The 72,089-nt window shown below is 40.1% G+C and overlaps 3 protein-coding genes across 3 annotated transcripts; 2 read left to right on the top strand and 1 right to left on the bottom strand.

Annotated features, from left to right (window-relative positions):
• The first annotated feature begins 16,196 nt into the window (after nt 1-16,196).
• Nucleotides 16,197-20,087, top strand: LOC136780746 (uncharacterized). Its single transcript, XM_066739299.1, has 3 exons — nt 16,197-18,561; nt 18,635-18,675; nt 18,801-20,087. Exons 1-3 carry the CDS (start codon nt 16,197-16,199, stop codon nt 20,085-20,087), a joined length of 3,693 nt encoding a protein of 1,230 aa, XP_066595396.1.
• Nucleotides 20,088-30,741: 10,654 nt separating this feature from the next.
• Nucleotides 30,742-31,277, bottom strand: LOC136780789 (uncharacterized). The gene is made up of 2 exons (XM_066739333.1): nt 31,042-31,277; nt 30,742-30,975 (listed from the first exon to the last, which is right to left on the bottom strand). Exons 1-2 carry the CDS (start codon nt 31,241-31,243, stop codon nt 30,818-30,820), a joined length of 360 nt encoding a protein of 119 aa, XP_066595430.1. The 5' UTR covers nt 31,244-31,277; the 3' UTR covers nt 30,742-30,817.
• Nucleotides 31,278-50,524: 19,247 nt separating this feature from the next.
• On the top strand, nt 50,525-54,881 carry LOC136780747 (uncharacterized). Its single transcript, XM_066739300.1, has 2 exons — nt 50,525-54,359; nt 54,412-54,881. The coding sequence occupies exons 1-2, from the start codon at nt 50,525-50,527 to the stop codon at nt 54,879-54,881; spliced, it is 4,305 nt and encodes a 1,434-aa protein (XP_066595397.1).
• The last annotated feature ends 17,208 nt before the right edge of the window (nt 54,882-72,089 follow it).

Genomic DNA, 72,089 nt, shown 5'->3' on the forward strand with positions numbered 1-72,089 from the left:
GACAAATATTTAAATTATCCACTGAATCTAAAACTGTAGCTGATGGTTCAAACGGTTGTATATCCACTGCTGCTACAATTTCTGCGTCCTGTTGCGCTGTTGTTTTACTTAATCCAAAATTGTCTTTACATTTGTCTCGCAAGCCGTCGAGTCCACTTTCTTCATATCTTTTTATCCATTTTGTCACTATTTTCTCACTAATTTCTGTCTTTTCGGATATTTCCCACTTGCTTGCACCACACAATAACATGCCAACTATCATTCCATTTTTTACTAATAACATTTCTTGGTCGTTCATTTTATTTTCAACCGTTTCTATATATGGTGACACTTAATAAGTTAACGCACGACTGACAGCTGTTAATATTATTGTCCTGCTTCATCGTGAAACGTAAACAGTCAAATTTTATCAAACCGAATCACTTCATATTATTTCAAATATACTGTATAATCCGTGTTATGATTATATTACGTAAGAGTTAAATGGTATTTTAAATAAGGTGAGCTGTGCTATTTCTGTTTATGTCTTAAGAATATCAACAACAATAATATTAGCAGCTGATCACATTTTTTTACGTTCAAAGCGTTGGAAAGTTGCCGAAAGCAGTTGTCAACAAAGAAAGTAATACCTTTCGCTTATCGCTTTAAAAGATATTAAGCTGGGAAATTTGATAAAGAGTGAAAGATTCCTACTTTGTTAGAAATCGTATTAATCCTGATATTCATTAATGAATTCTTCTTGCTGTGTGTGTGTTTTGGATTTATTTTAATTTACTATATAATAGAGATAAAATATAAAATAGAGTTTCATAAGAATTTATGAAAATGAGAAATATAAGATACAACTAATATAGAAATAATCGCGTGATTAGCCTCGTGTTTGGGTTCATTTTCATCTTAAAAATATAAGCAATGTATTGATAATAATCTTAAAAATGTTTAATTAATAATATTAAAATTAGAATTTTTTATTAATCATTGCAGGACAGGTATAGAAGGATTAGTCATTTTCGGTCGGTTTATTGCCCTCTGTTTATTGCTTGGGACTCGGTACAATAGCAGGTAAGCCGCGCGACGTGGAAAAGTCTTGTCCACTAGCTAACTAAGGCACCTTTAACTTGTGTTTACATTTTGGAACGATTCGATTTCCCAGAGTGTACAATGACCGGCAGAAATGGCGTCCCTTGATGCGTTTAGGAACCGCATTTTAGGATCCTTCACTGTATACTCTATTCTGCTAGGCGGAGATAGGGGAATGGAACGCGATAACTATAGTAGTTAGTTTATCTCGCTCTAAATGCGTGAGTGCGAGAGAGAGAGCTTTATACGGCATAGCAGGGCAAGCCAGGCGTCCCGAGGCTTATTTCTATCTGTGCCATTGCCTATGGCTATCTCTCTCTCTCGGTAAGAATCATTCGTCCGTCCTTGTTTAGGTCAGTTCTACGCCAATGGATACTCTCTAAAGAAGATTTTCTCAGGCGACACCATTGAAGACTGCGATTACAGCGGGGATTTTAAAATACTGTGCACCTGTCACTGTCAAACGTCAGTATGAAAGATTATTGTCGCTTACAGCGTTTGGTGCAATTAACATTATAAGTCTGGATTATTATGTGATATTCTGTAATGCACAAAAACAAATGCCGAAGAAGCGAGCTCCTGCTCATATAGATTAGATTACAAAAAAAGCATAAATATAACATTGTATATTTTAAGGTTTGCAAAAATATGTTTGGAGGCAGTAGCAATGCTTCCAAATAATTAACAAAAAGAAAAGATAATAATGCTTTTAAAACGAAAAAAAAAAAATCTCCCGCGGGACTCGAACCACCGACAAAAGCGCTTTAACTAATCTTCGAGGCAAGCGACCTAGCCATTGAGCCACGAACTCTTCATGACCATTGATCAAGATTTCTTCAATGTAAATGATATTTTAAACTGAAGGATATTGAGATATATTATTATCAATGTGTAACGATTATAAAAATATTTCTCTAATAATAATTAGTTAAGTGTGCGCGTTTAGGATATTATTCTATACATGTTAAAATTTGAAAGAAATAACTCTTCTTAGTCTGATTAATAAACGAGTGAATTTTATTAATTAAAATTATGTTATATTTACAAGAAAAGTTATATAAGTGGAAACCAGTATATTCTTATATTTAAATGAGTTTCTTCTATAATGCCAATAACTTATTGGGTTAAAAAATTAAAAGTAAATTAACATATGTATATATATATGTGCATTACAGAATATCACATAATAATCCAGACTTATAATGTTAATTGCACCAAACGCTGTAAGCGACAATAATCTTTCATACTGACGTTTGACAGTGACAGGTGCACAGTATTTTAAAATCCCCGCTGTAATCGCAGTCTTCAATGGTGTCGCCTGAGAAAATCTTCTTTAGAGAGTATCCATTGGCGTAGAACTGACCTAAACAAGGACGGACGAATGATTCTTACCGAACGAGAGAGATAGCCATAGGCAATGGCACAGCAGCGTTGCCAAGTGTAGTATAATTATACTACCGTAGTATAATTTTCCTATAGCGTAGTATCCTTAGGATACTACGCTACAGTTTCTGTTCCCTGCGGGATCCTACGCTATAGTTTCTGTTCACTGCGGGATCCTACGCTACAGTTTCTGTCCTTGCGGGATATTACGTTTTGGCCATTAATCTTGAGTCTTGGCGAAGGGGAGTTAGAATCAGAGGGGCGAGGGGAATTTTAGGGAGTTTGTCCGTAGCTGTCAAATGGCGCGATTAACCCTCAATTTTATATCATCAACAAAAATAATATTTTCGGAAAACGATTGTGGAAAAGAAGGAAGGATTTTAATAAATAACAGAGAAGACAAAATATATCAGATGAGTATAAATTAATAGAAAAAATTAAAATTATTGTGAATTTTTAAGAAAATATACTTTGTGGTTATTTTATTTTTGTTACAGTTGAAATCCGGTTATGATGACTTTCAATTAAGGAAAAAAGTAATTATAGACTAATAATTGAAAAAGTATTAAAACATGAAGCACTTCTCTGTATGGCCCAGTCATTTCAATAATTGTGACTTAATGTTATAATAGTGAATGTGTAAGCGATTAGTGCATATACAACAAACTCCTATTGTAAATTTAATAATCTTGTATGACAATGTTTTAATTACTATTATTTTAAATTAGAGCTAGTTTAATTAACATATTTTTATTTCATCCCTTTCTCAAAATTCTAAACACACATGGTAATTACCTATTCTTGTAGTAGTCATATATTCGTTAAATTACATACAAAATTACAACTGTTTTATATTTGTAAAGCATAGCTGTTTGTTGCAATGATTTTTATTATTCAATGTGAGACAAATCGCATTTTGTTTAGGCAAATGTCTTATTTATCCGCCATATCCTTCCATATCTTATGCGACATTTATTTGGCTCCGTTGCACTATTTTCTTCCAGTCTATATCATATAACATTAATTTTCTAATCATTTATACATACACACAGATCTAATAATACTGCTGATCTGCAATTATTTTTGTAATTGTTGAAATGATTGTTAAACCATTATCTTGTTTAATTTGTAAAATGGACATTTGAATGATGCTATTAAAATTTGGCAACTTTTCTGCGAGATATGTTCTGATAATATTTGTGAAGATAAAGTTCTTTAAAAGGTATATGTATACTGCTGAGTTCATCTTGTTTTCAGCTTTAAATAGTTTTCCAACTATACGCATGGATATCTATTTTGAATATAGAATACATATTTCATTACATCTATTATGATATTGTTAAGATTGATAGAAAGATATCAATTCTTTGAAAATGATATATTATATATCTAGTAACTGGATTAATTAAGGTTATAGAACAGATAAATTTCACAAACAAATAGGACTAACAAAATATGTATTATATATTGAGGAAGGATATCCAAATGTGAATTATTTGAAGCTAAAAGCAAGATAAATTCAGCAGTATTGTTTCGTAAGTCGAACGAAATAACTTTGCTACAATCTGATCATAAATAAGTATAATACACAGATGACTTAGTCGAGAAATTTGATCCTTCTGTTGAAAGCAGCGAATTCTATAACATTGTTATTGTACACATAAGCTAAGGATTGCGGCACGCCTATGAAACATTGAGGCGGCAAAGGACAAGAGTATTAAAACCACGATTCCAGGGACTAGGCAGATCTCTCCATGGTCCGTCCGTGAGGATATAAGGCTCAGGGGAAGAAAAGGCGAGCAGTGCTGCTTAGCAATCCTTACCTACAACATATTGTAAACTTATCAATAAACGTTGAATTCAGGAGGGTTTATGCCGTATGAGCTTCCCGCCTTGAGCTTAGCTCAAAATATCAGTAGCAATTCATTTATCTACCTTCCTTAGAAATTAACATTAGTGATACAACAAGTATCCTTAAATGTATTGGAGAACAACATCCTCTAAAATTTAAAGAGAAGATATCCTATGGAAGAGATGCCAAACATTATAAGTAAAATAATTGAAGTGTCCATTCTTCAACTTTAATAGAACAATGGTTTACCAATCATCTTGACATTTATAAGATTAATTAGTCAATAGAATAGCTATATCTGAGTGTATATAAAAATAGCAAAAAATTAATCGTATATTTTGAAAACTAAAAGAAAGAACTAACAAGGCAAATAAATGTTACATAGAATATGGAAGGATGTGGCGGATAAATAAGACATTTACCTAAACAAAATGCGATTTGTCTCACATTGAATAATAAAAATCATTGCAACAAACAGCTATGCTTTACAAATATAAAACAGTTGTAATTTTGTATGTAATTTAACGAATATATGACTACTACAAGAATAGGTAATTACCATGTGTGTTTAGAATTTTGAGAAAGGGATGAAATAAAAATATGTTAATTAAACTAACTTTAATTTAAAATAATAGCAATTAAAACATTGTCATACAAGATTATTAAATTTACAATAAGAGTTTGTTGTATATCCACTAATCGCTTACACATTCACTATTATAACATTAAGTCACAATTATTGAAATGACTGGGCCGTACAGAAATGCTTAATGTATTAATACTTTTTCATTTATTGGTCTATAATTACTTTTTTCCTTAATTGAAAGTCATCATAACCGGATTTCAACTGTAACAAAAAAAAAATAACCACAAAGTATATTTTCTTAAAAATTCACAATAATTTTCATTTTTTTTATTAATTTATACTCATCTGATATATTTTGTCTTCTCTGTTATTTATTAAAATCCTTCCTTCTTTTCCACAATCGTTTTCCGAAAATATTATTTTTGTTGATGATACAAAATTGAGGGTTAATCGCGCCATTTGACAGCTACGTACAAACTCCCTAGAAATCCCCTCGCCCCTCTGATTCTAACTACACATACACAACGCGCCGCGACGCAAGATTAATGGCCAAAACACGTCCGAAAGCACTGAGAGCTTATTATACCTAAAACACTATACTTTGTTTCACACTTACTATACATTTTGCGTGGTATATTCAATTCTCGCCAACAAACTATACAGCGTAGTATCTTCCAACATGGCGGACTTGGCAACGCTGTGGTACAGATAGAAATAAGCCTCGGGACGCCTGGCTTGCCCTGCTATGCCGTATAAAGCTCTCTCTCTCTCGCACTCACGCATTTAGAGCGAGATAAACTAACTACTATAGTTATCGCGTTCCATTCCCCTATCTCCGCCTAGTAGAATAGAGTATACAGTGAAGGATCCTAAAATGCGGTTCCTAAACGCATCAAGGGACGCCATTTCTGCCGGTCATTGTACCATCCGCGTATGTTTACGCGTCGCTCTATCCTTCCCCTTACCGCGCTTCGCGACGCGAAAGCCTAGCAACGAGCCCCGCCCCTCTCCTTACCGCGCTGACGCCTAGCGCGCCTAGCAGCGTTTTCCCCTGCCCGCACCACTACCGGCCACCGTTGCCGACCCCGCACCGCATCGCCTCGCCGCAGGACCACGAAGCGCTAACGTCGTCTGCTGCTGAGGACGATCACGTAGGATATTCGTGCAGGAGCTAGCCAGCCAGCTATCATGTACAGCATAGGAATAATTAGCCGGAACGGCGAGAACTATGGATCTCGGATCCATACCTAATCTTTGATTGGTCCCTGGATCCCGATCGTAACTATGCCTAATTGGAACCCCCGGAATGAGGGGAATGACAATGAGAACAAAGGAATAAGTGCCAAATTGGACTACACCTTGTTCCGCTCTTGAAGCATCCGTACGTGTAATTCAAATAGAGGATTGGCTCGTCGCGGGATTATTGAGGAGTACCGACTTCTCATTTCGGGCCCCAACTTTTACATTGGTTTCGTGCGAAGTTTTAGAAGAGTGTCGACGCGGGAGGAAGCCGAGAGACGTCGCCGGAGCGGTTGAGTCATTTTTCCCTGCTTTTCTCCCTGCCGTCCATTTTCCCATTTTGTGTCCTCCCTGTCGCTGCCCCTGCCGATCCCTGAATTTAACCCTGCCAACCTCCATCAAGTCCTCCCTTCCCTCTTTAGTAATAAGACAATTGGTGTAACGTATAATAAGTGTGCCATAGCATCGCGGGAGGCCCCTGCTTTGAGTTAAGTTTATTATTGTTTGAATAAAGTTAGTGTTCCCGGAATGATTGTTTAGATTATTTTCAACCTGGATCGATTCCACCGGTTACAAATTGGCGCCCAACGTGGGGCCCCGCCGTGTAGAGTGCTCAAAGTGTCCGCGGATACACCAATTGTTTTAAAATTCAGTCTTTTTAGTCCCTTTGCTTACCGAGTTCCCCTCCCCCCCCCCCTTCCCAGTCCGACCGTTAACTTCGGTGGCGTTTTCCCGAGTTTTTGGTCATGCCGCGGGTGACCGGTCGAGTGCGAACGTTAATTGGTTGTGTTGTGAACTTCGAATTTTGGGAAATGATCGTTGGGAAGAGAAAAGTCTGCCGACTCCCACCTAACCGACCGTGCTTGCCGCCCGCAGTCAGCCTGCCATTTTCGACCATCCCCAGGAGATTGACGGCTGGGACCGTGTTTTTTGGTTTCGAGACACCTGGAAGCCCAGCCACTAGAGATCTTGATATACAGAAGATAAAGCCACCTCCGGACACCTGCTGGAATTGCCATCGTCCAGGAAATCATTTCTCAATGTGCTCCCACCCCCGAGAAAAATTCTGCTACCGCTGTGGACATATGGGCACCATCACCAAGACTTGCCCCAACTGTGAGGATAAGCAGATCTCGGGAAACGATTAATCGGGACATCGTTAGGACTCGACGATTCGACTCCCGCCCCAAGTGTCCCAATACCGCCCTGGATTCCCTCCCCGATCTCTCCCCTGCCTCCCCCATTGAACACGATCCCCGATATTTCCTGAATTTGCGCATAGGCCATCACACTTTTCCCGCGATGCTGGATAGTGGTGCTGCCCGCTCATATTTCGGAAAAAGGATAGGAGCCGTCAAACCAGCCCAAAAGGAGAAGCCCATGTCCGATTTCACTTGGATGGACAAGAAGAAGTCCTGGCGATTCGCGTGTGTAAAGCCCTAGGATATGACTGCATCCTAGGGGTGGATTTTTTGGAAGCACTGCAGATCACCTTAGACTACGCAAACCTCACTTGGCGCACCCCTACCTCTCCCCCTCGAACCTTACACCTCCCCTCTTTTACAGAAACTCCCGTCGAACTTACCCTTGCTGGCCTAGCCCTAGTTGCTCCCTCTCCTACCGAAAAAGAGACCCTCCAATCCCTCTGCCGAACCTTGATGCCCACTTCCGACCAATCCCTCCCCCCTACTCCCCTCACCACCCATTATATCGATATCCAAGGTCACCCTCCCATTAAACAACGTCCCCGTCGCCTATCCCCTGCCATGCTGAAGGTTGCGCACGTTGAAATTAGAGACTGGCCGCTGGAATCATAGAGCCTTCCAGTAGTGCATGGAGCATTTGTCCCGTAATTATCAAGAAAAGCACCGGAAAATTCCGTTTATGTATCGACTATCGTGTGTGACGGAATATTTCCCCGTCACAGAATTTTGTTGTTTGCGGTAAAGCTAGGTGGGCGCGGTCGGTAATTAAGGTTACCGTCGCGTGGCCCACTGGCCTAATTGCGTTAGTGAGTCGCCCGCGGCAGCACGTGCCGGAATCTATGATCGATTACGCAATAATCCGCGAGGAGCGCTGATCGATCCCGGCACGTGCCAATAGTCGCCGCGAGGACCCAGTCTCTTCCTTGGATAGCTTTGAGGAGGACCGACCTCCTTCGCTTCACGACTTTTCGTGTAGGTACCAGCTACCTGTCGCCGGTTTATGGTTTTTATTCCCTTCTCCCTAGTTAGTGTTTTCCTCCGAGCTTTTTCGCGAGTGCATGTGCCTGCGGCGGAAGAAGGCGAGGGACCTAGGAATGCTGGTGGAGGACGGAGAGGCTGCCTGAATTCGTAGATAGTAAAGCAGGTAACGTGGAAACCCCACATCGGGGAAGTACACGCTTTTCTCTTCGTTGCCGTGGGGTTCTCGGGGCAGCGGCGGGTATAGATGGCAGAAGGAAACCGTCTTTCTGTCAGGAGACAGCCAGCGATCGGTTTCGTCGTTAATTAGTCTTTTTGATTGTTATTTGGATGCCGGTTCTTAGGCGGGCGGCCATGTTGAAGGCGGCAGCTACCTAAGGAATCGACTCAATATTTCGGGATTATTGTCGTTTTTTTCGGTCGATATATTTCGGGTTTTCAGGTTATCCACGACCAGTGCCCTTTTTCGAGTTTTTCCTGTGTTTTGTCCTATTATTTCCAGGTCATAGGTTCACCTAACAAAGAGCCAAAAGCAGAGTGGATTTCGCTGGTTTTTGTTAGATGTTTCTAAAAGCATTTTTATTTAGGTAATCGTAATTTATTTTCCTAAAAGCATCGGATTAGGACCTGGTAAATAAGTTATTAAAGTTATGTCCGGATTCGGTAAAACCAATTCTAGCACGACCTGAGACGGTCTCAGCCGGTCAAACCGCGGAATGAAATGGGGATGCCTGGCGCCCAAATAAGAGGTTTTCACCTATGTAGTTATTAATTTGAATAAATTATTGTTAAAGATTAAATCGGCATTCATTTCTTGTTTACATTCCGTGTGCCTTGTGCACCTCACGTTCGAACTCGTGTTCCCCTCGCGAGTAAAAGGCGAAGAAGTCTGCCCTCGAAAAGTTGTCGTCACACGTGATGTCATCCGTGTAACCAAGAAGGACGCCTACCCCCTGCCAAACATCGACGCCATCCTCAACGGATTACGAACAGCCCGCTACATTACCAAGTTCGACCTGAGCCAAGCCTACTTCCAAGTCCCCGTTGATCCCGAATCCCGAGGAATCACGGCCTTTACCGTCCCCAGAGCCGGCCTTTTCCAGTTTACCCGAATGCCCTTTGGCCTTACCAACGCTCCCGCTTCCTTCCAGCGCCTGATGGATTGGCTTATTAAACCGGAATGATCCACCCACGTCTTCGCATATCTGGACGACATCATCATCGTCAACGAAACCTTCGACGATCATGCGGAGTACGTGGAGAAAGTTTTAAAAGCCCTGAAAGCTGCTAACTTAACCGTCAACCCAGAGAAGAGCGAGCTGTGCTGCCAACAAGTCAGTTATTTGTGCTACATCATCGATAAGAAAGGATTAAAGGCCGAACCAGAGAAGACCGCCCCGACGTGCAATATCCCGTTCCACGAAACATCAAAGAGCTACAGCGCATTCTAGGAATGGTGGGCTGGTATGCCCGTTTCATAGACAAATTCTCCGAATACAAGGTCCCATTGGCGCAACTCTTAAAGAAAGATGCACCCTGGCAATGGGGAGAAGCTCAACAAACCGCCTTCGAATCCTTAAAGTCCGCCCTGTCCTCCACCCCTGTCCTCCTCCGCCCCGATTTCTCCTAACCCTTCATCGTCCAGACCGATGCCAGCAATTCGGCGATCGGTGCTGTCCTTACCCAGTTAAACTACGTAGACGAGCTTTCGGTGATGTTCACGAGCCGAGTGCCAACCTCCGCAGAACGAAACTACTCTACAACCGAGAAGGAGTATTTGGCGATATTGTGGGCCGTGAAGAAGTTCCGTCCCTACATAGAGAGTATGGCATTGCGAGTAATTACAGCCCATAGTAGTTTGGGGTGGTTGCAGCGACTACGCGATCCCACTGGAAGACTCGCCCGTTGGGCGCTGGCCTTACAATCGTTCGATATGACGATCGAACATGGAAAAGGTTCAGCTAATGTAGTACCTGATGTCCTTTCCCATATATATCCCTCCCTTGCTACCATAGGTTCCTCCCAAAATCATTGGTACCTTAATCGCTTGAAGAATGTACAAGAAGCTCCCTGGAAATACCCGGATTGGAAAATTCACGAAAACAAGCTATACTACCATCGCCCTAATCCACTAATAGAACCTGCAATGGAAGATACGAATGCCTGAAAATTAGTATTGCCCCCCGAAAGCCGCCCGAGCCTTTAGCGACGCACACAATCCTCCCTAGTCCGGCCGTCTAGGAATCGAGAAGATGTACGCCCGCCTCGCCCAAGATTTCTATTGGCCAGGAATTTATCACTCCGTAGTTAAGTATATCCGAACTTGCTGTGTCTGTCAGACCCACAAACATTCCACCCAAGGTCCCCCAGGACTAATGAGAGAACGAGTCGTCGAGGAACCATGGACATTAGTAGCCGCCGACATCATGGAACCGCTTCCGCACAGCAAAAACCAAAACAAATATTTGTTAGTCTTTCAGGACACTTTTACCAAGTACGTAGAGTTGAAGGCTTTGCGGAATGCGGACGGAAGATCGATCGCGGCAGCCCTTTCTTCCCTAATAGTCCATCGATGGGGATATCCGACGTTCTTTTTGACCGACGACGGCACGGAGTTCGTCAATAAAGATATCAAAGCCCTGATCGAAGTCTACGGAATTACCCAAATCACCAACCCCCCCCCCCCTTTACCACGCCCAGGCCAACCCCATTGAACGCGTTAACCGAACCCTAAAGACTACTCGCGATATACGTTGAGGGAGACCACCGCGAATGGGATAGGAAACTCGAGGCGCTACAGTTCGCGTTAAATACATCCACCCAGGGTTCGGCCCAATTTTCCCCAGCGTTTCTTAATTTCGGCCGCCACCCCTTACCAATCCGAACCCTCGTAAAAGAACCCTCCCCTACCAAAAACGAGCCCCGCGATACCGTAACCTGGGACGACAGAGTTACCAATTTGGGACATTTGCGAGACTTGGTCCGGAAGATTTTAGGTGAAGCAACTCTCCGCGAAGCAGCCCGGTATAACCAAGGACGAAGGAATGTCGAGTTCAAGGTGGGCGACCAAGTCTCGCACAAATATTATGTACTCTCGTCTGGCACCCAGGGATTTATGTCGAAACTTGCTCCTAAATTAGTAGGCCCGTACACTATCGATATAGTCCTCTCCCCTGCTGTATACCGCCTAAAGGCCGCAGACGGTACCCTAGTGAAACGAGTGCACGTGAAAGATCTGAAACCCTATTATGCTACCCCTACCAATAACCCTCACCCCGTCGTATCTCCACGCGACCGCCCCATTCCCCGATTTCAGAAAAAAGCCGTCTCGTAGGATCGGAGTTCGAGTGACGCCAGACCGGTAGGAACAGACTCCAGTAGGGAGTCCTCACCGGCACTACAGCGATCCCGGACCCTGGCTCCCGTCCACAAATCCCCAAATAACGGACGCCCACCCCCTCGCTCCCTTGTTACACTTTGGCCCCGAACCCAGCGTCCACCCCCCCCCGCTAATCTGTTAATATTAAGGCCCGAAATTACCCTAGTAATCATTTTTTATCCACTTACAGGATGCTGCCACACCAACGGGCCGAACCGAGGAGGATGTTGAGCTGGGAGGATCGAGCTCCATCAGGGAGCCCGCCCCGATCCCCGACCGAACCCGGGCCCTCCTCCGGGACCCGCGACCCCTTCCCCCCGGCCCTGGAGATTTAATATCCCCCTATAACCCCCGGTGAAGAGGCCGGCGGGATCCAGCCCCTCCCACCAATGACGGAGCAGCTTCGTAGAAAGCTCCACTTGTCCTGGCGGGAGGCGGCAAAGCCGCGGCCGCTGCAGCTCCCCATGAAAGAGGAGGATGCTGCAGTGCGGACCGCGGCCCGGGAAATACGGGAGGCGCTGGAGAAGTTTGAGCCTCCGCGCCAATTCCGCTTCCCGGATTGGGATCCCGCCGACCTCGACGAATATTACTCCCCGATCGCGTCCCTCGAACCCTCCCCCCAACCTACTCCCCAATCTGCCCCCTCTCCACAGTCCTCCCGTCGCCCAGCTACCCCTGAACCTCTCCGCCCGCCCCGCCACGTCCACTTCTCCCTTCCCCCCGTCCCTGCGCACCATCCTCTCGCCCGCCTGTTTCCCCTTTCCGCCCCATTTGCTCTCTTCCGTCCCCCAGCCCCTCAGGTTCCCTCCTCCGCCCTCCCGCCGCTACTATGTCTCCCCGCCCCTTGTTTCACCCCTGTGCTGCCCCGATCCGCCCTCCCATGCCTCCCCGAACCTCCCCCCGTTCCTTTGTCCCTGTCCCCTCTGCCATCCTTCCCCTAATGTCCCTCAACATCTCCCCTATTCCCCAACTCTCCCGTCCTAGCCCTCTCCGCGGTCCCATGACCCCTCTCCTCTCCCCCCGTACCATGCCTCCCTCCCCCTCCACCTCCTACCCTCCCCCTCCTTCTCCTTCTTCCCTCACCTCTTATTTCGCCCCGTCCTCTTTCCTCTCTCCCTCCTGCTCCCCGACGTCAGCCGTTCCCGGGTTCCTCTCCCGCAGGGGCGAGAGTCACCCCCACCCACCGGCCCAACCCGAAGGGGTGGTGGGCCTGCGGTGGGAGTGGGCACCCCTTCCGAGGATGCCTACAGCCCAACCGCCTGTTATTTTGTTTTGGTTGCGGGTGGGAGGGGGTGTCCAACGCCACCTGCCCCAACTGTCGTCCTGAGTAGGGGGCACGGCCGGCTGACGCCGCTCCCGTGTCCGTCCTAACCCACCCTCCCTCTTACATGTATGTGTCATGTTAGTCCCTTATCTGTGCTGCCCCTCGTCGCCCTCTACCCTTCCCCCGCCGCCACTTAGCCCGCCGCCCTAGCCCGCCAGGCGCCCCGCATAAATTAGTCGCCGAATAGCCCGATGCCCCGCCGCCCTTAAAAGTACGCTACTTAGTCCGTTGCGCTTAATTAGTTTAGAATTCTTCATCACCCCATATCATTTTGTGTAAGTTTTCAGTGGATGAGAGCGGTCAGTCGCTATTCCGAATACCGCAGCCGCTTTAATTGCGCGAACTACCCCACACTCTATGAGATAGTGGACTTGCGTGAACGTTTTTTTTGTGTTCCTTAGCTCTTTATAATTCCGTTCTAAATCGCGTTGTCAAGCTTTTCCGCGTTTAGCGCTCGCCTCATCCATATAGAGTCTCGGTTCGCGATTGCCCAGTGTCCCTTCGAGCTGTTGCGGCTTTGGGCAAGCCAATTAATTTCGGGAAAGATAACCCTGATGAGGCAAAGGCCCTTTGATCCCGACAAACCTCTTTCCTCATCCAGGAGCTCATCGCCGACCACGCTGCCCAGGTAAGCTTTTATTTCAGTTTTATTGGCATGATGGTGGCATGTGTGGTGTGTGTGGCTGTGTGGATCTGCGCAATGGTTGCAGCGGTCATCCCGCGCGTATATTACACTCGACTCGCGTCCGCGTTACGCCGGAATTACCCTCGTCCCCCCGCGGCGACTCGCCCCGCTACCTGGAATGTAGTCACACAATTGAAATTCGAGAAAGATTGGGCCATAGAAGCCATAAGAAACCGACGACCCAATTTTCTCCCCTGTTCTCCTATGAAGGGAATTATTAATCATATGGTTAGTAGGCAAGAGCCTTGTAAGTCGGTGCAACGGCACCTGAGTTATTTAGTAGTTGAATTGTATAGATTCAGGGGTGCAGGATGCACCAATTAAGAGAATTGTTTAGAGTTTTCGGATTGATGAACCAATGAAAGCGTGATTTGACCAAATGTGTAAACGAGTGGTTACAGCGCCATCTAGAAGACGGTTGGGTGAATGAATGCGATAGGACCGAAAGGTCGTAAGAAGGTTCGGAAAGGTTCGGGAGACCCGAAGGGGTCACGTGAGGAGCTTCGGGGCGGCTCAAGTCGTCGGGTGAGAAGAGGGATTCATTATCGATCAAGGATCGTAGCGAGATAGAGATTATTAAGACAAAGGTTGTATCAAAGATTAAAATAAAAGGTGTGTACATAACCATTCACCAAGTTCGTGAAGGTTATCGTTAGGATCACGGAAAGGGTTTTTCCACCACGTTCGTGGTTTTTTCACCCTCATATTAAGGTAAAGATAAATAAAGACATCATTTATAATTTCAACGTGTATTCTTTCCAACCAATTTCCTCGATAAATAAAATCTTAATTTAAGTAAATTCAAATTGATCCAGGTCATTACATAATTTTGGTCCTTCGAGCCGGATCGAGGAAGCTGGTTGATTTCTCAAGATTGAAAAGCGTTATTCGTTGCGTGGTGTTAGATATAATAAATTATAGGCTAATATTGACAATTAACAATTTGGTTTATACAATATTGTAAACGGTTGAACGGCTGGCGAGTCTACGCCTGTAAGGGAAGGGTATCAAATATACACTTAACAAAAGCGGCGCGCTCTTTAAAGTTTTCCGACGTGTTTACAACTCTCTTACAATGCCACCGATCGCATCAAAGAAACTTATTGCTCAGCAGCGAGATCGTGCTAGCAATATTTCTCGGATCCTTCCTGCTTTTCGGTCTATTCAGAAAGATCGAGTTAATAGATTATTAGTACGAGATAGAATTGAAAAACTACGAAAATATTGGTCTGAGTTTTGCAAAGCCCATGAAGAAATAATAACACGCGAGGATGTTCTGGAGGATCCATACATAACGCAATCCTTCTTTGCCGAAACCGAAAGCATTCGTGATGCATGTAACGACGAGTTGGAACGCGTTTTTCCAGAGATACAAGACGAAACGTCAACATCGTCAGCTCTTATTACCAATGAAAGCGATATTAGTCAGACACATTGTCACAATGTGCATTTACCAAAAATAGATTTGCCTCAGTTTTCCGGGAAATATGAAGAATGGGAGGCATTTGAAACCCGGTTCAATTCGTTGATACACGAGAGACCTCAGCTGTCGAATGTTATTCGGTTACAATTTTTATTAAGTTGCTTGCAAGGACCAGCAGCAGATTTTTTGAGAGATGTAGCAGTTACGGACGCGAATTATCTTTCCACATGGAATGCCCTGAAAGAAAGATTTTCCAATTTAAGATTGCAAGTCTACAATTTAACGCTATCATTGGTAAAAACAGCGCCCTTAAAAGAAGAATCGGCGTCAGGGTTGCGAAAAATGGTTGATGAGATAAATCACGCGGTACGCATGCTTAGGAATTTAGGTAGAGCGGTTGATTCGTGGGACGACTTACTGGTAGTGATTTTGAGCGAACGGTTAGACCCAATAACTCGTAAAGCATGGGAGACCCACCTCAGTACGAGAGGAATGAGTGCTGAGGTGCCTCGTTTGGACAATGTAACGTTACGAAAAGAACCCCCAACCTTTAGGGAAATGACAGAGTTCCTTGAGGGGACTATACAAGCACTACATTCAGTAGAAGTTGAGGTACAACCAAAACAAACTTCATATGGGAAGCGCCAATGTTCTAGCAATTCTAAAAATTTCGTTAAAGCTCATCAAGCAGGAGCTAAAGTTAAACGGTTCAATAATTCGGCTTTTAATGAAAGATCATCAAAATTTCCTCTTTGCTCCAACGAGCATTACGTTGGACGCTGTGAAAGGTTCTTAGCACTATCAGCTAGTGATAGGCACGGTGAAATTCGGCGTTTACGCCTCTGCTACAATTGTTTAGGGCAGCACCGAGTGAGGAACTGTTCTTCAAAAAGAACATGCAAAAGGTGTCAAGGCTCTCATCACACGCTCTTGCACTTAGAAAAAACCTCCACACCGACTGACGTCACCCCAATGTCAGTCGATCTGTTACCAACAACAAAGCCTAGTGACAACAAATGACTAGCACTTGCTTCTTCAACATCGTGTAATTCTTCATATAGTATGAGTTATTCTCTTCTACCAACAGTACAATTGTATTTGATAGGAGCGTCTGGAGTTTGTGTACGTACAAGGGCTCTCCTTGACCAAGGCTCTGAGGTAACTTTTATCTCAGAATCATTGGTACAACTATTAAGATTAGTACGTCAAAGGATTCATGTTTCTATCAGCGGTGTTGGAGGGATGAAAAATGTGATATCACACTCTTGTGTTTCCTTCAGATTACAGTCAATTGACCGTACGTCTTTCGAAGGCGATTTTACAGCTTTAGTATTATCTAAACCTGCAGAACATTTACCATCCCGGAATTTGTCATTTTTAGATTTATCTCAATTTTTAGATTTCCAATGTGCGGATTCTATCTTTTATATTCCAGGGGAAATTACTATGATTTTAGGGGTAGATGTCTACGCCACCGTATTGCGTCAGGGTCTGAACCGAATTGGGGATACCAATGTTATAGCGCAAAAGACAGTGTTAGGTTGGATTTTCTCTGGCACAGTTGGTAATGACAAACATCTGAAATCAATCATTTGTTCTCGTGCTGTTGCACATGAACCCCATGAGGAAGAACTCTCTGTAATTTTAAAACAATTTTGGAATATCGAAGAAGTCCCTGAATCGAGGCATAAACTGTGTCCAGACGACGAGCTATATGAGACTTTATTTATAAATACGCATTATCGAGATTCGAGTGGACGGTACGTGATAAAGTTACCTTTGAGGTCCGAACCTCCGCTAGTAGCTGAACAGACTAGAAGGCTAGCTCTTAGTTCTTATAATTATCTTCTTCGAAGATTCGAGAAAGATCCAGTTCTAGCGAATGAATATCGTCAGTTTATGCAACTATATGAGTCATTAGGACATATGTGTTTAATACCAGAAAACGAAATTTCAAAAAAAAGGGCATGGTATATACCACATCACGCTGTTATACAGAATGGACTTTCTCAACGTAAAATTAGAGTTGTTTTTGATGCGTCTCGACTCATCGCTGGCCAACAGTGTTTAAATCAGTTTCTTCTACCTGGAAAATCGTTACAAAATGATTTATCATTAATCTTGTTAGGGTGGAGACAATTCCGTTACGTGTTCACAGCTGACATCATTAAAATGTTTCGACAAATTCGAGTCGATAAAAGTGATCAGGATTTGCAACGTATTTTTTGGTCAGCTCAATCTGATTTACCTCCGCGCGAATACAGACTGACCACCGTTACTTATGGTACTGTATCTGCTCCTTACCTAGCAATAAGAACCCTTCATCAGTTAGCAGCTGACGAAGGTCAGAATTTTCCATTAGGTGCATATTGCCTTCGTCATCAGATTTACGTTGATGATATTTTTTCTGGTGCTGATGATTTGGTAAAGGCATTGGAATTTAGAGATCAGTTAATCGGAATTCTTGGTTCTGCCGGAATATCTCTAGATAAATGGGCGGCTAATACTGTTGAGTTACTTCCAAATGTAACAACGACTGTATCCGCTACAGAAACACCTAAAATTATCGAAAATAATAATACTGTAAAAACTTTGGGAGTGTTATGGCAGCCTGTGGCTGATTCGTTCGGATTCAATGTCAGTGATTCTCTACATTTGCAAACAGATTGGACAAAACGGACTATATTGTCAAGGTTGGCTCGTTTTTTTGACCCACTAGGCTGGGTAGCTCCTTGTGTAGTTCGTGCCAAGATCTTACTTCAAGATTTATGGTTATTAAAAATCGATTGGGATACTATGTTTCCAGTAGACATTCAAAAACGCTGGAATTCTTATTGCAGTGACCTTCCTCGAATATCAGAAATTACTGTACCTAGATGGTTGGGATTAAATGGCTCATCTAGATGCGAGCTCCACGGGTTTGCGGACACATCTATGAGAGCTTATGCAGCTGCAGTGTATCTGAAAGTAGTTGACAATGATGGTAATTGTCATATTTCCCTCCTAACGGCTAAGATAAAGGTAGCACCAGTAAAGACACTTAGTATTCCAAATCTGGAGTTGTGTGGAGCGGTTCTACTGGTCAAACTTCTTAAACATATTAGACAGCTATCCATTTTCGGTGATCTAAACGTAACAGCTTGGTTAGATAGTCGAGATGCGTTAGCATGGATAAAAAAACACCCTTCAAGTTGGAAGGTTTTTGTAGCTAACCGTGTCTCGTACATACAAACAGAGTTACCAGACTGCAACTGGATGTATGTCCCTACGTTCGACAATCCAGCTGACCTAGCTACGCGTGGTATGAGTGCTAATGAGTTAAAGACAGCTAAGCTATGGTGGAATGGTCCAGAATGGTTGCCCAAATCTAAAGAGCATTGGCCTATGCAACCGTCAAGAGTTCGACCTTCTGAAACTAATATAAAAGGTTAGTCCATAATTGAATGTAACCAAGAGGATGCAATTTTGACACGATTCTCCTCTTTGACTAAACTCCATAGAGTTATCGCCTACTGTTCGCGATTTTCAGAAAATTGTAAGCGTAAGAAACGAAATTTAACCCTCCATTCGGGTTACCTAACAATTAAGGAATTAGAGAAAGCATGCATTGCTTTAATCCGCCTAGCCCAGAGTTCGGCATTCTCTAAGGAATTAACTTGATTAAAGGCGAATCGCTCAGTACCACGGCAGAATCCAATCCAAAAACTCCATCCGTTTTTGGATGATAAAGGTGTTTTGCGAGTTGGAGGAAGAATATCACATTCAGCCCTTCCATTTCCCGCAAAACATCCACCCATTTTGTCTAAGAATTCAAGCTTGAGTCAGATGTACATTCAATACGCTCATAGTCTAGCTTTGCACGGGGGACCTACATTGACTCTCGGAATTTTATTGCAATCTGTGTGGGTTATAGGAGCTATTGGTTTAGTGAAGCAATATGTTCGGAATTGCATAAGATGTTTTAGAGCGCGTCCGCGTCAAAGTTCACAACAAATGGGAAATTTGCCAGCGGAAAGTGTAACACCTTCAAATCCTTTTCAGACAGTAGGCCTAGATTACGCTGGTCCGTTCAAACTCCGTACTTCGAAGGGTAGAGGACAGCGGTCCTATAAGGGTTACATATCACTATTTGTTTGTTTTGCCACAAAAGCCATTCATTTAGAAGCTGTTAGCGATCTAACAACTCAGTCATTTTTGGCTGCATTTCGCCACTTTTGTAGTCGACGAGGAGTTCCACAAAAAATTGTAAGCGACAATGGAACTAATTTTCAAGGGGCGGACAAAGAACTGCGAGAAATGTTTAAAAGTTCAACGCAATTTTACGCAGACATTGCGAAGGAGTTGACAATACAAGGAGTCAGTTGGGAATTTATCCCACCAAATGCGCCACATTTTGGTGGATTATGGGAGGCGGGTGTTCGATCCACCAAACATCATTTAATAAGGATCATGGGAGACTACACTCTTACATATGAGAAATTTGCCACAGTTCTAGCTGAAATAGAGGCATGCCTTAACTCAAGGCCTCTCTGCCCATTATCCGGGGATGTGGAGGATTTAAATGCACTGACTCCAGCACACTTCCTGTTAGGACGTTCTTCTGGCTTGATTCCTGAAGCTCCCTGTCCGCAAGTTCCTGAAAATCGTCTTTCGAGGTTCCAGCTGATGTCACGAATCCAGCAGAGCTATTGGAACCATTGGTCGAAGGAGTACTTGCACCATTTACAGGAAAGAAACAAATGGCGAGGACCCGAAGAGAATTTCGCCATTGGACAACTGGTTGTATTACGAGATGATCGGTATCCACCAGGAAAATGGCCCCTTGGACGCATCATTCAACTCCACCCTGGTGATGATGGGTTAGTAAGGGTGGTTAGTGTACGAACCTCCAATGGAATTTTCAAGAGACCAATCGTACGTCTCAGCCCTTTACCTTTACCCAAAAGCAAATAAACTATGTAATTAAGATGGGCGGATGTTCATTATAAGTGTATTTCTGTTTTCATTTCAATTCGTCAGTTTGACGAAGGTGGGCGGGATGTTTAGAGTTTTCGGATTGATGAACCAATGAAAGCGTGATTTGACCAAATGTGTAAACGAGTGGTTACAGCGCCATCTAGAAGACGGTTGGGTGAATGAATGCGATAGGACCGAAAGGTCGTAAGAAGGTTCGGAAAGGTTCGGGAGACCCGAAGGGGTCACGTGAGGAACTTCGGGGCGGCTCAAGTCGTCGGGTGAGAAGAGGGATTCATTGTCGATCAAGGATCGTAGCGAGATAGAGATTATTAAGACAAAGGTTGTATCAAAGATTAAAATAAAAGGTGTGTACATAACCATTCACCAAGTTCGTGAAGGTTATCGTTAGGATCACGGAAAGGGTTTTTCCACCACGTTCGTGGTTTTTTTACCCTCATATTAAGATAAAGATAAATAAAGACATCATTTATAATTTCAACGTGTATTCTTTCCAACCAATTTCCTCGATAAATAATATCTTAATTTAAGTAAATTCAAATTGATCCAGGTCATTACAGAATTATGAACAGTTAGTAGTAAGTTGCGTGTCCTTCGGTATGAGGACCCTCTAGTAACCTAGGTAAACCCCCCTTTTATAGAAAATTGGAAAATTTCCGAGGCACTATCTCCCGCGATGGTTTAGAGTGTATGATCTTTGTAAATAAACGGTTAAGTTAGTATAGCATCCCCGCACCCCCTGTCGCCTATTCGCTGCCAAACCGCAAATGACCCCCCCCCCCCCCCCCGAGGTCCGAACTAAATGGGGAGTAGTTGTAACGTGGTAGAAACCCGTTACAGAAATATGCTTATTTTTTAGTTCTTTTGTCTCTCCCCCCTAGTGCCTCCCCTTACCCTGAGTATGCCTGCGAGTAAGTGAATGAGTATGGATGAACCTCCCGTGCAATGGTAATGTAGTTACCCACGTAAGGGACATTGTAATTGCCATCCGCGGGAGGAGAGTAAATGTTTTTAGGAAATAGCATGATTAAGGATTGAGCGAATGTTAGAAGGTTGTAGTTTATTTAGAGTTAAATATATTATTTCCAATGATAAAATTATAAGTATCTTAGAATAAGGATCCTCTGCTCCAACAAGAGCTTGAAAACTATTGTCCCTCTATCCTTCTCTAACCCGTGCTAAATCCACATAAGTCTTTCTCCTTCGCACTCATTGTACCGTCCGTGTATGTTTACGCGTCGCTCTATCCTTCACCTTCCCGCGCTTCGCGCCGCGAGCGCCTAGCCGCGTAGCCCCTAATTCGCCTTACCGCGCTTCGCGCCGCGAACGCCTAGCAGCGTTTTCCCCTGCCCGCGCCACTACCCACCGTTGCCGATCCCGCATCGCATCGCCCCGCCGCAGGACCACGAAGCGCTAACGTCGTCTGCTGCTGAGGACGACCACCCAGGATCTTCGTGCAGGAGCTAGCCAGCCAGCTATCATGTACACTGTTCAAAACTGAATCATGTACAGGTATAGTTTCTGCTTCCCTATACTATCTTGTAGCAAAAATGCTTCTCGCAAAATTGATTCATGTCCATCTCTCAGCTCCCCTATACTATCTTATAGCAAAAGTTTAAAGGCAACAGCAGACGAGACGCGACATCGACAAATATGAAGATGGTGACGTTTCGAACGCAGTAAAAATATTGTCCAAGAAACATTATTTATGTTGGAAGCGTCAGGATGTCAAAAAATGGAATGCAAAGTAATGTAAATGTGGTGCATATGCGTAATTATTTATAAAATGTGTAAAAGGGAAGAAATCGGATATAATTCTGAGCCTATAAAGAGGACAAACCATCAGATAAGTATCGGGAGCAGTAAATCAGAAGAAAGATTGTAGAATATTTTGCTTTGTTAAATTATTCTCTGACTTTTTCAGGAAAACTGGATAATCATGGAAGCAGGAATAAATTATTGATGATAGGAATCCTGATGAATGTAAATTAATAAGACATTTTACAAGGTAAATTGTTATACTTGCTCTACTACTTGCTATGAAAATATAAGCTTTGGCAAGATAATAGATATGGCTAAAATCAGAGTCTACGTTATAATTTTATTTTAACTGATGTGGAACGTGTTTCCTTAAGCGTTAAGCCAATGTACAGAAAAATAAAGAGATTGTTAAGCATAGGAGGTTCTTCGTGATGGTCTACTTGTGGTTTCGCAGATGATGGCATTAAGTACATCAATAAAACTGAAAAGTCCAAGTATATTTGCAGTTTGTGGCATCCATTTCCAGAAATTCTTCAACTTCTAAATGGCAGACATATCTGTTTCTAATCTTTTGAGGAATTTGTTACAGCTTAATTGGCAATGATTATAATTAAATTCTCTTTTTTATTTGTAGCTAAATACACAGAAATAATTACCAGGAAGATATTTGAGACCGTAAGTAAAGGAAGCAAAGCAATAGATTCTTCTGTTTCGAAAGAAGGAAGCTGAAATAAATGATGCATAAAGCAATCATGGTCCATGCAATTATAAGGATGAATTGGATGTATTTTTTCTGAGCACCCAAATCTATTACTCATCTATATTTTGTCAAGTCATTACACACGTGAGTTTGATCATTTACCACAAAGTCAAATACACTTTTGCAAGCTTTAATGAAAACATGCATGATATCGACCAAAATTATGTTGCAAAACATTTTTTCATTTCTAAATTCTATTGTTTAAATTTTTATTACAATTTTCATCTATATTGTTATACAGCTAAATATATTAGGTTTACACTCTCTTCGTATTTAATGTTTTAAGAAAATTACAAAAAGATTATGTTTTAGCACATCTTTCTTACAGGTCCAAATTTTCTAAAATGGATGTATCTCAACAACAAGCTGATTTATATATCTGGCGCATATAAACTGACCAATAAACTTTTAATGAAATTTAAATAAATTAGGAATTATGTTTGGATTAGTAATATAAATATTACAAATAAGCAAAATCAATTATAATGGCCACATACTTTTTGCAATTACACTTTGTAATGCATAATTGGAAGCAATAAGGTAAAATAATAAATTGTAACATATAAGTATTTAACATATATATAATTTATTCATTTTAAAAGAATTACAACTTTTTCTAAACATATATATATATATATATAAATATATATATATATATATATATATATATATATTGTGACCCTGTACTATTTTAAGCTAGTACATGTTCACTAAAAAGATATACATGTCTTTCTATAGGACCATGAGACATATTATGGTCACATTATCAAGGCCATAATACCGTATCATATATGCTTGGTCTATCTATCATCGGAACCACAGTATAAAGTTCGGTGAGTGATAGGTCACAAAAGTAGAGTAACGATCGTGGCCCATAAGTCGTGTGTTAAATGGGCCTAACGAACTACGGCTTTGCGCGACTCCCGAACATTCAAGTTGAATTTTCGGAAGAAGTCGGATCTTGGGTCTGATTGGTGGTACCAATAACTTCCGCGGCTCCGCCAATTAGATTTAGAGTTATTAAGAATTGGGGGTAAGGGACCAACAGCTCGTTGCTGGTGTCTCCCGATTTTTGCGACACTCGAATCTAGTCTTGAAGTAGATCGGACGCGATTTTGGCGAGACTCGTACTTTAGTCCTGGAAGAGGTCAGACGAGAATTTAAGACTCGTATCGTGGGATTAGAAAAGTGTGGAAGCTGTTCCGACTCTGCTCTACTCTACTCTGCTCGATTGGGTCCGACCCGGCTCGACTCTGTTTTGCTCTGCTCAACTCTGCTCTGCTCTGCTCAACTCTGCTCTGTTCTCCTCAACTCTGCTCTGCTCTGCTCGATCTGCTCTGCTCTGCTCTGATCTGCTCTGCCCTGCTCTGCTCTGCTCTGCCCTGCTCTGACCTGCTCTGCTCTGATCTGCTCTGCCCTGCTCGATCGGCTCTACTTTGCTCCCGTCGAGGGATTCAGCCGCCTCCATCAGCTTCGACGAAAAAGGTTAGCGGGAGTCCCATCTCCTAGAAATCCGTATACTACGAGTAATATTCGGAAAACGCGCTTGAGAGCCGTGAAACCGCCAAAAACCCACGAATTACGAGTTAAACCTGCTCCCACAATGCGTGAATCGGGAGTTTGAGTCATAAATTGACAATTGGAACAATAGTCTATCGTCGAGAAAACTTTGAGATTCGCAGTTAATTCGAGGACCAAGTCATCTATGGGCTTCCGGATGGGAAATGTATATAATTTTATATGTAATTTACGTTAAGTTCTTTTATCAAATACCGTGTATATAATGCCGTGTTAAAGTCTTGTAGTTTTCGACAATTCGGATATGCGCTTAGTGGATCGAATTCGGTTGTAAAGAGTGTTCGGGATATTCGTCATATTCGGATTTCGTTACGTTTAGTATAGTTTGTCGCGTTTAACCAGGGGTGCCTCGCGAGGTCGAATTCTCCCCGAAAGGAGCTATCTCGTTCGATCACCTCGTGGGATCACAGTTCGTTTTTCTCGTTGGAAGGAACCCCGGAGGTGAATTCTCCCCGAAAGGAGCTACTCCGTTCGGTTCTCCTCGAGAAAGTATCGTTACGTTTTGGTAAAAGGTCGCAGGAGAAACACCTGCCTTGAGAAGGCCTTTAGTTTATTAGTTAATAGCTTAGTAGAGAAATTCGTTGAATTAATCCAGAACGCTCCGAAAAACCGTCTTCCAGACCATCCGTAATTATAGTTTATAGAATACGAAGAACGATCTATGCGCTAAGAGATATGACATATACAGCGATATCTTTACGGAAATATAGAGAATTTATTATCGAATATAGTGTGTAGTACTTTGACCCGAACTGCCAAATCCTTCCGTTTTTTTTACGTTTCAGGAACTCACCCACTCTCCGCTTACGCAATCCTAACCTTATACTCACTGAGCTAGTTGGTATTATAGTTTGACGATTACCGTATTTTGCGATCACTACAGTACAGTGGTTCTTTAAGGAACCTGACGCCCAACTTACGTTTTCGGTTTCGATTTAGTTACAGTCTCGAATATCCAAGGGTCAGCCAAAATTTTTGTAGTGTAGCAATATATATAATATGTAATCTATTTCTTGTTAATCCGGGGCAAAATTAGCCTGACAATAAACTGAAACGTTTCTCTGTAAAATTGAGTTTATTATATTATAAGAATATTTACGCTATTTGCAACTTAAATATAAGATAATTTACAATTCTGTAAAATTGAGAAACAACATTCAATGTTTATTGATTACAATCTTGTCTCTCACAGATTACAATTAATACTAACGACTTATTTTAACCTAGAGATCTTCCTCTGAGCGTGATATTTACTTTCTAATTCGCTTAGTCATTTTCTCTTATCACATGTTATATTTATCAGTACTCTACCTAATCGACTAACGCGGTAAAATTCAAATACGTAAGCAGTATACTTCTTATATATATATATATATATATATTTGTTTGCGTATTATTACTATTTAGGCGTACATTTGAAGTTCAGATCAAGCCCGCGTTCACGGCCTATAGTTTGTACGATACATGTATATTATTCGAAAGTAGGGCCCAGGGACAGGAATGACTCCGCGGGAGGAAAGAGAGCGCCGGGCAACCTGATCAGCATTCATTCGCCAAATCGAGACCGAGTAGTACGATTGTCCTGGGACGTTTTGGGTGATTCTCCTCACTGACCGGAGGACGGTACTATTTTCGAAGGTTTTACTGGTATAGCAGGAGGACTGTCGGATTGACGGTCTGTGTGAGAGTTCGTGGGCGAATTGTCCGGGAGTGCGTAGCGCTGGCCAGCGATTTATGGATCATAGATAATATTCTATACTGCGTAAGTCTTGTAATCATAATATTATCCATCGAGAGCTTTTTCCCCTCCATAAGACGAGGGTTTTTTTATGCCGGATAATTTATGTGAGATCCAAATAAATTAGTGTGCATGTACGGATCAAATCAAGTGTTACTTTCTTTACCCACCTTCCCACAGGATCAAGCAGTATCAGCAGAGTATCATACAACAAACCACGATTAATTAAACGCAAAAACATTGGTCCTTCGAGCCGGATCCTGTGGTTCGGTGGGGAGAAATTGCATGGTAACTTGATTTCGTTTGATGATTACATTATTCTTTGTATAATTAACAATTATAATACTATTATTATTGTTCTTTGTATATTATTGTGTATGAACATTTTATTTGAGATATTGAAAAACGCTGCTAGGTTAACCCATTAACGTCCAAAATGTCACAATTTCTTGCACGTTTTCAAAGTGATTTTTTCCTATGTAATTGGCGTTGAAATAATTCTTGAACCACATATTCTGATGTAAAATTGCATGCTCTTTCAGAATCCGTTGCCAGAATCATGATAAAACTCACAGGAAAAGAGATATGCTCGATTGAAACATAAAAAACACCTAAATTTTCGAAAAAAAAAATTTTTAGGATTTTTTTTCGAAGTGTTACGGTGAAGATATCACCTTGCGACCGTGATCAAAGGTGATCATGGGAGTTGAAGTTTAACAGGGAATTTTTTTGTTGACCTTGAACCATCGCTTCTTTACAAAATGGCGGAAAAAACGAATTTTTTTTTTCAATCTTCATCAACTTTTTTCTCGAAATCTATGGTCTTTAGAAAAAAATTCATAAAAACAAAAATGCCTTAGAATCGCTCGAGGAACATTCTCAAATTTTTTCAGAATTTTTTGAGACAATTTTTGATTTTCCGGGAAACTTGTGAAATGGAATTTTCAAAAATGTCTCCAAAAATTCTGAAAAAATTTTAGGATGTTTCTCGAGTGCTTCTAAGACATTTTTGTTCTTATGAATTTTTTTCTAAAGTCCATAGATTTCGAGAAAAAAATTGATAAAGTTGAAAAAATAAAAATTCGTTTCGGCCGCTATGTTCTAAAAACCTTAGGTAAAAAACGATTTCTGTGCAAATTTTAGGAAGATTTTTTTACTCTTAGCGTTACCCAGAGACTACGGCGTGGACGTGGTAAAATTCTGTCTCCTTTGGGGTGCTTTTTTCCCGTGAGTCCCCTTGCCTCTCACGTCTCGGGGTGCTTGTTTTCCGTGAGTCCCCTTGCCTCTCACTTATTCATACTTTTAGGTGTGCTTTTTTAGCCAACATTTATTGCAAATATTTAAATTACATGTTTTGCAGAAAATTCTTGTTCTTATTGGACAGTAGTAGATAGGCTAGGATGGTTCTGGGACCGCGTGGCGAGGGGGTCGGGGTCCCGCGGGGGCAAGGGAAGTAGGGGAATTGCCCCCTCTCCTCGTGCGCGGTTGTGCGCATGCGCATCGTCCTCCCCCGACGTTAAACTCGTAGGGTTCACACGTGACCTCCCCCCCTCTAATGTTAAGCAGTGGACGCCTGAGAGAGAGAGAGAGAGAGAGAGAGAGAGAGAGATTCCAGCAGAATAGTAGGGTACACACGTGGTCCCCCTTACGTTTATCCGTACAAGAGAGAGAGCCCCCCATCCCCCTTACGTTAAGCCATACAAGAGAGAGAGAGAGAGTAGTGCGATGATGCGACCTCCCCCCTCTTACGTTAAGCAGTGTACGTCTAAGAGAGAGAGAGAGAGAGAGATTCCATCTTTGTTCCTCTGTAGCTGATTCTTTGCAATATTTCTAGTACGGGATACAGTGGATTGGTGGAGAGGTAATGTAATAGAAAAAAAACATAAATTTAAGGGAAAAAGCCTTTCGGCATAAAAAACCCTCTTTATTGAAATACATATGAAATATATATATATATAGGTACCGCAATAAAAACAGCAACAGCATCTATAATTAAAAAGAAAAATTATTTATATTTATTATTAATATTTATTATTATTATTTTTTTGTATTAACTCTTACCGATTTGGTGGGGACTGCCTGTCACACACACACAACCTAGCAGCTCACATAGGCTACATATTAGGTAAACGTAATATTAATTACAGCCTACGCGAGACTGCAGGTTGCTCCGCTGCAGACTGCTCCGCTGCAGGTTGCTCCGCTGCAGACTGCTCCGCTGCAGGCTGCTCCGCTGCATGCAGCATCCGCAGGGCTATGGGCAGCGAATGTGGCCGCCGCAGTGGCTGCTGCTGTTCGGGTATCGTGCGATACCCTCTTCGCACTGACTGCTGCTGCTGCTGCCTCACAATTGGCCTCACTATTGCCACTGGTTTGGAGGAATGTTTTAGATCCTCCAGCGTCACTTTCTTGTCCGGTAAACTAACTTTCCTTGTGGAACTCATGATGGTTCACTGAAGACTGATTTGAAGAATGCTCTCCTCTACGTGTTCAAATTTTCTCTCTCTCTCTCTCTCTCTCTCTCTCTATACTCCAGATGAAGTTTATACATCTTTAACAATACATATTAGCCTTCTCTCCACTTCAGATCAAGTTTACATATTAGCCTTCTCTCCACTTCAGATCAAGTTTACATCTCATTGTCAATGCGGAGAGAAGTTTATATTCAATTATCAATACGTATTAGGTTTCGCGATCGACTTCTTTTAAGGCGAATAGTCCATCGTCGTAGATACTTATCATCCGCTCTGTAATAAGAGCGGAGCCTACGTGACCTTACCTAAAGAGAAGTGGTTGGGACGTATTTGAAACACTTGAAAAGATTTAGGAGCAGTGTTCAAGGGTTCTATTGGTGTGAAAATGACTCTCAAGGCAATATAACTGGAAAATGGTTGCTGGCTTGCGAGTACCGTTATTTTTTAAAAAAAAAAAAACCTTATGGATAAAGAATTTTTAAAATGTAAATATTTTTCTTAATAAAAATTTTATAGGTATTTGAGCGATATAATTCCCATTTTGTTATTATTCAATAAAAAGGGAAATTGTTATGGATTGATGGAGAGGTAATTAAATAAAAAAAAAAATTGAAGGGAAAAAGCCTTTCGGCATAAAAAACCCTCTTTATTGAAATACATTATTGACTGATGATATATATGTATTTGCTTGCTTCCACCGTGACGAAGTAAGTTGTACCTCAGGCTCGTAACTTGTGTTCCCCCGTGACGAAAGTCTCAGATTGCGCAGCCTCCAAAATTTCTCTCTTCAAAAACATATTTGAATTAATGTTGTTCTTCGTTTTCCTCCTCCTCATCTTCCTCCTCCTGCTCTTGCTCCGCTTGCTCTAGCCCTTCTTGTATTCGATTTCTGAGCTCCACTAGTTTTTCAACAATTACTATCAAATCTTCTTCCTCTTGCACTGTTTCCTCCATTTCACCCATTATCTCCACAAGTTCTTCAACCAAGGCGCTAAATTCAGGAATATCCTCCGGATTCCTCAACAAATCTTCGTCCTCTTCCTCTATTTGTTCCTCTATTTCACTTATTATCCCCACAAGCACTTCAATCAAGGCATCAAAATCAGGATTATCCTTAAAAATGTCTCGTTTTTTAGATGTAGCACGGAACATTGTCACTGTCGTTGTTAGCGTTAAAATGATCTCAAGATTTTTCGTCACTAGTCGCTCAGATGCAAAACGATCTCCCAATGAAATATGAACTGACCGATTACGCACGTACATTTTAGTTAGTCAGATACCTTTCTTTATCAATACATATTAGTTAACTCTTTATCAAAACATATTAGCCTCCTATCCGAGAAGCGGAACGCAGTCAAAGAGAATTTCAATAGAGACCTGATACGACGAACGTTAATAATAATAATAATAATAGAAGGAGAAGGAGAAATAGAATTTTGAGGTTGTGAAATGAACGATATTTTTTTGTTATTTTAATTAAAATTTATAAATATATTTTTAATAACATACATAAAAAAAAAAAGTTATAATTGAATTTAATAATAATAAAATATTATAAAAATGAAGTGGTAGTGAGAGTAGCAGTAGTAGGAGCGGTATCATCTACGAGAAAAAAAAAATTAGGAAAAATTATACTACTTATCCAAGCACTTGATAGTTTTTTTTTTTTTTCATCGATTCTTACCGATTGTTGGAGGTTTCCGTAAATGAATTCGACAGTAGCTGGAGAACGTCATTATCCTCGTCGAACCGTATTATATTTTCTGGAGAAATTTATTCCCAAATTTCTGGCTCCCACTCTACTTCACTACTATAATCTAATAGATTAGCCTCATCATCATCATCATCATCATCATCATCATCATCAATATTTGATGTTGATTTTTGCCGCTGAAGCTTCTTCCTCAACATTCTGACAATCGCGGTCAACGCGTTGTTATTCACTTCACCCCAATCTCCTTCCAAATCTACTTCTTCTTCTTCTTCCTCCACAAATTCATCCATATTCTGAATGTTTTCAATATTTTGTTCAATATTTTGTTCAGTAGTTAATCTGTACAATTTAATTGCACCCATTTTTTTCTTGTTGAAACTGTCACGTCAAGCAAACTCGGTAGACTGAGAATGGTAGAGATGTAAGCTCAATACGAAATGTATAATTATTATTATTTTCTCTATCAATACGTATTAGATTTCTCCACTTCACAATAGCTATTAACAGCCTCCTCCTCCTCTTCTACTACCTCGTCCATACTTTGGATGATAACGTTTTTCACGTGAATTCAAGGTTGAGGAGCAGGGGTTTGCTAGTTGAACAATCGTTGTAGTTTTTTAAATAAAATTAATATATATTTTTAATAATATTTCTACAATAATTTTTAAACTATTCTATAAAAATTTAATAATAAAAGAAAAAGAAATTTGGTGATTCATCTTCCTTCTTAGTCTGCTTTGACACATTATCTTTTTCCTCCTCCTCTATTTTTTTCTCCTCTTCCTTCTTCATCTCCTTTGACTCAATATCTTCCCCGGTCTGTTTCTCTTCGTCTTTCTTCACTTTAATTTAAAAATACAAACAGGTAATAATTATGAAAAGGTAAAAAAGATAAAGTTAATACTTACATTCTTCCTCCTCTATTTTTTTCTCCTCTTTATCTTCTTCTTCCTTCTTCGTCTGCTTCGACTCAATATCTTTTTCCTCCTCCTCCTCCTCTATTTTTTTCTCCTCTTTATCTTCTTCCTTCTTCGTCTCCTTTGACTCAATATCTTTTTCCTCAGTCTCTTCGTCTTTCTTCACTTTATTTTTTTCTTCTTCCTTCTTCATCTCCTTTGACTCAATATCTTCCCCGGTCTCTTCGTCTTTCTTCACTTTAATTTAAAAATACAAACAGGTAATAATTATGAAAAGGTAAAAAAGATAAAGTTAATACTTACATTCTTCCTCCTCCTCTATTTTTTTCTCCTCTTTATCTTCTTCTTCTTCCTTCTTCGACTCAATATCTTTTTCCTCCTCCTCCTCTATTTTTTTCTCCTCTTTATCTTCTTCCTTCTTCGTCTCCTTTGACTCAATATCTTTTTCCTCAGTCTCTTCGTCTTTCTTCACTTTATTTTTTGAAGAAAAAAAAATACAAACAAATAATAAATATAAAAATATTAAATAAATACTTACAGTTTTTATGCAAATAATGGTGCAGTTTCCGTTCATACTCTTCGAAGTAACGATTGAAGAAATCGTTAATTCGATTGACGTATTCCTCTGTCAATTCTCTGGGAAGAGTGGGTGAAAGAGGAACAATATCCTCTTGAATCATGATTAATTTACACTTTTCGCAGCTCATTTTTTCTTACTGTCACCGACGATGTTGTAACATTGAATGAGGCTGCGAGGACTTGTTTTCCCCTCTTTATTCCTCCGATGAATTTTAAAGAGTCACATTTTTGATTGTATCCACTTGGCAAAAACTGACACCTCCTCGTACGGGCAGTGGATACGTTCATTGTTCAAGTTCTTCTCTCGAACGTGTAAATTGCACGGTGTTTTTTCAAAATCATATAATTCAATTAAATCCTTAAACTTAGGGCAACCATACACTTCTAAATTAATATTATCCACATTCATCCTATTCAATAGATTTTTTTCAATGTTCCCTCCCTTGTAGGCTACTACGGGATTCTCGCACGTTAGGCAACCTCTAATAAAATCTTCCACATCCTCCTGCTCGTATTTCTCGAATCCCGTATCACTGTATTTTATACCATGCACCATATTTAGCAAAAACCACACAGTTTTTTTGTCTTTTTCACTAAGGTTTTTCATACTGTCACGCAAACGAAAAGATGCGTAAGAAATTTGATTACTTTTTAAATCAATTATAGCTATATCTTTATATTTAAGTTCTTTTTTATAAACTAAGAAACCTTCTATATCCATTATGTGAGTTATTCTATGCATTGTTGCGCTATTCTCGACGAAGATAAAAACTGAAATGAAGCATCTCCGAAGAAATATCTCCGTAGAGAGAGAAAGATTTTTTAAAAATATAAAGTTACATTCGATAAGGAGTCCATTGTTTCTTAATCTCTGGAAGATATTTTTTTTTTCCGAAGAAACTAACAATGGGAAAAAAATACATTCGATAAGGAGTCTTAATCTCTGGAAGATATTTTTTTCCGAAGAAACTAACAATGGGAAAAAAATTCTTAGAAAATATCCCCTCCTAAAAAAAAACATTAAACTTTCTTAAATGTAACAAAAAAAAAAAAGATCGTTCAGTATTGCATCGAGCGACTGACGATAATGACACCGACATTCGTTGATTTTCAAGGTTTTGTATTGACCGACAAGAGTTTTATAGTTAAAGAATTTGCGGTGTTGCGTGATAATGAAGTGTATCACAATGTATTTTCACCACCATTTCAAGAAGCTTGGTTGAGCGATCTCGAGAGAGAACAGAACGAGTAAGTATTTTTTTTTTAAAAATGTAATGTTTTGTATATAATTTTTTCTTTTTTAAAGTTGGCTTTATTTTAATCGACATGGATTCAATTGGACCGACGGTCATTCACCTTATTACAAGCATAAAGATGTAATAAGAAAGTATGTAACGTCGTACGAGGGAGAGGATTGGATTTTCGTGAAAGGACGGGAGAAATATGATTGGTTGAGAAAAATTTGCAACTTAGAAAATATATACAATGCGAAGGAGTGTGAGTGGGGTAAATTTAGTCTTGGATGGAGTAAAAATTTCGAACCACCGTTACCCAAGTGTATGAATCATTATGGTATATGTTCACTGCAAAATGTCTACTATATGAAATCTGTATATGATCAATATATAAAGGAATAAAAGACTTCTGAAAAAAAAAAAAAACAATGTATATCAATGTCAGTATGCATCTCAGACGAAACAATGGGATGTGTAGATACCCCTACTTCCATTCTCTATTCGATATATATAAGCGTTACTCTTCGCGAGAGACGCATTCGCAATTATTAATTTATTGTTGTTGTTGTTCACCGTATGACATAGTCATTTCTTTAAGAAACACACAAAATGTCGACGGAATTGCGAAGAAAATTTTTTACAATTAATAGTGCGAATGAGTACGACGCGTGGGTACTGGAATGTCGCGAGCATATTCGACGATTGAGCAGCGCGGATCAAGCTTTACCCGTTGGAACGCGTCAGAAGAATTTCGCCGAAATCGCGTGTATAAAGTGTCTGTTGCTACGAGCGCAGAGAGAATTGAATTATATTAAATCAGGGGCTGGTTGTAGCAATGACGTACAAGGACTTACCTGGGAGGAGCTTGATTCAGCGTTTCGAAGTCGAATATGCAGCGGCATGGTAGTTAATAGTAATTATATAGAGCCTAAGGATTTTTTAGTAGACGCGGAAGTATTAGTGCGTACGCGTATAGATAAGGTATTTGTTAGTGCAAATAGTGTTAAGGTTAATTGTGTATTTAACGGACAATTCATCTCTAAGGACCAGAGTGATGATAAAAACATTAGTACGACTAATGCTACATTGTATAAGACTGATAATTTTAGTGATTGGTATAGGAAAAACATTTTAGACGTTATTATACAAAAATTAAGTGAATTTCAAGAGCGTGATAGTGGATGGACTTTGCACAAAATTCATTATTTACTAGTTAACATTAATCGTTTTAACCCGTTGCACGCGGGTTGTAAAATTAATCTGCCATCCGCTATCACGAGTAGGAAAGCTCTGATAAATTTAGAAACCAGTGATAATGCATGTTTCGCGTGGTCCGTGACGGCGGCACTCTATCCAGCGAAACCTACGGCTCATCCAAATCGTACGTCCTCTTATCCACATTTTCGGACGGTTTTAGACGTCGGTAGCCTAACCTTTCCGACTACGCTAAAACAGATTCCGAAATTCGAGGTGGATAACGACGTGTCGGTGAACATCTTCACCTTGGAGAATGAAGAGCAAAATAGCGACGCAAAAATTGTGCCTCTTCAGGTGACGAAGAAGAAGAGATCGAGGCATGCTAATCTTCTTCTCGTCAACGATGAACAGGGAGCTGCACATTTTATGTGCATAAGGAATCTCTCGAGACTGGTGCGAAGCCAATTCACCAAGAGAGAAAATGCTCATTATGTATGCGATCGGTATGTATTAATAATAATAATAATAATACTGAAAAAATACAAATATAACTGCATATGTTTTATATTAAATTTTTTAGATGTCTCCACTACTTCCGCACAGTGGAGAGGCTCGAGTCGCACGAGCAGGATTGCGCGCAGCTCAACGATAATCTCCGCTTGATGTTGCCGAGCAAAGCCGAGGATCGCTGGGTTTCCTTCAAGAACATCAAAAATGGGGAACGAGCGCCATTCGTCGTATACGCGGATCTCGAGTGCATATTATTGAAAGTTGAACAATCGAACAGTAGTAGTAGTAGTAGTGATATTTATCAGAGACATGAACCTATTAGTGTAGGCTATTATTTAAAAAGTGCTCGCGATGCGTCACTCTCGAGGTACGACGCTCGTCGGGGTGCCGACTGCATCGAATGGTTCGTACGCGAGCTCGAGAACATTGCGCGCATCGCGAGCGAGACGCTAAGTACTATCGTGCCCATGCATAATCTTAGTCTTAGCGAACAATTGCGTCACTATAATGACCCCAATTGTCATATATGCAAAAAGCCGTTTCTTCCGAATCAACTACGAATTCGCGATCACGATCATCTGACCGGCAGATACAGAGGACCGGCTCACAATAATTGTAATTTAAATTTCAAAGATTCGCATGTCATTCCAGTAATTTTTCACAATTTATCCGGCTATGATTCGCATTTTATCTTCGAGACGATCGCTAATTTGTACGAGGGATCGGTATATCTGCTGCCTGTACATAAGGAAAAATACATTTCATTTACCAAATATTTGCGAAAATATAATATACAGTTGAGATTTATCGATTCGTTCAAATTTATGGCCTCCAGTTTGAACAAATTGAGCTCGTACTTGGCGGAATCTCAGCTGACAAATTTGAGGTCACAATTTTCGGAATTGAGCGTCGAGCAGTTCGACTTGCTTACGAGGAAAGGTATTTTTCCTTACGACTATGTAGATAGTGCGGCTAGATTGGAAGAGACGGCTTTACCACCGCGCCAGTCGTTTCACAACAGACTGACCGACAGCGATATCAGCGAGGAAGCATACAATCATGCCGTAGAGGTATGGACCAAATTCCACATGCGCACACTTGGGGAGTACAGTGACCTGTACTTGAAGACCGATGTCCTATTGTTGGCCGATGTTTTCGAAAGTTTTCGCGATAGTTGCATGCTAAATTATGAGTTGGATCCAGCCCATTATTATACGCTACCGGGCTTCACCTGGGACGCGATGTTGAAGCATACGGGAATCAGGCTGGAGCTTTTCACGGACGTGGATATGTTGCTGTTCGTAGAGCGCGGTATACGCGGTGGTTTGAGTCAGTGCTCCCATCGTTACGAGAGGGCCAACAATCGGTACATGCGGGACTACGATCCGGCGGAACCGTCGAAATATCTCATGTATTACGACGTAAACAATCTGTATGGGTGGGCAATGTGTCAGCCGCTGCCCACCCATGGATTCCTATGGATCGAGGACGCTGCCAATCTCGATGTCTCCGCTATACCCACGGATCATCCCGAGGGTTATATTTTGGAGGTCGATTTGGAGTATCCGCGCGAGCTTCACGACAAACACGCGGACCTACCGTTCTGCATGGTGCGCGAGAAACCGCCGGGCGCTAGCCAGGAGAAGCTGCTGGCCACTTTAAACGATAAGACCCGTTACGTAATACATTATCGCGCTCTGCAACAATGTATGCGTAATGGACTGGTACTGAAGCGTATACATCGTGGTTTAAAGTTTCAACAGTCCACCTGGCTACGCGATTACATCGAGCTGAACACGCGTTTGCGCACCGCGTCCACCAATGAATTTGAGAAGAATCTCTTCAAATTGATGAACAACGCGGTTTTCGGTAAAACAATGGAGAACGTGAGGAATAGAGTTGACGTGAGGCTCGCAACCAAGTGGGAGGGAAGATACGGGGCGGAAAGCCTGATTTCCAAACCGAATTTTCACAGTCTCGCGATTTTCAAGGAGAATTTGGTCGCGATTCAATTATCGAAATTGTCCGCGAAATTTGATAAACCCATTTACGTGGGAATGAGTATTTTAGATATTTCAAAAATTTGCTTGTATGAATTTCACTATGACTATATGCTTCCTACATTCGGCGGTAAATGTAGAGCGATGTATACCGACACGGACAGTCTGATATACAGTGTCGAGTGCGACGACGTTTACTCGGTCATGAAACGCGATCTCGCGCGATTCGACACCAGCGATTATCCTGACGATAATCGGTATGACTTGCCACGCGTCAACAAAAAGATACCCGGTCTGATGAAGGACGAGAACAATGGTCGTATCATGACCGAGTTCGTAGGACTGAGGGCAAAAATGTATACTTTCAAGGTGCAGGACTGTGCGAGAATTACCAAAAAAGCCAAAGGTGTCAAAGGTTACGTTATCGATAGAAATATAACATTTGACGACTACAAGGATTGTTTGAACAATTTCACCGTACAGTCTCGCAGTCAAAATTTAATAAGATCGAAGCTGCACCGAGTTTTCTCGATCAGTCAGCGGAAGGTCGCCCTCAGTCCGTACGACGACAAGCGTTTCGTTACACCCGACACCACGGCGACTCTACCCTGGGGACATTATAGTCTAAAATTATAATTTATTTATTGTTTTTATTTATTCGCTTTATTTAGTTATTTATGTATTTATTCTATATTTTGATACATCTTAATAAAAGTTTTTATAAAACATTGCTCTTATTTATCCAGGAATTGTGCGTACTGTCGAATCCCAGCCACTTAACGAACACTTTTTCGCCCTTTCTGCGCAATACTCTCTCCACCAGATACACATCGGGATTGATGGTTTTCGAAAGCTCGTATTCGTAAAATCCACCCAACAGTTGCGTGCCCCTGGAATCCTTGAGGAGATACGTAGCGGGATTGGTACTCTGCACTTTCGCCACCTCGAATATTTCGGTCGTCCAATTTGGCGTGTAGCCTTTGGCGAACATCTGCTTGTATTTACTGATTCGTACGAAATCGCCGACTTTGAACTTGGCACGACCTGCGACCTTGATGTTACTGTATACTGTCTTGAGTAGCTTATCTGCATGCTCGGGTTTCACATCCACGGGACGCATTCCCGTGGTACGATGCTTTCGCGCATTGTACGCGTCCACCAACTCTTGCAGCATAGCGCGCCACTTGTAATTACCGTTCAACGTAAATCGTTTCCACATTTCCGTCTTCAACGTACGATTCCAGCGCTCGACTATCGACGCTTTCATCACGCTGTAGGTCGAGTAGTGATTTATCCCGCGTTTCCTCATCAACGCCCGAAAGTCACTGTTGTAAAACTCCTTGCCGTTGTCGGTCTGTAAATTTTTCGGACATCTGCCGTCCTTCAGTAGGATTCTCGTCATTGCCGTCGTCACTTCTCCGCCGCTCTTGGTCTTCAATGCCACCGCCCAAGCGTATTTTGAGAGGGTATCGATTACAGTGAGAATGTACTGGTGACCCGCATCGACGTAATTGCGCATATCAACAAGATCGGCCTGCCAGAGATCGTCGAAGCCGCGCACGATGACTCTTCTGCGTGGAAAATTTATCCTCGCCGGTGCGTGGAGCTCCTCCACCAACTGTATCTTTTCTTTGCTCATTTTTTTTTTTTTTTTTTTCGAAATTCCTAATGAAAAGTGTTGCTAAGTATTGCTCTTTCCAGATCTCTTTTACTCACTTTATCATCCAATTTTTCGCAAATTGTTTGAAAAATTTGGTCCATCTTTTTCTCAAATTGTTCATTATGTGTATTCAATGCCATTGTCAGATATTGCTTGAATTCAAGCAGTAAATGCTCTAAATTGGGTTCGTGTTTCCTACTCTCACCATCCAGTCCAATTCCAAATTTATTTATCGACATTTCAAATGCACTACTTTGTATTTCAAAAATCAGTCTCTTTTTCCTCGCTATTATTCCTCTTTTTGATGGCTCGTAATGTCGAGAGTAAACATTCTACGATGTATGTTAAACAAATGCAAATTTCACAACAGCAGGAATCAGACATTTAATTTTTTTTTTTTTTACCTCGTACTACCGAAAGACGTTGATATTACACTGAGGTAAGAGTGTAACGTGCAACTTTCTTTATACGATGAGATCCTCCTCGCGCAACTCCTCGATTATCGACTGTATCTCGTTGTGATGACTCGTATTACCGGCAGCCACCGACGCGATCAAAAGTCTCAAACGTTCGATCAATTCATTCGGATCGTTCCAATGTACGTAGTTGATTGGTCCCTCGGTGACACGCATTAGTCCTTTACCCCTTTTTTTCGATGCTGTTGATGCTGCGCCTGACGGTTTACTTGCGCCCGACGGTTTACTTGCGCTAGACGGTTTACTTGCGCCCGATGTTGACGCGTCAGAAGTTGACGATTTTCTTGCGCGTGATGTTGATGGTAACCGATAAGGTGGTAAAATAGGTTTTCCCAATAGCAATGGTTTCATAATTTCTGTATATTTTGCACCTCTATTACCTTTGATTTGTTTTAGACTATCGTTTAACAGTTTATGCGCTTTAGTTTGATTGAGAATACTCTTGTATCGTTCCAAATCGTCGGGTTCTATAATGGCTCGATTGGGTTCTCTCATGAAAATTAGTTCATAAGTACCTCTTGTACCGGTGTATAACTTCTTATCGAGAATAATATCTCCCTCATGACTTATTTCAAATTTACATTTACCAAGCGTCAGTTGATCATCTTCATAACGAGGTCCAAAAGCATGATCAATCAAGTTCTCCCTATCAGTCAGAAGTAATTTAATATACTTGCCAGGGATCGGATGTAATTTAATATGTTGAAAGACATGTTGAAACAAGCCTGGTTCCTGTTTTTCATCAACATTTAATTTTTCTAGCAAACTTTTTTTTGAATCGGGCGACGGTTGATCGGTTATAGAAGACTCGTCGTCGTCGTCGTCGGTCATGAAATCCAATGGATTCGTAATAGTTTCACTAATATTACTACTACTAAGATTCTTTGCTCGTTTATGCGGTGTCGATGTGAAGTAGGCTCCCCTCTTCAATTTATCGTTGTATTTGACAAACGAACTATTATTATTATTATTATTTGTGTTATCCTCCGTTTGCGAAACGAGTTTCTTCAATGGTTCGACTATCGGCTTGAATGTCTCGTTCAAACTGCTCTCCATTATCGCCTTCTCCGATTTCAAGGCACGATGCTTGTCGCGAATCACCTCGCTCGTCTTGGCGATCCTCTTCAGAAGCGATTTTTCATCCATCGCGATGCTGTATAAAACAGCTTTCCCCCGAATTGAACGGTTTTTAACCGACCTGTTGCGATGCTGTATTCTCCCCGAACCGACACGGGTTTTAACCGACCTGACACGGTGATCCGAACAGCCTGCGCTCCAGTATCAAACTGACACTCAAGGCCGTGATCGTGAAACCTTACCGGCATGATTATCGACATTCACAAGGCCGAAACCTTACCGGCAAGGTCGAAACCTTACCGGCCTGACAAGACCGTTCACTCGATCGTGGCGTACTCGTTGAAACCTTTGCGATAACGACCGTTCCTCAGAGAGCTATCCTTGTCTATTACTAGGAAACCGTAATCGCGACTCCAACAGGTCGAACACAATGTGAGAAATTTCTCATACGACATATCACTGTTGACGTGATCGTTGAAAATATGCTTCAGATTAGTTCCATCCTGCTTAAATATTATTAGCAAGTTTGCGTTATCTCGTATCAGATGCTTCGGTATTTTCGCATAAGTCTGACAGAGGTAGAAACAATCGATGTTGGAATGTCTACCCATGCAAAAGTAGTCCCTTATATTGTCCTGCTTGTCGTTGGCCACATCGTCGAATATGAAAATGGAATTCGGCTTTGCATCCGCGACGTTCACAACCTCGCAATTGTTGGAAAATTGAAAGTAACCGATTTCCTCCGTTTCCTGCAGAAGCTGCTCCAGATATCGATACTTCGGTTGCTGCAGCGATTTCGAGTAGACGTACAGGTTCTCGAATCTCACACCGTGCGGACTCTCTATGAGGCTCAGCAGCACGTTTGTCTTACCGCAATTCGACGGACCGCAAACTATGCAGCGTATCGTAGATGGTAATAGCGATCCGTGACGTTTTTTTTTTATTTGCGCGGTAGCATTGTGAGCATCCAAATTTGTCACGCGAATAGTCGGCACGTGCTTCACGAAATGCATCCTCGCTATTGACCTTCGGCAACAGCCGTATCGTTCATTTATATTTCGCGATTCACGGAACTATTCGGTCAGTTGCCATTACGATGGCGTTCATGCTAGTCGTCGTCGATTCCCTGCATAACTTGACGAATCATCAGCTCGAACACATACCGAAGATCGTATTGCTCGAGTACTTTCCAGACAGTATCGCGAGTGTGTGGGAAAGATTACCTCGGCACATTCGCGCGGACTCGGATGTGCAGCAATATCAATATTGTTTGCAACACTACAATCTACCTGATACCACTCACCACGACGGACCACCGAGACGGATAAAAGACTGTTACGTTTGTCAGCAAGAGAAGCAGTTGCTCTAAATGTCTGGATCGTTCTTCAATAAAGTCTTGAAAAAATTGTCATTTGAGCTGCACGTGCCCGGTTACAATTATTGCGGACCCGGCACTCGACTTCGCGAAAGATTGGAGCGCGGCGATCGTGGTATAAATCCGCTGGACGAGGCCTGCCTCGATCACGACTTAGCATATTGGCACAACGAGGATCTACCGGAGCGTCATCAGGCCGATAAAGTGCTAGCGAGGAGAGCGCGTGAACGTATTAACGCAAGAGACGCGACCTTGGGTGAACGCGCGGTCGCCGCAGCCGTATGGGCATCGATGAATGCTAAGCGTAAACTTGGCTTGGGATTACATAATATTGTTGCGATGAAGAAAGCAGTAGCGGCTAAAAAAAAGAACAACAACAACAAGAAAAAAATTGGTATTACGAGGAAGAGAAGAATTCGAATGCCGAGGAAACGGGGTGGTATAATACCTATACTTCCACTACTAGGTGCAGTCGGAGCATTGGCAGGTGGAGCATCGGGTATAGCGAGTGCTGTAAACCGTGCAAAAGCTGAGAGAGAACGATTGCGGGAAATGCAACGTCACAATCGCGCGATGGAAGCGTCGCGCGAGAGAGGTAGAGGTCTTTATCTGAAACCGTACAAGCGAGTCGTCGGAGAGGGTATCCGTGGAAAAAAAAAAACAAAAAAAAAACGACAAAAAAACGGTCGAGGAAGAAAATGAATGAGGGAAAATTTCGTCGTGGCGATGCTCTCCCGGATTCAGGTCCTACTAGTAACGTACAATTGGCACTCATCTGCCGACGCATACCATACTTCCGTGGAGTCTTTATGCGCACATCTCTGCCGCTAGACGGGCCGCGGTGCAACGAGTGCGCGATCGTGAATCTCGACGATCAATGCGGTCCTGGTACCCACTGGGTAGCCTACGTCAAGCGTAACGACATCGTCCTATACTTTGATTCCTTCGGAAATTTGAAACCGCCGAAAGAATGTGTGCGTTACTTTGGCCCTAACGTTACAATCTACTACAATCATGATCGATATCAATCGTACGATAAAAGCAATTGCGGTCAGTTGTGCGTGAAATTCCTGCGAGAACAGATACTTTGAAACAAAAATGTCTTTCACCGTGACATTATCGGATCGTAAATCAGTATTAAATTCAGATTTCTTTCCCCCCATCAATCTGCAAGACGATCGCTACGAGATCGGTCTCGTGGACATGCAAACGTTCAACTCGATAGCCAATGTGGACGAGACGAATAATAAGTTTTACTACGATAACGATAAGGTGCTGACGATACCCAGAGGCTGTTACGAGTTGAGTGCCATAAATGAATTTTTCCAGTCTGAAATTTCTGCGAGACATGAAATTAAAGACAACATTGACAGCGTCATTCTTCTACGAGCGAATAACAATACACTGAAGAGTGAAATATTCTGTAAATATTCGATTGACTTTGGAAAACCGAATAACATTGGCTCGCTACTGGGCTTCTCGTCGAATCGCGTGATCGAGCCGAACGTCCAGGCTGAATCCGACGATACCGTGGACATTGTGAAAACAAATATTCTACGCATCGAGTGCAACATTGCGGGTGGTGCGTACACCAACGGTAGACCACGACACATTATTCACGAGTTCTTTCCCAGCGTACCACCGGGCTATAAAATCTCGGAGGCACCGAAAACCGTCATTTATCTACCGGTCATCGTTAGAGTAATCGACCGTCTCACGTTACGTATCCTCGATCAGGACGATCGTCTCGTAGACTTTGGACGTGAAGAAATTACCATAAGATTACACATTAAGAAATGTTAATTTACAAAAGTAGTAGCGAGGATTATAAAGCGGTGAAACTGGATGAAACGTTCGCTAGTCGTTCGTCCTACGTGGAGTCGAATACACCGGCTCGGAGTGAAAATCGCGACAAGAGGAGCTTCCTGCTAACGAGAAGAAATATCGAATTTTTACAATCATTGGGATTCACCGTGAAGAGATTGGGCGAAGGTAGTACATAGTGGAACAATGGCAGATCCCTTGAACGTCACCGCACGGCTGACCTACGACAATCGCATCACGAAAATGGAGATGCATGCCTACAATCCGTATGCGAACGCCTCGTTGGCGAACAGCGACGAGATTCGCATTCCCATACAGCAGCAAGATTTGATACTCCTGCCGTGCGAGAGTTATCTCTACGTCGAGGGCCAGCTGGTGGAGGGTACGCGTGACGCGAGCGCCACCAACGACGATACAGTTACGCTCGACTGCAATTCCGCGGCTTTTCTCTTCGACGAGATTCGTTATGAATTGAACGGTATCGAGATCGACCGATGCAGAAACGTCGGTATTACCAGCACTCTGAAGAATCTCGTTTCCCTGAGCACCGAGGAGAGCGTCAGTCTACGTCATTCCGGATGGTTCGTCGCTACGGCCAGAGACCGGCTCAAAAAGGAGGCGGCTGTTAAGAATTTCAGCTTTTGCGTGCCCCTGAAAATGCTGCTGGGATTCTGCGAGGATTATCGGCGAGTCGTCGTTAACGCGCGTCACGAGCTCGTTCTCATTCGCGCGCGCGACGATACAAACGCCATTTACTCGGCGGTGAAAATCACCGATTCGTCGATCAAGCTGCTACGAGTGCAATGGAGAATACCCCATGTGACCCTGAACGAAATAACGAAACTCCAATTTCTCGGTATCGTCGAGCAGGACAAGAGTCTGTCACTCGCTTTTCGCGCCTGGGAACTTTACGAGTATCCCCTTCTGCCCAAGTCGCAGCGACACACGTGGTCCGTGAAAGCGTCCACGCAATTGGAGAAGCCGCGATACGTCATTCTGGCGTTCAGAACGAACAAGAAGAGTAATCAGCACGAGGATGTGCTGAGATTTAATCATTGCAAAGTCCTCGATGTCAAACTCTATCTGAATTCCGAATCCTATCCGTACGATCGTCTCGACACTGATTTCACGAAATCCCGCTACTCCGTCCTCTACGACATGTATGTAAAGTTTTTCACCTCCTATTACGCTGGTGAGAAACTCGGGAGACCCATGCTCGACTATACGGACTTTTTGACGTACGGGCCGCTCTTCGTCATCGACTGCTCGCATCAGAACGAGTCCATAAAAACCGGCACGGTCGACGTTAAACTCGAGATCGAGTGTATGGAAATCATTCCGGATAATACTACAGCCTACTGTTTAATCATACACGATAAAATTGTACAATATAATCCTCTTACGAATATTGTTAGAAATGTAAGTTAGAAATAAGAAAACCATTGTTTTATTAAATAAATAAGTATCAAATTTATTCATTATTTTTGAATACAAAATACCAATCAAACTTTAGATTTAAATTCCATGTTGTGATATTTTCCTCCTTTGTATAGCATTATTAAATTATTGGCTGTTGCAGCATTTTGTAACTGCTGCAACTGCTCCGTATCCTCCGCCAATTTTGCCATTCTGCCAGGCAAGAACATCCAATCTCCAACTGACAGCTTAACAATTATTTTTATTCCATATTTTGTCATAATTTTGTCCACTTCTAAAATATCATACTCTTTATTTTCCGTCAAGCTATTTAATTTAACGAAATTCTTTGGAATTACGCTTCCCAATTCATTAATTTTATTGAAATTCATTATTATCTAAATGAAAAAAAAAATAATTAGTCTCATTAGAGTTAAAAACTCAATTAAATAATACATGTACTAATTGAAATGAAATTCATTTTTATCTTTATGAAAAAAATATATCCTTACCTTTTTTTTTTTTTTTTTTTTTTTTGTAACAAACAAGTTTCTTTTTAATTCGTTTAAACTCTTTTCTCTCAATACACCTGACACAAACGCTTTGCAGAATACGTTTTTACAGACTGAAGCTTTTTTACTGTAACTGCTTCGCAGAGTACGTTTTATAGACTGAAGCTTTTTCTTCTTCTTCTGCTGTTCACTTGACTTCTTTGCAAACGATATTATCGTATGTTAAGCGTATTTAATTTCAATGTTTGGAAGGGGTAATTTTTGTTTTTTCTTCTTGCGATGAATTTCCATTGTGATTGACCTATAGGTGTATAACACAATAGGAAAAAATATCTATGGATATCACTATACGGGGATTATTCAGAGGGTATAGTGTATCCTTCTTAATTAAGAAAGAAATAATGGAAGGGGTAATTTTTTTTTTTCTTCTTACTTGCGATAAATTTCCATTGTGATTGACCTGTAGGTTTATCACAGTATAACACAATAGGGAATATGGATATCTCTATATACGGGGAGGGTATAGTGTATCCTTTAAGAAAGAAAGAATGGACTTCTAATGTAATTTCATATTGAAAACAAACGATAAAGACTCTCTCTCTCTCTCTCTCTCTCTCTCGACGGGATTTCTTCAGAGGCTGCATTCAGTCCTCGAACGTTCATCAGTGCGGATAGTAAAGTAGAAAATTAAAGAAATGGAAAGTGAACGTTGTTTAGTGACAATAAATCTAGTAGAGGAGGAGGAGGATAAAAATCAAGCAGAATCGATGTCTGATTACATCAAAAGAATTAACGATTCTCATAATCGTTATTTTGAAGAATATGAAGCAATGCTTCATCATAATATGCACATGAACTGTAAGTACTTATTTTAATTTCTTTTAAAGAAAAAAACCCTACCCATCCATACAGATTGTTTATTTCAATAAATAGAATCATAAAAGAATTTTACGACACATATATTTGAAAACTGTTAACAATCCCACTATTTGACCAATTTTTTTTTTTTATTATTATTCAAAACGAAGAATTACGAAAAAAAAATTTTTTTCTTTTATTTTTTACCAGCCATTGCTTTAGAGGAGAGGGAGGAAGAAGAGGAGATGGTGGAAGAAGAGGAGATGGTGGAAGAAGAGGAAGAAGAAGAAGAAGAAGAAGAAGAAGAAGAGTTTGTGATTTTTGTAAGTATATTTGCTTTGTTAAAATAGTTATTACAATATCAAAAAAAAAAAAAAAAAAAAAAAAAAAATAACAAAATGTTTCTCAAATATGTCCCAGGTGAAAAATATGGCCACACAAACGGAGTCCATTGCTACAAGAACTGAGGCTACGCAAATGGAGCCTCAGATAGATCTCACACCACATTACTGGTGTACAAATTGTACAAAATATGGTCACCTACGCATCAATTGTTCACTACCAGAGTGGTGTAGCATTTGTCATAAATATATACATCATGCAATTGAATGTAAAAAAAATTTCTAAAAAAAAAGCATTGTAAATAAAACCTTTTTAATACTTCAATAAATTATAATTAAAAAAAAAAAGATTCCCTTTTTTCTAACTTACGAAAAAAAAAAAAATATGGGGGAGCGATCACTGGATCGCTCTCTACGAGTATTCTCTCTCTCTCTCTTAGACGTACACTGCTTAACGTAAGAGGGGGGAGGTCGCATCATCGCACTACTCTCTCTCTCTCTCTTGTATGGCTTAACGTAAGGGGGATGGGGGGCTCTCTCTCTTGTACGGATAAACGTAAGGGGGACCACGTGTGTACCCTACTATTCTGCTGGAATCTCTCTCTCTCTCTCTCTCTCTCTCTCTCTCTCTCTCTCAGGCGTCCACTGCTTAACATTAGAGGGGGGGAGGTCACGTGTGAACCCTACGAGTTTAACGTCGGGGGAGGACGATGCGCATGCGCACAACCGCGCACGAGGAGAGGGGGCAATTCCCCTACTTCCCTTGCCCCCGCGGGACCCCGACCCCCTCGCCACGCGGTCCCAGAACCATCCTAGCCTATCTACTGACAGTTTCCATTCGAACAAATCCTCAATTTGTCACTATTAGATCGTCCATGTGCTTTACTTTAGCGACTACTTTTTTGTAAGTAGTATTTGGCAATCGAAATAGTGAACTCTTTTATTCCAACTTTTTTCTTTCCATCGTTAGTAGCATTGAAAATTACAAGAGAATTAGTAATAGACGCCTGTATAAGTCTCATAAAAACTACCCATGTCCATTTTTTTGATCGTATACTTGGGAGTATGTCATTGCAATGTCCGTCATGCAGGTCAACACCTCCCATGAATTTGTTATATAGGTGAAAAGCTTGCGGAAAAGGTATTTCAATTTTAGATTTAGCCTCTGCGCTGTATCTTTTTGAAATAGATAGAGGATTGACACCTGCTTCAGTTGAAGCTATTGAGACGGGCTTCGAATCCATGATAGTAATGAAATTTATGCTACTGTTTACGTCGTGCTTCACCACATATGTCCCTCTTGGAGCTTTCTTATCAAGCACATTTTTTTCTTTGACTCGATTATCTCTGATAGTACCAGTGCATTTCAAACGCAATTTCTTCAAATGTAATACCAAATCCATGTTCGTGAAGAAGTTGTCAAAGTACAGATGAAATTGAGAAATTTTGTTATGACTTATTATTTGAAAAAATGGTTGTAATAAATATAATACTACTCGTGAACCTAAAGCATATTTAGATAACTTATCTCCAATTTGAGAATTCTTGCCGCAATAAAGATCCAAATTCAGTAGATAGCCGTCCGAAGTACACAAGCCCCAAAATTTCAAACCAAATCTTATCGGTTTTCCTCGAATAAATTGTTTCAAAACAGTTTTTGCATAGGATTTGGCCATCATCTCATCAACGGATAGAGCAGTTCTCCATATTCCGAATTTCATGATGTTATTTTGAAAAAGTTTCAGTAGAGAACGAACGCGCCATCCTCGATCATTTGAATCTTTGTCTTTGTTTTTTGAAAACTTCAATTTAGATTTTGTGATTTCAAATTGTTGGCGAGACATTGCAGAAGAAACTACTTCATTAGATAAATACGGATCAGATGACCAGTAATCTCCCTGTGATTTTCTGGGATTGAATGTAGAAAAAATAACTATTCCAATAAAAGTATCAAGATCTTTCAATTTCAGATCATAACCATTGTCTTTACACGCATCAATAATATATTTTTTCATTTCAATAGAAAAAAAGGTTTCAAACAATTGAAAAGGTTCGCTCCTACGTATTTTCTTTTTTTGCGATTCGGACAATAATACTTTATCTTCACAAGAATCAGGGTGTAACTTTTCACCCTCAATCCAAGTGAATTCATGACCTTTTTCAAGTTTATCTTGTTTTTCAGAATAATTTGCACGAGCTTTATTGTAAGTGATATTGGGTATTTCATGTTCGCAATCTGAATCAAAATCGGAACCAGAATCATCGGAACCTGAATAGTCAGGATCCGGAATCAATACGTTGCGTTCTGAATCACTATCTGAAGAATCTGATTCATATTCAGAAGATCTTACACGTTTCCGCGACATAATGTATGAAATTAATGATTTCGTTTATTTATCACTCATCCGTATGTACAAAAATACGAAAGAAGAGAACAAAAAAAGACGAATATTCATGAATACATGAGACCAAAAATTACGCTTATCTGCCGAAATGAAATGGAAATAAAGGATGAAATTTTTGTCGGAATCTATAAGTCTTTGAAAAAAGAATGAAAATAAGTTAGAATCATTCGAGCAATATTGTAAAATTTTTTCCGAGTTTTCGTAGACAGAACGTTTTTTTACCAATAGGTTTTTAGAACATAGCGGCCGAAACGAATTTTTATTTTTTCAACTTTATCAATTTTTTTCTCGAAATCTATGGACTTTAGAAAAAAATTCATAAGAACAAAAATGTCTTAGAAGCACTCGAGAAACATTCTAAAATTTTTTCAGAATTTTTGGAGACATTTTTGAAAATTCCATTTCACAAGTTTCCCGGAAAATCAAAAATTGTCTCAAAAAATTCTGAAAAAATTTGAGAATGTTCCTCGAGCGATTCTAAGGCATTTTTGATTTTATGAATTTTTTTCTAAAGACCATAGATTTCGAGAAAAAAGTTGATGAAGATTGAAAAAAAAAATTTCGTTTTTTCCGCCATTTTGTAAAGAAGCGATGGATCAAGGTCAACAAAAAAATTCCCTGTTAAACGTCAACTCCCATGATCACCTTTGATCACGGTCGCAAGGTGATATCTTCACCGTAACACTTCGAAAAAAAATCCTAAAAATTTTTTTTTTCGAAAATTTAGGTGTTTTTTATGTTTCAATCGAGCATATCTCTTTTCCTGTGAGTTTTATCATGATTCTGGCAACGGATTCTGAAAGAGCATGCAATTTTACATCAGAATATGTGGTTCAAGAATTTTTTCAACGCCAATTACATAGGAAAAAATCACTTTGAAAACGTGCCAGAAATTTTGACATTTTGGACGTTAATGGGTTAAGTCAGTCGTAGGTGAGTTCGGGCAAGTCCGGGCGAGATTGTACTTGTTTACATATCGACAAAAACATTGCGCGCTCGATATTCGTTGGTAGTTATTATTCTTACCGCGCTCAGCTACTAAGAAACAGATAGTAAACATGGTGGTTCCGACAAAAAGAATGATAAATCTCCAACGATCACGCGAGGCAGAAATAACTAATACTATTAATATGACTAGAGAAAGGGATCAAAGGTCTTTTAGTCGTCCAATGATACAATTACGACTAGATGATATAAAGGCAACGTGGGATGAAATTCGGCAAACAAATGCGGAAATTATTGGTCGAGATGACACGGATGCGTTGCGTTACGAAGAAGAGAATACACTTCCTCGTTTACAAAGAATATATGAGAACGCTCGGGATGAGTTAGTAGTTTTGATGAACAGTCTACCAGACGTTTCGAGCTCTGTAGCATCCTCGCAAGTAACCGGTAATGAAATAGGACAGTTAGATAATAAAAGTGCAAAATTGCCGAAACTTGATTTGCCGTCATTCTCCGGCAAATATGAAGATTGGGAAAGCTTTAGCGACCTCTTTGTCTCACTAGTGCACACTCGGTCAAAACTGTCAGACGCCACTAAATTACAATATTTAAAGTCATGCCTAACCGGGAGCGCCGCAGAGTTTATTAAGGGGGTTACAATTACTGAAGCAAATTATCAGGTCACATGGCAGGCCTTAAAGGCAAGATATTGCAACCCTAGGCTTATAGTCCGAAATTATTTGTTTGAATTGTCGTCTCTGCCTAGCGTTAAGAAAGAATCTGCCGAGGGATTACGGTCATTATTGGACAATGCTCAACGCATAATTAGAGGTTTAGGGAGTGTAGGTATGCCTATCACACAGTGGGACGTGTGGCTGGTACACGTAGTGTCTAACTTAATGGATTCGGAATCCCAAAAGTTATGGGAGGCTGAGATAAGTCTAAAGGATCGCGGTACAGTCATGCGTGCTATGGAATGCAACCAGGAGCCGGTCATTTTAGAACGTTTCCCAAGTTTTCAGGATTTCATCGACTTTCTAGAAAGGCGTACGCAGTAATTGGGAATGATTGGAGGGTTAGACGTAAAAGGAACAACGGGCTCTGAGCAGGATAATCGGTCAAGTGTGGCTACTGGTTCTCATCGTATGAATACGCGATCAAAAAGGGCTCTGCACGCGACTGGAGAAGACTCAGGCGGTCCTCAAGGTGATAAGAAATGTTTTTCTTGTCTAGGCACGCACACAATTTATAGATGTCAAAGATTTATTAAAAAATCGGTTAAGGACCGACGGCAGGAGGTAAGGAAGAATAGATTGTGTTTCAATTGCTTGGGCAAGCACGCCTATTCTCTGTGCAATAGTGAGCGTCGTTGTGCTGTGTGTAATAGCAAACACCATACCTTGCTTCACCAGGGACCAAATAATTCGGAAGTTAAAGTGAAGGACCCAGTTCCCACTCACGCACAGGAACCGTCAGGTTCTTCTAATCCAGTCAAAACATTAACCGTCAGCATCGAAAATAGAACTGGAACAATAATTTTAGCCACCGCAATAGTCGCGATGAGTAATTCTCGAGGACTGACATGTAAATTTCGCGCTTTGCTAGATCAGGGCACGGAATGTTCGTTTGTGTCGGAAAAGGTTGTGCAGACTTTGCAATTGAAGAAGCGAAAGACCCAAGTTCCTCTATCAGGTGTAGGTGATTCACGTGGAGTAGTTGCTAAGGCTAGTGTTTCTTTCAAATTAGGTTCGATTCATTTCCCCTACAATATCTTTGTGGTAGATGCATTAGTGTTACCTCAACTTACTGCGCAGTTACCGACTAGGCAAGCAGCGTTGCAAGATTTTCAGTTATCAATTGTTCAACCGTTAGCCGACCCTTACTTTTACAGACCAGGAACAGTAGACATCATTTTGGGTGCGGATGTTTACGGGCAATTATTGAGAGATGGTTTGCATAGGCTCTCCTCTTCGGGGTTGGTAGCTCAGAATACAAGCCTTGGATGGATTATCTCGGGAAGATCAGAAGTTCAAGGGTCAAGGCGGGCGGTAGATGATTGGCTAGGCACTCAACAAGCAAAAACGCATCATTGTACGATGGATGAAAATTTGTCTGAGAGATTGCAAAGGTTTTGGGAATTAGAAGAGGTGAGAGGGGAAAAATCTCTGTTATCACCGAGCGAAGTAGAATGTGAGAATCTGTTTACTAATACCTCTTATCGCATGACCGATGGCCGATTCGTGGTAAGGTTACCCGTTAAAACTACATTACCCCTAGCCATGACTGAGACGCGAAACATAGCCATGAAATCGTTAAACCAGTTACACCGTCGATTTGTTCGAGATCAGAAACTAGCCGATTCATATAAAGAATTTATGAAATTTTACGAAGAATTGGGCCATATGGAAAGGGTTCTGGACGTTGACACCAGAAATAGTCATGCGTGGTATATTCCGCATCATGCTGTCGTGCAAAAGAGCCCTTGGAAATTGAGGGTGGTCTTCGACGCTTCGCGAAAACTGGCGGATGGAAGTTGTCTCAATAGATATCTTCATACTGGCCCAGCATTACAAACGGAATTGTCGTTAATTCTAACCAAGTGGCGCAAATATAGATATGCATTCACTGGGGATATAATTAAAATGTTCAGGCAAATTTTAATTGATCCAGCATACAGAGATTATCAAAGAATATTATGGGCTCCTTGTCCTGACGAGAGGGTTGTCGAATATCGTTTAAACACAGTCACGTATGGCATGAATTGTGTTCCCTATTTAGCCATCAGGGTACTTATGCAATTAGCCCGTTCAGATCATGATTTTCCATTAGGTGCAAGATGTCTTTGTTACAATTCTTACGTGGATGATGTGTTTGCCGGTTCCGATGATTTGAGCAGAGCATTAAAAAAGAGGGATGAATTAGTATCCTTATTGCATTCAGCTGGTATGGAATTGGATAAGTGGGCAGCCAATGATACATCGTTATTACCAGTATCGAGTAGCAGTTCATTGGGAGAGGTCAGGCAGATAGATCAGGAACCCTCGATCAAGACTTTGGACCTTGTGTGGTCACCGTCAAAGGACACTTTGGGTTTTAAGTTTGATAATCTTACTGCTTCTTTCCAAGCTTGCACCAAAAGGCTGGTTTTATCCAATATCGCTAAACTATTTGACCCGCTTGGACTGTTGGCACCAGTCATAGTAGTGGCAAAGATTTTGTTACAGGACATTTGGTTGAGCAAATGCGATTGGGATTCTCCGTTACCAGTTGAATTAAACGATCGATGGGTTAGTTATTCTAATTCTTTATCCGAGGTGTCGTCTATTAAAGTAGATAGATCATTGAAATATTCTCTGAAGGCCCGATGTGAGTTACACGGGTTTTCTGACACCTCCGTTAGGGCCTATGCTGCTGTCGTCTATCTGAGGGTACAATTAGAAGACAGTAGTCCCTTCGTTACTCTCCTTATGGCAAAGAGTAAAGTTAGCCCCGTAAAGGCGGTGAGCATCCCTAAGTTAGAACTATTAGGTGCGACCCTTTTGACGAATTTGGTCTCTTATCTGCAGCGTCTTGAATTTTTAAAGGTTTTGCCCGTGTTTATGTGGTCAGATAGCCAAATTGTGCTGTCATGGTTGAAAAGGCATCCAGCCACATGGAAGACTTTTGTAGCAAACCGCGTGTCGCATATTCAGACTGAATTGCCAGCCGCTACTTGGAGTTTTGTGCCTGGTTCAGAGAATCCTGCTGATTTGGCTACCAGGGGGGTTTTACCAGGAGAATTAAAAACCTCAGCCGTTCGGTGGTTGGGTCCGCAGTGGTTATCATCCAATAAGGAAGGATGGCCTGATCAACCTCAGGGCAAACGAGTTTTGGTAATGCAAAGTATAGAAAGGAAGGTCGATTGCTTGCTTAATCGTTTTTCGGAGTTGAGCAGATTAATTCGAGTAGTTGCATACTGTTTGCGCCCATTAAAGAAGTTGCGATTGCATAAACAAGGCTTTGCCTTACCTATGGAATTCTTATCAGCTGCAGAGCTCGCGGATGCTAGACTGGTCGTAATACGATTATCACAGGAAGATCATTTCGGACTCGAATTAGAGTTATTACGTGATAACCATCCGTTGCCTAAATTGTCTCCGTTGTTGAAATTAAACCCATTCTGGGATGGGAAGGATAGAGTCATGCGCGTAGGTGGTCGATTGATACACTCGTCGCTAAGTCGAGAAATGAAACATCCACCTATTCTACATAAGCAGTCCCCTTTAAGTATGTTATATGTTCGACACGTTCATCGAATGGCGCTGCACGGAGGACCCACTTTAACCTTAAGTATGGTGTATAAAAATGTATGGATCCTAGGCGCATTGGGGTTAGTTAAGCGTGAATTGCGAATTTGCTTAAAATGTCAGCGAATAAGACCGAAGTTATCCTCCCAATTAATAGGTAACCTACCCAGCTGTAGAGTTACTCCGTCACGGCCATTTTCGACCTGCGGATTGGACTATGCCGGTCCTTTTCAAGTACGAGTTAGTCGAGGAAGAGGAGTGCGAAGTTCCAAAGGTTACGTTGCGCTGTTCATTTGCTTCGCCACCAAAGCTATCCATTTGGAATTAGTGGGAGACCTCACCACAGCATCATTTTTGGTAGCCCTTCGCCGATTTACTGGACGACGTGGACAATGTACAAAAATCTATAGTGATAATGGCACTACATTTCAAGGAGCAGCCAGGGAACTGAAGGAGATGTTTAATTCTGCATCTCGGTTCTACAAGGAAGTGGCGGTTGTCTTAGAAAATGATATGACGTCCTGGAGTTTTATTCCGCCTAACACCCCTCATTGCGGCGGACTCTGGGAAGCCGGGGTCAAGTCTACGAAGCATCATCTAAAGAGGATTATGGGTGATCAAGTTGTTATATGAAGAATTCACCACGCTCCTGATTGAAATTGAAGCTTGTCTAAACTCCAGGCCTTTGTGCCCTCTAACAGGAGACTCGGATGATTTACACGCTTTGACTCCTGCACATTTTTTAATCGGGCAAGAGTCAGGAGTACTTCCTGAAGCCGACGTACCAGCAGTTGCAGAAAACCGATTAAGTCGTTTTCAATTAATCCATCGTATGAGGAACTCCTTTTGGAAAAGATGGTCGGAGGAGTATCTCCACCATCTCCAGTCTAGAAGCAAATGGCGTTCTCGTGAGGTCAATTTTGGTGTAGGCCAACTAGTCACTCTGCGCGATGATCGCTACCCGCCTGCTAAATGGCCTCTAGGACGAGTGATCGAATTGCATCCCGCCGCAGACGGGACAGTGAGGGTAGTCACTATCAAGACGGCGACATCCAATTTTCGAAGACACATATCTCGTTTATGCCCCTTGTATACCGATGGAGATAATTCTAAGAAGATATCGAATCAAGACTAAATTTAACGACTGTCATCAGTTCGTCATGCTGACGAAGGCGGGCGGAAATGTTTGCGTATTATTACTATTTAGGCGTACATTTGAAGTTTAGATCAAGCCCGCGTTCACGGCCTATAGTTTGTACGATACATGTATATTACTCGAAAGTAGGGCCCAGGGACAGGAATTACTCCGCGGGAGGAAAGAGAGCGCCGGGCGACCTGATCAGCATTCATTCGCCAAATCGAGACCGAGTAGTACGATAGTCCTGGGACGTTTTGGGTGATTCTCCTCACTGACCGGAGGACGGTACTATTTTCGAAGGTTTTACTGGTATAGCAGGAGGACTGTCGGATTGACGGTCTGTGTGAGAGTCCGTGGGCGAATTGTCCGGGAGTGCGTAGCGCTGGCCAGCGATTTATGGATCATAGATAATATTCTATACTGCGTAAGTCTTGTAATCTTAATATTATCCATCGAGAGCTTTTTTCCCTCTATAAGACGAGGGTTTTTTTATACCGGATAATTTATGTGAGATCCAAATAAATTAGTGTGCATGTACGGATCAAATCAAGTGTTACTTTCTTTACCCACCTTCCCACAGGATCAAACAGTATCAGCAGAGTATCATACAACCAACTACGATTAATTAAACGCAAAAACAATATTTCATATAGATTTTTGAAACAAGATTTAATGGCTTTCCTGGTGTAGTTGAAGCCATTGATAAGTGCCATATACCTTGCAAACAACCAGTTAACAATGCTATAGATTTTTATAATCTGAAAGGTTTTCATTCAATAATATTACAAGGTAATGGATAGATTTGAAAATTTTAAACGATATGCCTTTATACATAATTTGTGAAAATTAAGAAATACTGTTAAGCAAAAATAATAATTTCAGGAATATGTGGCCCCTATTGTAAGTTTGTTGACTGATTTATTGACTTACCGGGAAGAATGCATGATGCTACAGTTTTTAGAAACAATCCAATTTATAAGTACTTAGAAATACCACAAGCACTTCCCGTCCACCAGCATTTACTTGGTGACTCAGCCTACCCGCTGTCGAACTACTTATAAACACCATTTAGAGATACCGGACACTTAACTGAAGATCAAATGAAGTATAATAAAAGATTATGTGCCACAAGGGTCGTGATTGAACGTGCATTTGGTTTACTCAATTGTAAATTTAGATGACTTAAATTTCTTGACATATCTGATTTTCAATTAGGTAATAACATAATAGCAGCAGCATGTGTGTTACATAATCTTATAATAGAAAATAATGGGATTGATAATGATGAATCTATTGATATGAACGATAATGATGATGCATGTATAAATGACAATTTTATAGAAAATGCGCAATCGAGATCAATGGCTGAAGAAAAAAGAAGAAATATAATGAATTCGTTTTAAATTTATTTATTTAAGTTGACAAGGTTTTATAAAATCTATGACCAATTAACAATAGACATGTAACTTAACGGGTATACATTACAAACATAAGTATAATGTTGTATATTTAATAAAAAATACGTCTGAGTATTATACTGAAATCATTTATCATTACATAAAAACGTAATACTTATAATAATAGGATGGAATATGCACAAGCCTTTAACCATTTTTGTCAAGTAATGATTGTAAATAATTTTTTATACTATCGTTCCTTTCTCTTTGAATCTGATTATATTCTTCATTAGCTTCTGTTAATTTTTTAAATGATTTCACTCTTTCCTCTTCGGTAGCTAATAGTTTTTTTCTTAAATCATACAGTGCCTTATTTTTTTTGTGCTCTAGTATTGCTATTAAGATCCTCTAAAGAGTTATTTGAGTCTCTGGAGGACGGTAGAGAAGGTAAAAAGGTTTCAGTTGAAGGAGCTCTCAAAAGTTGGTAGGTGTGAACTCCGAATACATTGAAATTGTTGATGGTAATTGGTTAATAGCATCAATCGGTGCTGGATCATCTGGATCAAAATGTTTGTCTTCAGCAATAGTAGGCATAGCTGGAGTCAGAAGTGTTGGTAACTCATTCAGTGGAAATGAAGACACTGTGTGGGACCATAATTAATTGTTCTATCATTTGAAAATATGTCTTCAAATTCATCATAATATTCCCAGTTTATTCTTCCACGACCCGTTGAATTTTTGTTTTCTTTTATTGTTCTATAAGTTTTCTTCATATTGCTTAATTTTCTATCTAAAAACTCTACACTTAAATATCCATAACCTTTATTTTTGAATTCGCTTCTAATTTCAGTCTATAAATTTTTTTTTTTATTTTGGGGTCTCTGAATTTATGTTTCCTCTCAGCATAGAGAGCTATAACGAGTTTCGTACTTTTATTAGTCCATGTAAATTTTAATCCTACAAAATTATTTGAATTCTAAATATAATATACAGGGTGTTTCACGTAAGGCGCCCCAGCTCGAAAAGAGGACTTAGAGCGCATGGTGGGGGCAGATGCATCTTATTGGCCGCGGTTGGAGAGAGAGTAAGAGAAAGAGGATAATAGTTGACCAAAGATGACTGATGTGAGCGGGGAAGGGAGGGGCAGCGATACGCTAGGCGTATTGTCTAGTAAAGGATAGCTCTATCCTTCTCCACATTAATCCTTCTCTCTCCCTCCGCGGCCAATTAGATGCATCTGCCCCCACCATGCCCTCTGAGTCCTCATTTCGAGCTGGGGCGCCTTACGTGAAACACCCTGTATAGATTTACAGTTAAATTATTATTGTTTTACGTACCTGATGATAAATTTTGTGCTACATTATTTTCACTTTCTTCCAATACTTCTAAGTTATTTGCCGGTTCTTCATTATTATTTATTTCCAAATTATTTATTGGTTCTTCTAATGTTTCTTGTGATAATAAATTTTTCTCCATATATTGCCACAGAAAATTTTCATCTATAATATGACATTATTTACACTGTGACCCTGTACTATTTTAAGACAGTACATGTTCACTAAAAAGACATATATGTTTTCCTCTAGAACGATGATACATATTATGGTCATATTATCAAGGCCATAATACCGCGTCATGTACAATTGGCCTACCTATCATCTGAAATACTGTATAAAGTTCGGTGATTGATGGGTCATAAAAATAGAGTAACGATCCTGGCCCATAAGTAGTATGTTAAATCGGCCTAACGAACTTCGGCTTTCCGCGACTCCCGAATATTCAAGTTGAATTTTCGGAAGAAGTCGGATCGTGAGTCTGATTGGTGGTACCAATAACCTAATCGGTTCTACCTATTAGATTGAGAATTATGATAAGTTGGGGGTAAAGGACCAACAGCTCGTTGCTTGCGCCTTCCGAATTTTGCGACACTCGTACTCTAGTCCTGGAAGAAGTCAGACGTGAATTGAAGACTCGTATCGTAGTAATAGACAAGTGTGGAAGCGACTCAGCTCTGCTCTACTCGGCTCTGTTTTGCCCGACTCTGCTCTGCTCTGCTGTGTTCTGCCCTGCTCAACCCTGCTCTGTTCAACTCTGCTCGACGCTAGTCTGCCCTGCTCCGCTTGGCTCTGCTCTGCTCAGCTAAACTCTGCTCGGCTCTACTCTGCTCGGCTCTGCTCAGCTCTGCTCTACTCTACCTCCGTCGAGGGATCCAGCCGCCTCCTTGAACTTCAGCGGAAAAGGTTAGCGGGAGTCCCAGCTCCTAGAAATCCTTTATAATACGAGTAAAATTCAAGAAAACGCGCTTAATCGCCTTGAGATTGTCAAAAATCACGAGTTACGAGTTAAACCTGCTCCCAAAGTGCCTGAATTGGGAATTAGACCCATAAATTGATAGTTGGAATCATAATCTATCGTCAAGGAAACTCTGAGATTCGCAATTAATTCGATGACCAAGTCACCTATGGATTTTCGGATATGGAATGTATATAGATTTATATGCAACTTACGTTAAGTTCTATTATCGATTACCGTGTATTTAATGCAGTACTAGATTCATTGTCATTTCCGAACTTTGAGTATGCGCTTCTAGTATAGTTGATGGGTTGAATTCGGTTATAAAGAGTGTTCGGGATATTCGTTCATGTTCGGATTTCAGTAACGTTTAGTATAGTTCGTCGCGTTTAACCAGGGGTGCATCCCGAGGTCGAATTCTCCCCGAAAGGAGCTACTCCGTTCGGTTCTCTTCGAGAAGGTATCGTTCCGTTTTGATGAAAGGTCGCAGGAGAAACACCTGCCTTGAGAAGGCCTTTATTTGATTAGTTAGTAGTTTTAGTAGAGAAATTCGTTGGATTGATCCCGAGCGCTCCGAAAAACCGTCTTCCATACCATTCATCATTATAGTTTTACAGTATACGAATAACGATCTGTGTGCTATGAGATCTGGCATATATAGCGTTGTCTTTATGGAAATATAGAGAATCTATTATCGAATATAGTATGTAGTGATTTGACCCTAACTGCCAAATCCTTCCGCATTTTACGTTTCAGGGACTCACCCACTCTCCGCTTACGCAATCCTAACCCTATACTCACTGAGCTAGTTGGTATTACAGTTTGACGATTACCGTATTTCGCGATCACTACAGTACAGTGGTTCTTTAGGGAACCTGGCGCCTAACTTATGTTTTAGATTTTGGTCGAGTTATAGTGTACGAAAATCGAAGGGTCAGCCAAAATTTTTGTAGTGTAGCAATACTAATATAAGTTTAAAATAATATTTATCTAATAAAAATTAATTTACCTATTTGCAAGTTGTAGTGTACCTTTATTGAATCTACTATTTTATATATCTGTCCATTATAAAAATGTTCTAATTCAAAACATTGAAAAGCCTCTTTCTCATTAGCCATTTTTATAATTATTTTAAAATGAACATAATGAAAAATTGTACTTGTTTTATCTATATTTATAAAATAAAGTAGAATAAATTATTGAGGCAGTAAAGGTGTACATAATAAAATATTACATTTTTACATTCAATGTATATACTTACCTGATATATGCATGTACAAAAATAGTATAACTATAGGTAAATTTCTCAAAATTACCATGCAGTTAATAATAATAAGGAAATTGGAGGGAAATGTGCATTTTGAAGATTAGGACAGCACATAAACCATTTCAAACAGCTGTATTGCCTGTATTGACATCTTTTTATATGGGAACCGGTAAACTAATTATTGATCCATCATAATAAATCGTAACTCAACGCCAATTTCAAATGATGAGTAAAATGGCGACCGCTCCCTCAACATGTTGGAAAGTATCAGTCCGCTTAAGTATGTTCAGCATAGAATCAATCAATAGCTGCGCAACTGTTGTGTGGGCTGAATGCACCCATTAACATAGAGAGCAAAACTGTCAAAGTAAAAAAAAGGTGGGCAGCGCAGCAGTAGAAGAAAAATGACGACAAAACGGCTAACTTCAGGGCGAATACATCCGCGATAGATTGAAGAAGAACAAGCCCTAACAGCACAAAGTCGACTAAGGGTGAACCCTACCAAGTCGGGTTAACTTAACCCAGAGTTAAAGTGGTATAGTTAATGTAACGGGAACTATACTACTTTAACTCTGGGTTAAGTCAATCCGACTTGGTAGGGTTCACCCTAAAAGATGACAAAAAGCTGGCGTTTCATCTGCCATGGGTGACTTAAAGGCTGACTTCATTTTGACTAATAGTTGACTAAAAGGCGTACTTTTAGTTGACTAATGCGCCACTTATATCGTCAGCCGAACGTCAACATATTTTAGTCAACTTATAGTCAACAGAATTTAGTCTACTAAAAGTCAACAGATTTTAGTTTACTAATAGTCTACTGTTATAGTCAAATAAAGGATTTTCTATGCGCATGCGCAGTAATTACGTAAATGCTCGAAAATTTAAATCATTTAGAGGAAGGAATGGTCTAAAATGTACAGTGGCTATAAATTGATGTTCAAAAGAAAGAAAAAAAATATATTAATGTAAAAAACATACTTCATTAATATTCCTTTCTTTCTTAAGAACATAATTTATAGCCACTACAGCTGAAAAGAAACAATGACAGATATTTATAAATTACAAATTTGTATTTATTGATAACACAATATAAAATTACTGAAAATAAACTTAAAAACACTCTTATCGTAAACGAGAGATATACGTTTGTTTTCTCACTGAATCGTGACAATGAGAAGTATTATTCACAAAAGTTCAATTTCATTATGGAATATTAATAACATCCAATTACCTCCATCGTACGGTAGTAAGGATCGAGTTAAATCTGGGCCAGCGCTACTCTTTGCGGCGCTCGGTCTCAGTCATCACTGCAATGGACTAATACTGGCCTGCCATCTCTCTCAATAGCCGAAGCTACTGTGACTGCTGCCCTTAATAATCCTGACATTTTGTTGAAGCCATCGCGTCCATTCCAGTAAACTCAGCCAGCTGAAATGTCATTACGAAACAATTATAATCAAAACTGTCTTAATTTCCTTTATTCCTTGTTTTCCAAATCGAAAAAGATAAATAATTACGTTGGCTGATCAGCATCCGAGGCACAAAGTTGCCGCATGGCATGGAAACATTTTCGTCGAATGTATACATGATAAATTCATAAACTGCATGTGTATAGCAGCTTGGATAATACCTAGACATTTGCAGCCTCCACCTCGCGCTCGATTAGCTACCGCCGTCGTGTAAGATCTGGCATCAACGATTAACACTTTCTATAAAAAATAAAAGAATTTAATTTTTCAACCTGTGTAAAAGTATTAATGTATTTGTTTGGGTAACTGAAAATTTCAAATATATTTTAACTGAAAGAACAAGTGGTACCTCAAAATTAAAAGTAGAAATAAAAGAATCTATTTTTTCCTATTCTTCGATATTTACCCTCTTTAATGGACCATGCAAAATATGCAAATGCAAATACAGTAGCGGTCAATATAAATGTTACATCGTATGAAATGAGACTTTTCACATTGTCTTCAATATAAAAAAAGAAGAATCTGTAATATAAATCTTTAATTGCCATTGTCCTTATTCTTGTGATGATTTTGAACCCATTTTTGTTGCTGTTAAGCTTCTCTATAAGTAGTTGTATATATTTATTTAAACAGATGTGTTTTTGTGCACAGTCAAAAAAAACGTTACGATAATATTTATGCTACCTGTGTGTGTGCTTCTGATCGGCATTTGGTAAATTTGAGTTAGTCTGGTTATAATGCCAAAGCAAGTTGGAAGTGATATTCGTAAAGCTATAGTTAATGGAAAGCTTTATGGGCGTAGTCATCGTGATATTGCTTCAGAATTCAACGTAAGCACAATGACAGTTTCTCGAATTTTTAAAAAGTTTTTAGAAACAAATTCTGTGGAAAGAAAACCTGGAAGTGGACGTCCACGTGTCACAATCAGCAAAGAAGATCGCAGGTTGCTTAGAATTGTTAAAACTGACCCTAGAAAAACTGCCACCGATATCTGCAAATTTGCCAAACAGCACATGGATTTAGAAGTAAGCGTTGAAATGGCTCGCAGACGACTGCGTGAGGCAAATTTGTATGCAAGGAGACCGTGTAAAAAGCCGCTTATATCAGCTAAAAACCGCAAAGCACGCCTTGATTTTGCACATCGTCACCTTACACGGAATAAAGTTGATTGGGCAAAAGTATTATGGTCCGACGAGAGTAAGTTTAAATTGTTTTCTTCTGATGGTATAAAATACATTCGTCGACCACTTGGAAAACGGTTTGATAGAGGCTACCAAGTGCCCACAGTGAAATATGGAGGAGGCAATGTAATGGTTTGGGGTAAGACATTGATTTTTATTTCAAATACAGCATGAAGTTAAATCTATTTTTCTTGTAGGATGTTTTAGCAGAGATAGAATCGGTCCACTCGTGGGAACTATAGGCATAATGACAAGTGCAGCGTATCGTGAATTACTTCAAAATACAATGTTACTTTATGCAAATGAAAAAATGACTCCTAAATGAATTTTTCAACACGATCGTGATCCTAAACACACCTCGCGTCTAGTAAAAGCATGGTTAGATAATAACAATATCAATGTGAAGGAGTGGCCGGCACAGTCACCTGATCTCAACCCAATCGAAAATTTGTGGGATCACCTTGAACGACGTGTTAGAGTCAAAAAATTTAAGAATCTCGATAGTCTTATGGTAGCACTAAATGAAGAATGAAAGAAAATTTCATTAGACACAATTCTTAAATTAGTAGACAATGCCCGTTCGTTGTGCAGCTGTTCTAGCTGCAAAAGGCTTTGGCACTGAATACTAATAAGCTTATACTTATATCCAAATGAATATTTGATGTAAAGTTATCATTTTCTTTGTTCCAAAATTTAGTTTTGTTAAAGTTTAAAAAATGTAACGTTTTTTTTGACTGTGCACAAAAACACATCTGTTTAAGTAAATATATACAACTACTTATAGAAAGGCTTAACAGCAACAAAAATGGGTTCAAAATCATCACAAGAATAAGGACAATGGCAACTAAAGATTTATATTACAGATTCTTCTTTTTTTATATTGAAGACAATGTGAAAAGTCTCATTTCATACGATGTAACATTTATATTGACCGCTACTCTATATCTTAAAATATTATACTATTTATTTACACTATTTACAAAAAGTTTTACAAGAATCTGAAAAATAATAATTATTGTTAAATTAATGCAAATGAAATATTAATAAAATGATAATACCTTTATGGTGTTGCTCGTCTTCCGACAAGAGCCCGCACGCGATCTCCCGATCTTCTTATCCATTCTTGCATGAAAGTAAGCACAATGGAAATGGAACAACCGTGTTGATTAACTACTAAATCTGATATGTAACACATTCAATATTATATATAGTTTTTACAAATATTATCAAAGATTTATAAATATTATATTATTATAAATAAATAAATAGAAGAAAATTTGAAGGAGAGGTGTGTAAATTTGAAATTAATGGATTTACCGCTTACAATTTAAACTAAATTCGTCGTCTTTAATGAATATCTATTTTTTGGCCTGTCCAAGTTAGGCAGGTACCCAATTCATTGGAAATCAGGTGTTTTAAGCTATTTTTAGTGAAAACCTTGTAATTACCTCCACCAATTCTAATTAATAGACTCTCCTAGATTAAAAGGAAGGATATGGAAGGGTGTTACAAGGAAAAACCAATTTTTTGGAGAAAATAAAATATTTAGAAATTAGGAAGTACGGAAAGGTTTTTTTTTAACTTGTAAACATTGTACTCAGTACTTACCAATTGACTTCTCGCCGCTGACTGATTTTCCAATTTAGAATCGAAGTCTTTTAAGTCCACAATGGTTCTTAATGGAAAAAGATCTGTTGAGATATTGTTGCTCATAAACTTGCTGCTATCCTCTAACTTTTCTCTCAAAAGTGTTTCGATGCTTAATAGCTGCCTTCTTAATTGCTTAAATTCCTCTTTATATTTATTTTTGCGGGTTTCTGAAATAAAATACATTATATTGCTTATGACAAATAAATAACAAGTTTTACAAAAATATATATTAAAAGTTTTTACCACAACAATTGCAATGCTGTTGGCTACTTTTAGACGGAACCTTTAGAGTCTTACTTGCTTGCAATAGCGAAACAATCTCATTTCCTGTTAATGAAAAAGATGATTCAACAAATCCTTGTACATTGTTGTTCGAGAATGGGAGGAGCAGAAAATGTTGAGAAGAGGATTCCGCATTTTTCTGTTATATCTCCCATCTCTCTTGCGCTCACAGTAGACGGCTAGACCGGCAGCGTCTAGCCGCTCTATCTGTCTCTATCTATCTTTCACCGCGGCGCGCTTGCGCGTCAACTGGCCCTGGCACGTCGCGGCAGCGGCACGACTTGCGCGCCTGGCCACTAGGTGGCCAGCGCCACGAGCAGCTCTCTCGCTGGCAAGTTTCGTGCCGCGAAATTATATAGATGGGTCCTTGATAAGGACCTATCGCAGCCCAAACCGCTCAGCAGCTCCCGCAGCCGCAGCATCAGAGCAGCCTTTTCTCGCCTTCCGGCACCACCGCCTCCACGGCAATTTTTGACAACTCAACGGCAGCGCCTCCACTGGCGAGCAGTGCTGTTAGATCGTGCCGGATTATTCTCCCCACCACGCGACCGTAGTCTCACTAACACACGGTCAGACGGTAGCATCGGTGAGACATCCCTACTCATGCGCAGCTCCCTAGTCACGCACACCATTGCAGCGATACGTGCGTGTCTCGGCTGCCTTCGCTGGGTCTCGGTCGGATTCGGCACAACTGCAGAGCGAGAGAGAGCAGTATAGTTTTCTCGGCCCTCTCACTCTCTCCCAATCTTGACTGTCTCTTAGCCAAGGAAGCGTGGCAAAATCCTTTTCGCACGGCAAGTGTAGTCCAGTCAAATCAATAAAAATAATTACCAAAAAATCGTAAATTTTTTTTTAAGTGGTAAATACTAAGGAGCGAAAATTTGCAAAATTCAAACTCCTAAGGGGTTGCCTAATTTGGGGGGGGGGGGGGGGGGTGAAAAATGTTACCAAAAATAATTCGACTACTGTACTTCGTAGAATAACAATTTTTTTTTATTTAACTTAGAAAAATATTCTCTACAACTATTATTGGACAATATTTTTTGTAGCGAAATTGGTTAAAAAATTATTCAGGAAAAAGGAATACAAATTTTGCAATTTTAACTTATTTAATTTAATATTTTGATTCCGGCTATTTTAATCGAAAATAAGTTTAAATATTTTTTGTAGGGTATTTAATTAGCTAGAATCCAAGTTAGTTAAAATATGATTTTTGTCAAATGGAACCTTAGGTAGGGTGCATCGCGCGAAGTTTATTATTTTAATGACTTATTTTGCTCAGCGAATGAAGTACACACCTTTACTTGCTATTCGTTATGTTCAAACATTGCGCTCCTTGTGTTTTTAATATATTTACGAAAAATGCTTTAAATAATAAATTCTTTTCCACCCTACCCTGGAGGTAGAGTTGGAGGCGCATTTTTTTTAACTTGGTATCCCCAGAAGGTATATTCTACAGGAATGCTTTTTAAGCTAACTTTAACACAATTATAACGAAATTTGTTAAAGGGAATACTGCCAAGACGTGCATTTGGAAACATTGGTGGCCTGGCCTAGTTTTGCCAAAATCGTCGGATAGTATTTTATTTTAGTAGTATAATGTGCTAATAATTGCATTTTTTATTTATTATGGAGTCCAATATGTTAATGGTTATTAAAAAAAAATCCTTGCAATGAAAAAAAACAAAATTTAAACTTCGCCAAGACTCGAACACGAGTCCGCCGCGTGACCAACGGTAACCTTACCATCTGCGCTACAGGGCTCACTTGGTGTACCAGAGGCAAAACAGCTTTTTAAAGACTTACTACAATTCTTTCATTAATCCGTCATAAACGATCAAGAATTAGCAGCAATAATAATTACATTTATTTACGCATCACTATTGCACTAAATTTATTATGTTTTTCATTTGAAGCATACATTTTGCATGAAGATACGACAGTTTAAGGGTTTTCATGCAATACTCTAAATACAAAAATATTAACACGCTCAATTACCATTAATTATTCGATTACACATAACATATATTATAAGATTACTCAATTGATTTATGATAATAGAGCGTATGAATATTTTTGAATTTAGAGTATTGCATGAACACCCTTAAACTGTCGTATCTTCATGCAAAATGTATGCTTCAAATAAAAAACATAATAAATTTAGTGCAATAATGGTGTGTAAATAAATGTATTTATTATTGCTGCAAATTCTTTATTGTTTATGACGGATTAATGAAAGAATTGTAGTAAGTCTTTAAAAAGCTGTTTTGCCTCTGGTACACCAAGTGAGCCCTGTAGCGCAGATGGTAAGGTTACCATTGGTCACGCGGCGGGCTCGTGTTTGAGTCTTGGCGAAGTTTAAATTTTTTTTTTCATTGCAAGGATTTTTTTTTAATAACCATTAACATATTGGACTCCATAATAAATAAAAAATGCAATTATTAGCACATTATACTACTAAAATAAAATACTATCCGACGATTTTGGCAAAACTAGGCCAGGCCACCAATGTTTCCAAATGCATGTCTTGGCAGTATTCCCTTTAACAAATTTCGTTATAATTGTGTTAAAGTTAGCTTAAAAAGCATTCCTGTAGAATATACCTTCTGGGGATACCACGTTAAAAAAAAATGCGCCTCCAACTCTACCTCCAGGGTAGGGTGGAAAAGAATTTATTATTTAAAGCATTTTTTGTAAATATATTAAAAACACGAGGAGCTCAATGTTTGAACATAACGAATAGCAAGTAAAGATGTGTACTTCATTCGCTGAGCAAAATAAGTCATTAAAATAATAAACTTCGCGCGATGCACCCTACCTAAGGTTCCATTTGACAAAAATCATATTTTAACTAACTTGGATTCTAGCTAATTAAATACCCTACAAAAAATATTTAAACTTATTTTCGATTAAAATAGCCGGATTCAAAATATTAAATTAAATAAGTTAAAATTGCAAAATTTGTATTCCTTTTTCCTGAATAACTTTTTAACCAATTTCGCTACAAAAAATATTGTCCAATAATAGTTGTAGAGAATATTTTTCTAAGTTAAATAAAAAAAAATTGTCATTCTACGAAGTACAGTAGTCGAATTATTTTTGGTAACATTTTTCACCCCCCCCCCCCCAAATTAGGCAACCCCTTAGGAGTTTGAATTTTGCAAATTTTCGCTCCTTAGTATTTACCACTTAAAAAAAAATTTACGATTTTTTGGTAATTATTTTTATTGATTTGACTGGACTACACTTGCCGTGCTAGCTGAAAAGGATTTTGCCACGCTTCCTTGGCTAAGAGACAGTCAAGATTGGGAGAGAGTGAGAGGGCCGAGAAAACTATACTGCTCTCTCTCGCTCTGCAGTTGTGCCGAATCCGACCGAGACCCAGCGAAGGCAGCCGAGACACGCACGTATCGCTGCAATGGTGTGCGTGACTAGGGAGCTGCGCATGAGTAGGGATGTCTCACCGATGCTACCGGCTGACCGTGTGTTAGTGAGACTACGGTCGCGTGGTGGGGAGAGAAATCCGGCACGATCTAACAGCACTGCTGGCGAGGCCGGGAGAAATCCACCCTCTGCTTCCCCTATCACACTGCCTCCGAGGGCTTACTCGGACCCATTGTTCCTACCCTAACAGTCCAGAGCTCTCGCAAGAGTCGGGTAGTAGGGAGGGGTAACTTCACCCTAGAGGTTGGGGTGGCTCGGAACCACTAGAGCTCGTGGAGAAGGAGGCTGCGGGGTAAGGGGACTACCCCTTCCCTAAACCACTTCTCCACCCTTGCTTCCTCCTATGGCAGGGGATTTTTCTGTGGAATACCCCAGGGAAATTGTCCGGTCAGGGAGCTGGGACGGCGACAATTTTCCTAAAAGGATTTTGGACTTCTAGTTTGACGGTTGGCAATGGCAGATCCTATAGAAATAACTAAACTATAGTACATAGAAACAGTTATTATAGATAAGTCTGTGTACAACTGTTAACACCATCTGTGAAAAAAGTGTATAATTACTATGAGAGTTGTTTAGTCTACAGGTGCTAATAAAAATAATAGATATTGTTTACTTTTTATTCATTTTGAAAGGACTTATAATAAGCGAAAAGGGTAGTTTTATAAAATAAATAATTTCATATTTATCACTATTTTATTTCAAGAGATGCATTTTTAGGGGTAAAATGTATTTACTCCTAACCTTTATTACATTCTGTCAGCATTCACAAAATGGACATGATTGAATGTTAGATAAGTTAAATCTATATTAAAATAATAATTGCAATAATAAGTTAAACAACAAATATCTTTGTGAATTTTTTATTGTCTTTGTTATATAGATGTATAAATATGAGAAGACCAAATTCATTGAGTATACAAATAGTCTTCTTCTGTCAGTCAGGCGTTACTCTAGCATACACTGGTACGTATTGATTTATTTATGGTTATAGGCCTTGTGCGTATCAACACATTGGTAATGATGCTAGAATGTGTGGATGTATACGTATTTAGAAAATGTCAACCAAAGATGACAGAATTGACCAATGCAGTATGCACCAGACCTATAGACATATCGTAGTTGTAAATGATATCCAAGATAAATATTGCAATTATATATTTATTGTGTATTGACAGGTACTACTATGAGAGACATAAATTCTATATGAAAGACTCTGTGATATCTACAAAATGTTTACCAAGAGAGACTTATATTTAATTCCAGTGCTATTACAAATAAACATAGTATACAGGAAGAAACAGTAGGTAAAATTAATTACTTTTCTTCCCAAATACATACTAAGTTCTTATTCAAACAGAATTAATGCAGCTTTCACTGATTTTATCAGTTGCAATTAATTGCATGTTGTGCTGAAGCAAGAGAAATATATTCCACAAGGTTTTTGTTAACTCTATGTTGTGGTGTTAAATATCAAGAGACGGTAGTGTCTCGACGGCAAGTACATAAAAGTAGAAAAAGTCATGCCTATACCGCCGTCGAGGCACTACTGTATCTTATACAGCAAGATTGGCCGTCTCAATTTTTAAATCGATTTTTCTCCGTAAAAGATACACTGCCATGATTTCAGTAAAGCTTTTCTTGAAATGGTTTGGAATAAGCTTTTATTTGAGCCCATGAACATCAAAATCGGTTCACGCAATCCAGAGATATCATACTCAGTTAGCTATATATATATCGAAAATAAGATTCTTCTTCATAATCTTCTCCAGTCAAAATGTATGTATGTCTCGGGCTGAAGTTGGTCGCTAAGAAAAATGACGTCATTTTCACAACGCTTCCAACATAATATACTCAACGATCAAACATATGGTTGTAAACTGTCAATTAAAATCGATATAATCGATAATTAATACGGCGACTACATTGAACTGTGTAAATTGTATTTTGAAGTTATTTTTGTTTAATGCAGTGAGCTTATTTATCGTGTGCGATATTGAATCTATTAAATTTCTAAAACCATAAATAAATTCAATTAACAGTGACTGAAGGATTCGCGAATTATATAAGTATAACATTATATTTTACAATACAGGATGTAGTATATACTGTGTGGTATTTCTATTTGCAGATAAATTAAGACAGAACATTTTCATATTCATTGATGAGGATAGAACTGATTGGATTAAATAAGATTAACGGGATCCCTCAAGCGTTGCGCGGCCGCGACGGAGTTACCACGCGCTGCAGTTTCGCCCGAAATTGAAAAAACTGCCATCTAGTGGCATACGCGCGATGCCGCTAGCGAGTAGCACGCTGGAGGGGAAAGAGTTCCCCCTCCCACTGCGCGAGAGGAGAGTAGCCGGGCGGGGAATAAGCCGGGCGCTTACAGGCATTTTCCACTGCGAGCAGCGGTTGCCTCTCCCCTTTCGCCCAGCTGACTACTCGCGCGCTGCTCGCGGCTCGTGGCTCGTGGCTCGTGGTGGTTCACGGCTCACGGCTGAAGGCTCGCGACTCGTGGTTCGCCGTGTCTCGCGGCTCACGGCCAACGGCTCGCGCGTGGAAACCTTCAGAAAGCAGTTCACCTGAAACAAAAATGAAGGCTTATGTTTTTTTCTTTATATTATAAATGATATAGTAAAACTAAATATAAATATGGAGCATTTCACGCCAAAAATAAGTCTCAAACTGGCAACCAAAGCTAGCAGCCAAACAAAAGCGAAACATGAACCTTTTGAGCATAGAAATAAATGTCAAAGGAAAGATAAGAGTATAAACTCTTTATCATCATATTTCACCGACAGGGAAATTTTTTTAATTTTTGTAAATCATACAGTCCTGTAGCTTATAAAATTCTGCATTGATCAGTATGAATTTCATTAGGGATCTCAACTCCCTTTTTAGATTTTTTTAACATTGAAAGCAGAGATACGACTGAATTTTCAAGTTTTTCGACATTTAGTCAAGTTTTTGGGCTAGCAGGAAATTTTTTTAATTTTTTTGAATCATACAGTCCTGTAGCCTATAAAATTCTGCATTGATCAGTATGAATTTCATTAGGGATCTCAACTCCCTTTTTAGAGTTTTTTAACACTGAAAGCAGAGATACGACTGAAGTCCGATTCAAAAGTTGTCTGCTTTGCTTTTGTTTGGCTGCCAGTTTCAACCTAATGTGGAATGCCCCATATATAATATTCTAATATATACAGTGTGATTTATTTTAGTCACTCCATACAAATTTTTCAACATATAATGGTCGAATAACAACATTTTTCAAACAAAAATTGTAGTTTCGAGGGGGAAAGAAGATAGCCAAAGTAATAGCGCAACAATCTTTTACGTTCGACACCAAATAAACTTTTTTTTTAATATTTTGTACTCTACGATTAGATTTACATATATTCGTCTAGATGGATTAAAATAAATCACACTGTATACAGAAATATTCCCATTACCGTAACTAACGAATTTTGTCTCATAAAATTTAAACAATTATTGTAAAATAGATATTGAATTGTGTTACTCACCGCTATCAGCAAGGTCTCCGACATCATCACGTTGTGAACTCTTGCAAACACACTGAAAAATGTTTTGCAACTTACATTCGCAATACGTTATAATAATTAACAATATTTATTGATAGGCCGAACTAAGTTATTCATATGATATGTCAGTAATATTTATTCATCATTCATATTATATCAATAAATTTATTCTTTCTATCAATAAATTTTGTTCCTTATAGTAACGAGAAACAATTGTAAGCTGCAAATTTTTTTTCAGTGTACATTTGTTTGCTCACTTTTCTTTTGGAGGGGCAGGTATCATCAACTTCGGTTGATGATATGTAGGAATGCTCACAAAGTGCAAACCTACTTACCAAAACCCCTCCTAATCTCAAAAAAAATGTCTCTCTTTATAGAAATTTGTATTCACCGCACTGGATCAGACTTCCTTCTTTTCAAACATGAAAACTGTATGATGATTCCTCATAAAGAGAAATAGGAAGTGTTGGTGAATTCAATATTTTCTATAAGCAAAGAGACTCCTCTGCTTCCAATTTCTTCAATCTCCAAAGAGATTGAAGCTGTTTTTCAAATGTTATAAATTTCTTGTTAAAAATCTTTTCAAGATTTAGTAGAAATTTTATTGAAAAACATAAAAGATTAACACGTTTATTGGCTTGGAAAAGCAGACAATTGTTTTTGCTGAACAATTTGCATGAA

This window comes from Prorops nasuta, unplaced genomic scaffold (genome assembly GCF_024137725.1).
Source record: "Prorops nasuta isolate Cenicafe-Biocafe unplaced genomic scaffold, Cenicafe_Pnas_1.2 PNAS00020, whole genome shotgun sequence".
Taxonomy (NCBI): Eukaryota; Metazoa; Arthropoda; class Insecta; order Hymenoptera; family Bethylidae; genus Prorops; species Prorops nasuta.

Coding starts and splice junctions, on each gene's coding strand:
- LOC136780747 (XM_066739300.1), top strand. CDS start 50,525: ATGATTGGAGGGTTAGACGTAAAAGGAACAACGGGCTCTGAGCAGGAT. Junction 54,360..54,411: donor TCATCTAAAGAGGATTATGG/GTGATCAAGTTG, acceptor TTGAAATTGAAG/CTTGTCTAAACTCCAGGCCT.
- LOC136780789 (XM_066739333.1), bottom strand. CDS start 31,243: ATGAAGAAGGAAGAAGAAAAAAATAAAGTGAAGAAAGACGAAGAGACT. Junction 30,976..31,041: donor AAAAATAGAGGAGGAAGAAT/GTAAGTATTAAC, acceptor TTTAAATTAAAG/TGAAGAAAGACGAAGAGAAA.
- LOC136780746 (XM_066739299.1), top strand. CDS start 16,197: ATGAGTTATTCTCTTCTACCAACAGTACAATTGTATTTGATAGGAGCG. Junction 18,562..18,634: donor TTCTGAAACTAATATAAAAG/GTTAGTCCATAA, acceptor TAAACTCCATAG/AGTTATCGCCTACTGTTCGC. Junction 18,676..18,800: donor ATTTTCAGAAAATTGTAAGC/GTAAGAAACGAA, acceptor ACTTGATTAAAG/GCGAATCGCTCAGTACCACG.